At 39.9% G+C, this 72,089-nt stretch overlaps 2 protein-coding genes across 2 annotated transcripts; one reads left to right on the forward strand and one right to left on the reverse strand.

The window, feature by feature from the left end:
* The first annotated feature begins 11,773 nt into the window (after positions 1–11,773).
* Positions 11,774–29,765, forward strand: nr5a1a (nuclear receptor subfamily 5, group A, member 1a). The gene is made up of 7 exons (XM_010747181.3): positions 11,774–12,031; positions 13,878–13,996; positions 14,277–14,418; positions 15,102–15,757; positions 22,449–22,568; positions 23,733–23,880; positions 26,041–29,765. Exons 1-7 carry the CDS (start codon positions 12,010–12,012, stop codon positions 26,292–26,294), a joined length of 1,461 nt encoding a protein of 486 aa, XP_010745483.1. The 5' UTR covers positions 11,774–12,009; the 3' UTR covers positions 26,295–29,765.
* Positions 29,100–59,672, reverse strand: adgrd2 (adhesion G protein-coupled receptor D2). The gene is made up of 25 exons (XM_019264432.2): positions 59,135–59,672; positions 58,879–58,936; positions 58,478–58,717; positions 57,750–58,379; positions 56,246–56,368; positions 54,713–54,807; positions 53,860–54,150; positions 52,743–52,854; positions 51,111–51,245; positions 50,654–50,762; positions 50,293–50,398; positions 50,136–50,191; positions 49,816–49,942; positions 49,518–49,621; positions 49,101–49,203; positions 47,459–47,612; positions 45,474–45,607; positions 44,432–44,547; positions 41,268–41,388; positions 35,101–35,142; positions 34,906–34,959; positions 34,554–34,701; positions 33,437–33,495; positions 33,320–33,350; positions 29,100–31,475 (listed from the first exon to the last, which is right to left on the reverse strand). The coding sequence occupies exons 1-25, from the start codon at positions 59,177–59,179 to the stop codon at positions 31,468–31,470; spliced, it is 3,201 nt and encodes a 1,066-aa protein (XP_019119977.1). The 5' UTR covers positions 59,180–59,672; the 3' UTR covers positions 29,100–31,467.
* Between the last annotated feature and the right edge of the window lie 12,417 nt (positions 59,673–72,089).

The following is a 72,089-nucleotide window of genomic DNA, read 5'->3' on the forward strand; positions in this document are numbered from 1 at the left end:
TTAAATGAAACATGGTTTGTAGTTACTGAACATATGCTTAACAGCAGAATATAATCTTCACTGTGTGTCCAACTGATACTTGTGCGTAACTTGTTCAGTAAGTTTTGGTTATGACTTCTCCAAGGTGGTCTCATGGTGTCTATACTTAGATTTCTTTTGGTGATTTCCACCTGTGGTGGAAAAAATAGTTGTAACACCAGGAAGCTGTGATCTTATTTTATCTTACTTATTTACATCCATAATACCATGAGAGCAGTGAAAATATCACAAGCTGCCTGCATAAGGGCCTAACCACTGAAAAATCTTTACTCAGACTTAAATTCCAGACAGTATAGAATCTGTGCATCAATATGTGAATATAAAACCAAACTATTGGCAAAACCTGATCTCTAAACTATGCACCATCGTTCTTTGGCGGTGCCGTGTTATTATTCTTAATGCCTGTTCTCATCACTTGATTATAGCCGAGGTTTCCAGACCGACCACCTGCTGTGCCAGCACAACTTTTCTCATTCGTCAGCTTGGTGGTGAGCTCAGAGCGACGGGTACATTCATTCTGTTGTCTTGAAGATAAAATTATGAAGTTAGTCTCTCATCGATGTGTTAAACAGAGGCTCACTGCTGCTGTGTGAGGAGAGAAACATCTTACAGCTTATGTAAAGCATCATGAATACAGTGTAGACTCTGTTTTAATGGTTATCTTTATGAAGAGTGTACATTTATGATTTAAATAAAATAGACACCTTGAAAACATTTATTATTTATTTTCACATTTGCATCATGGCTTGTTCTTCATAGATGTGTCTGTCATGTGTTATAATATTAATACTTCAGGGAGGACTTCATGTGTTGGTTATTAACAACCATCGCTCTACATGACATTTTCTAAACAACGTTTAACTAACCAAACTGAAATGTAATCTTTGTGGACACTTATATGACTCGGCTACAGTCACATACTGAAAAAAAATTAACCTGAGGTATACGGTACATGAGCTGTGTGTAAGGAATAAGTAATTACTGCATTCACCGTGTTAAAGGTCCACAGAAATCATGTCCATGCAGCATCTATGAATGTACTGTTTATACTGACGACATAATAACTGATAACTGGCAACTGGACCTACACATAGCCTCTGACCGCACTGGATTTGTTTGCATAGATTGGCAAGTGAATCTTGATTGGAGTGGACAAGACTGTAATTCACTGTGTGTGTTTTGTAAGTAAATGCATTTAGAGTTGCCTCTCTCTCACTGTTTTTCTCGTTCTTCAGTCTGATTTCTGCGGTTTTGTAAAAGCCTCTTTTATGACAGCTAATTACCAACCAACCCGCTGTGGCCTTGAAAATGAATGTGATTCTGGCAAATCTACACTTCTCACATCTGGTGACCAGATAATAAAATCTCCCAACACCAGGCTCATAATGCAATAAATTCATGTTCAACATAAATAGTGATAAGACCAGCTAATTATCTGCTGATGAAAAGAGATTTAAAACCAAAAGGAGTGAAGTTTATTTCCTATTTTCAGTTGTTATAAAATGCATGCAAAAACTTTTAAGATCTCTCTCCAAATTCTCAGAGGGGAGTGTGGGTCAAGGATTATTTGAAGGGGGTTTGGACAGTGTTTGGCATGGTTTACGGCAATATTTGCACTGTAAGATGTCTGCACACTTGCAGTTCAGACTGTAAACATTAATATAGAAAGGTGTTGAAACGTGCGTGTAAAAAAATGTTAGTAACTAAGTCTGTGCTCTCAAAAAAATTAATTTAATAAATGTAATTATTTTATTAGCAAATTTTTGCTGATATTCCCTGTTTTCCTTACATGTATTATATGTATCAACGCCTGATATATCTTCCTCTGTGTCATAGAACTCCATTGTTGACTGAACTATTAAAAACTCATCAGTGAGCAACATGTTGCACTGGATGACAGCACAACATTCAGTAGCATGAACACACACACTGTAGTTTATTTTGACTCAATCTCTCTCTCACACACACACACACACACACATCAAATACAGATTTATCTGTTAAATGTTAAATAAAAAACAAACTTACCGAAAAAAAAAAAAATGAAACTATGTATTTGTGGGCCATTTTTTCTAGATTCACATTTTCAGTGAGGCAGGGATTAAAACTGGGATTAAATCTGAAATATGAATATGAAATCTACCTTTTCATACAATAGTACACCACCACAACGACATTCAGCCTCTAAATCGACCATATAACAATAACCAGCAGCAGCTGAACATCCCATAAAAAAATCACCGTGGTATCTGCACCATGGTCATTTTCTTATGGGTGGGTTTTTATGGGATTATTGTAGTGGCATTTGCTTTACATTATTTTTTGCGTGGTGGAGTAGAATTTACAGAATCTACATCATTTCATTAGAAATGAGAATGAGGTGTCATCAGATCCATTCTCTTTTAATGGAGGCAAGCCAGTTTAGCTCAGAGGATTTAGGATTTACTGTAATTCATTCATCTAATACATTTCTGTATTTACATAACTTGTTATGATTTATTTATTAATTATTATTATTTATTATATATTTTTTAAAGCCTCTATGCTTTCTTTGGATTAGATTTTCTGCTTCTGCTATCTTGGCCTTTTCATGGTTAAACAGAGTTACTTTTCTTTTAACGGAGACAAAAGTTTGAAGGCAAATAAAGAATGTCTGGTGACTACTAAGGATCATGTGGCAGACCCACTGACTAAAAATATAAATAATAAACAGTGTCTGTCAGTCATGTAGCTGTCAGATGTTGAGGTGTTTTTGCTCTCAGGGTTCAGCAGTGACACTGAGTCACAGAAATCTGAAATAGACAAAAATTTAAGTCAAACTGAGAGTTACATTAATTCACTTATTAATTTCTCTATATGCTTATATGCACGGACGGAGGCACAAACGGACAAACTGGTTCACATGTGAATTTGTGCAGACCAAGTGGTTCATTGCAGAGCTGCTTCCCACGATGATGGATCACTACACAGGAGATATATTTAAGAGCGAGCAAGGTTGAATTTGAGTTTAGCCTTAACTAACAACGCTTTCCTATTGTTAGCCGAACACAAAAGCCAAGTTGTGAGAGGAGCACTGTCAAGAATAGGGGCTGTTCAAAATCAGGAACCTTGTCAAGGGCAAGAAGAGGTGGTGATTTATTATGCCCCCCCCTCCCACACACACCCCTGCACCCTCAACCCCACCTCCTGCTTCAATGCTGTACAGCTCTTACAAGTGCCCGATGTCACTAACATACACTGCTGGTATTATGTTTTTGTGTTCCCATTCATTTGGTATTAACTGTCCAGATAATGACTTTCTCACAGAATGTTAAAAAAAGCCATTTCAAAATGTTGTTTGCACCCATTTATGAAAGAACGGCTATTTTAGGCTGTAAATGCCTCCCTGATAAATACATCACATTCAAATTACAGTTAAATCTCTGCCTGGGTAAAAAAAACAAACCAAAAAAACATTTTTAAATCATTACATGAAATAAATGTGGAAAAATGTCAAAAGTGCTTATTTATTCATTTTCCAGTTTGATTAAGGTTTGAAGTAAATGTTCTGCTTTGGGCTTGGGGGCTGTGAGTAGGAGTTGGTGGTCAAACATCTTCGCGGGAATTGGCTGGTAGGATCATCAGCTCTCCCCGGAGGACTTGGGTACTGACGGGTGAGGTGACTGCTAATCCATTGCCCTTCGTTCTTTAAACACATGTATTTAATTACAAATATCTCACTCATTTGCTCATTTCATTTTAAATAAAGCTTCATATCTGCAGCCCCTTTCACAGAGGCATTAAATAATTAAAATATACTCCTATATATATATATATACTTCTCAAAGCCCTCCAGAATGACATATAGCAAAGTTTTCTGATCGGACGGCAGGATGAAATTGTTTGTCTGTGCCTTCCGAAACTGTTCTAAATGTCTGGTGGGAAAACATTATTTCATTATTATGGGTACAGCTGAAAGATTATGCCGTGGGTTCAAATAATTACTTAAGTTAAGAGTAGAAGACCTTTGTCATCATGGTTACATTAATAAACAAAAGGTTAAAGCTGGGCAGCGATTGTGGTCATGATTAAAAGAAACCAATACTAACTACAGCCTAGAGGAAAATCAACATGCAGGAAACATTGTGGCTGATCCCTCCCACCCCGGACACAAACTCTTTGAGACACTCCCCTCTGGCAGGAGGCTGAGGTCCATCAGGACCAGAACCTCACACCACAAGAACAGTTTTTTCCCGTATGCTGCTAGCCTTATCAACAAGGCCTGAAGTGGGTGGAATGAGCCTGAGTGCTCAAACAAGCCACCTGTGATGGCACCCACCTGTCAATCAATTTGGCCATGCTTTTAATTCTGCATAACTTTAAGCTTTAATATCATTTGAACAGTGTGAGTTCTAACTCAGTACAGTTGTCATGAACAGAGAAATTAGCTATAGAGACCAAAACTGTTTTTGTACTAGACTGTACACATGTGAAGTTGGACAGTTGAACATGGGGACATATGGAGACTGACTCATTCTGTAGCCAGCCTCGAGTGGACGCTTGAGGAACTGCAGTTTTTGTGGCACTTCACAGTCACAGAGGTTGAGTCTCGCTCGTCTGCAGCAGTGAACCGTGAAAACGCAAACACTCACAGACACACACAGCCTTGATGCCTGCTGCAAACAAGTCAACAATACAACAATTACCAAATGTAAAGGTATGGAAAACACTTTTCAGATAACTTAGCTGAAGTTAGGAACAGTGACATGAAAGCTTTGCTACGTTAATAATGGTACCTTAGCTAATACCGAGAGGAAAAAAAAATCTAAAAATCATTATTATCACTTATTTGGGATTATCACTTATTACTTCCATATTAACCATTATTTATTATCCCATTTTTCAAGTTTTATGTAAATATATTTCACCGTGACACTATATCTATGACTAAATGTGACAATTAAACTTAACTTTAACTTTAACATTGTAGGACAGACTGTATTTAGTTTGTGTAATGTTAGTAATGTTGGGACTTGCAGTGCAACATTGTAATTATGTAATGTGTTAACAGGATAAAACTAATGTCAAAGGTTTTGCAATGACGTGCAGCTATCACATGATGTGACAGTGTGTATGTTACTCTGAAAGATTGTTGCCTGTTAAAAAAAATGAAAATTGCACTTGCTTTGCTGACAGTGTCTATTGGAAGTCTACTGCAGTTATTAACTATTAATGAGAAGTACTAAATCATTCTTAAAATGGCAGTATCTTCTGTCTTCACCTGTTGCACAGATGTTTAAACAGACATAATGCCTACATTTATAATAACTTGTGGTTCAGTGGTTAAGTGATTTTTTTTTTTTTTTTTGAAAAAGGCACCACAGTGTCAGTCAGTGGCATAGACATACCAGCAGGGGGCATGAGTCAATCAGAGAAGTTAACAGTTATGATTTATTATCCTCTTCAATCAATCCAGCATCCAGTGCGTCACTAATGCAGGTCAGTTCATGGGCTGAATTCATTTTCGTGAGTAAATTTTAAGAAGCTGTGTGTTATAGGGATCACAGAGATAGACTAGGGTTTTTTGTTTTGACCTTGTATGATGACAGAGAGGAAAACCCCTGCCATGTCTGCTTTTTCTCCATGCCATTGTCGTTCTATTTAATTTCCCTTTTCTAAGTGGTTTGTTGTGGTTGCGCCCTGGCTTGGTCAAGGACAGACTGGGGGGACACTGAATGCAGCCTGTTTAGCACAAAATCGGACTATTCTTCTCCTCTTATTGTGGAACATGAAGCCCTGGAGCTCTCACCTGTTCACACAGCTCTCCTCTGTGGTATAAATTAACCAATTAGTTAAATATAAAGGTTGTGATCGTGTATCACAGTTGGAATACAGACCTTTCTTGAGGATTTTGAAAATGTTTTCACTGGTAAGGCCGGTGATGGGATCAGTGGTATTTGGCAATGTGCTCAATCACACGAGGTAATTTAAATGGAAGATTATTAGTGTCAAAATGATTGAGTCAACCAAAATAAAATACAAATAACAACATTGATCAATCTTCAGTTCAAATTTAAAAGCACACAGGGACAGATTCATTCCACAAGCCAGGTTTTAAGAACAAAACCTTAAATTTTGTGCATGCTGGGTAGAACATAGGTTAAACAATCCAACAATAAAAATAACAAAATTAGTCGTTGCGTTAACAATAATAATGTCAGCTGAATGTGTCACGCAGCATTTTTTTGCGTTGGAGGATGTGCACTGTTTTAAGATCACGCAAATGACCTTGCTGGGGTTTAACCTGACACTGCATGCAGGCACGGTCTAAGTGGACGAGACGTCACTCAAAGGTCAAAACATGTAAAGTGAAGTTTGCATAGAATAAACACAAACTGCCAACATTTACAGACATAATTTGTCTGGTACAAACACATTATCTGTCACACTCACAATTCTGGCTCTGCATACTTGGAACTAATAAACCTGTGCCTGATTACTTGAAACAGGGAGATTGAATCTTACAATTTATTCATGAATGAACTTCCATAGGCTGGTAGATGCAAATATATAGATTTTTTAACTTTCGACAGATGAATACATTTTAAAAATAGTTTCACACTTTTCCACTGAGCGACAGGTTGTGACAGTAACAAAGCCAGAAAAGTAGAAGACCTATAGCAAACAGAGATGTAAACAATGCAATGTTTAAAATATTTTAAAAAGTCTGTTTGACAAATGATTTCATGAGGCCAGAAATATATTCAGCTAGGCCTCAAGGATACACACAATGCATTCTGGTCAGATATATACAAGAAGCATAACGTTTTCTTGTTCATAAGGAAACTCCACAGAACACTTTTAAGTCACATGTCCCATTCAATGATATGCAAAACAATATTTATGTTGGTTTATTGTATTTTATTACAGGACATTTTCTGAAACAAGATACGACACGTAGACAGTGAGAAAACAGTGTGAACAGGAAAGTGTGCCTGAGCTGTTTATGTAAGTGAAGAAGAAATCTGATTGGATATCTGTGGAAGGAAGGCAGCGCGACATAGCAGATTATCTGTAAACCATATGCTAAAATATTAAGAGTTTAGAAAAGAGGACCATTTTCAGCTGACGGTTACTAAGCAACCCAACTCACAGTGAATGTCCACTCACAGTGGGCGACAAAAAGGTTGTCTGTGATCACACAAGTGCTGAGTTTGCTGTACATCAGGTTGTGCTACAGTGGAAGACACGTCACAGGGCATCGATTGACGCCTGTGAATGACTGACAAAGGAAGCAGGACAGCGACATATCCTGATGTGGGGCAGTGTCAGCATCGGCATGGAGGCATACATAAAAAACAATGGCTGCTGCAACCGATGATCCACACACACATTTATAATATTGCCATTTCTTCAGTTTTTCACTGGGTGTTAGTGCCATTCTAATTTGAAACGAGCACCATAAAAAGTGTCACGTGTAACGATGGATGAATTTATCTCCGTCTTCAGAGTATCTCAGTCTTTGAGAAATGTTTGTATTGACTTATTTATCAGTGATGTAGGAGCTGTGCCTCTGTAATCGAGTATTCTTCAGAGGAAAGAAGAAGGCAGCTGATCGTCACGGGATCAGCAAGTTTAGAATCTGAAATCTTACAAATTATCTCCAAATCCTGCACAACATAAAAAGTCATCCTGCTGAAGCTTTCACCCAGAGTGATTGCAGCGCTATCTTTTTTTATCCACAGAGATCCTGCCACTCCAGCAGAAAATGGTTGTCGGTGTGGGGGTACAAAATGAACAAAATATAAATGATGAAGTCAAAACACGAGTCAGGCCTTAGCCCTTCCCTTTATTTATTGTACAAATATATCTGGGAGACAGAGACAGAGCTTGTCTGATGCTGGGGCTCCACTGACCTGTAGCCACAGCACACTTGCAAAACAAAATCGTGTCAGAGACAAACAGCAGATAGGCTATATTTCTTGGCCTCAGTGACAGAGGGCCCGGTTCAGTGGGGGCCTCCTGCTCCAGTCAGCCTGGCTTGTTTTCTGGGCTGTGCTCCCTAATAGTCAGACGAGTAGATTTAGGCTAATCGAGGACCTTGCAGTGACTCTGGGAGGTCAGGGGTGAAACAGATTGATAGATAGAATCCATCTCCCTCTATGCACCTTCTGCTGAGCAAACAGTCTAATAGCAGAGATGTGCTGTGCAAGTTTTTCCCCTCACTTTGTCAGGGACAGAGCAGGCTGACTAATCTTTGCATTAAACAGAATTTACTTCCAAACCTTGTGATTATAAGAATCACAATCAGATTTATTGCCAAGTCTTTTTCATCTACAAAGGATTTGCTTTGGTGTATAACAATGATAAACATAGTACAAGCTCACAGTATGAAGTATAAAGAATAATATTTGCAATGTGTAAATAGATAATAAGATAGATAATAATGTGCCCCCCAAAACCATGACCAACAATAAAAATTAAAAAGAGACTTTCATCCACGTCTATAAAAATGTACATGACATACATATACACATATGATTTTATAAAAATGAGAAGTCAAAGTGTTTAGGTCTATTCATGTTAGTGTCCTGATGTCACCAACATGAGATGCCAAATTCATAAATGTTTCATATGTTTATATATTTATAAATGTTTCTATACACTGACTGCAAGTTATTACACAACTTTGAATTTTATTGTAACTTTCCACTTATTTTCAACATCACTAATCACTAATTGTTGCCATAAAACTCCTGGGGGGCAGGGCCTTACACATGAATAACTTCTTTATAAACCGTCACCTTCATTGCTGAAATACTTTAGTTTCCTGGTTGATCAAATTATCTCCCAAAAGCCTGTGGAGAGATTTTAGTTGTTTAGTTGATTTATTTCATAATTTTTTTTCGTGAACTTAAAGCCTTTTATTGGATGACCAAATAGAGACGTGGCAGGAAATGACGCATGGTGTTGCCCTCAGGCAACAAACCACTATTCCAGCTCACACATCACCCCTATACATTTTAAAGTAAAACATCATATTTAAAAAAAATGATGATAAGTGAAATTTGAGGTGAGTGGGTGGAACAGGACTTTTTTAGACACACTGCTAGCAGAAAATAAGATAAATTTCACTTTTAACATATATAAATTTAAATAACCTTGTATAAATAATGTCTGTGATGTGCATGAATATGTGAAGAAGCATATTTGATTGAGTAAAGACACTTTATTAATATACTTAAAAGGTAGATTTTTATTCATTGCCTCAGAGCAGTATTTTGCAGTTCGACCACTTTTAGACCACCATAATCTTTTTTTTTTTTTTTTTTTTTTTTTTGCTTTACTATCTACTATTACTTACAGGAAACTACTTACAGGAAATGGATGCATGATAATTTATGAATATAAGGAACATGATCGAGTAGTTAGGCTCATTCCTTCCAACAGTGAGGACAGTGAGCTGGAAGAGTGGACCCCATCAGGTTTGAGGGAGAGTTAGGAAATCAGTCAATAGAGGAACATACTGTAAGTAATGAGCGTGTGTGTGTGTGTGTGTGTGTGTGTGTGTGTGTGTGCGTGCGTGTGTGTGTGCGTGTGCATGTCCATTAGTGGGTGAAAAGAGGTATATGACCTATTCTAATTTTAAGCTTCCTGGTTTTTGACAAAGGTTGGCCTGTTTGATGACAATGGGCCTGTGGATGAAGAGGATGATGATGTAACAAAGGAAAATGTTTGTGCGCTTTCACCCCACAGTGCCAACATCACTGATTACCCAGATAGGCAGGCCAGCCTTCCAAAATCAGACAATATCAGGCCCCCTTACAAACACTTTTTTTTTTCTGGAGACATTCTGGAAGTAGTTACAGTCAAATGTATCTGCCATTCAGTGTGACACCAGCATGTCCCTACTAAAGAAGAGAAGAAAGAGAGATGCAAGGTACCAGGATGTAATGGCACACCTAAAGCCAAGTGACAGAAATATGACGTCCACCAGCAACTGAGGTTCCATACAGACTAATAGAGACTGTGCTTTGTAAAAAAGAGAAATATCGATTCAATAAATATCCCACAGGAACACACGCTCAGAAACACAAACACACACTGCAGCTAATCTGTAACCCGCTGACTGGGGGCACATTTTAGGATTGATATAGCTCCCAAAAACTAGGGTGAAATATTCTTTTCCTCCTAAAATAAAAATTGATGCTATGGAGGGCTTTTCAACATAAGATAATGGTGATATGGACACTATGAGGAGTCCATATCACCATTATATATGGGAGTAAAAGGTTAAAAGAACTAACTTTTATTCTTATTGGACAAAAAAGCCCATGAGTCTAGTTTCAGGACGACAGCAAAATAACTTGTAGCATAATGTCTTTAACTATCCATTAAATGCTTAAGAGGAGTTCAGATTAGATGAATGAGTGATGTAAATCATTTTGGTGGTCAGTGTCCAACCAACAGTTGACTTTTGTATCTTTACCCCATGACCTGAACCTCATAGTTTGAATAAAAGATTATCCAAACCCTCTTAAACACTGAAAAACAACATGTTGGGACTATTTCTAATGGAAGATATCATTTAAAAACCATCTGTCTGAGTTACCCAATTGAGGTATTACAACAAACAGTAATTCTAATTGTATCAAGATTTGCTTGTTGATGTTGGGAACAAGGCATTTCAAGGTTAATAAAGGGTTTTCCAGGGGTTTGTATTTTGACTAAAAGAACTTATGAAAAAGTGTTCAATTATACATTTGTCTTTTGGGGACAACAATTCTAAGAGTTCCTGTAAACGGATTTACAGGAAAGCTAAACAAACATTTATAGGACCCCACCTCATCAAGGACAGTCAGGGTCTGGAAAATTTTTACTATGAGTGATCATCTCAAGACCATGAGGAAGAGGAGGCTGCAGATAGAGAAGCCTTCACTTCACTGCAGAGACTGACGGTCCACAAAGTGACAGTGATCAAAGACGATGAATGGATGGGAATGTTTAGCGTGTGTTTCCTCTCTTTAAAACTGTGCAGTGCAGGACTCACAGCTTTGTTCGTGCTTCCACACACTGACCCTCAGCAGCCTGACGGATCCTCAGCAGCCACCCACTGCTTCCTGCCTCAGTAAACAATAGACAGTTTGACTTTCAATGGTGCTTACCAAGCAAAATGCCCGGTCACAGTCAATTAATATAAATGCCAGTGTATTTATGTATTTCATTCTGCTGAGATCTGTGCTGCCACTCAGTCAAACAGATAAATATAGAAATGTATGGAACGAATCAGCCTGCATTATTTTAATGGCAAGTCTAAATGTCAAGCATGTGTGTGTGTGTGTGTTATTATCACCATTATTATTATTATTATTATTATTATTATTATTATTATTATTATCACAATTATTATTGTTATTATTATTATTATTATTATTATTATTATTATTATTATTATTATTATCACCATTATTATTATTATTATTTTAAGTACAATGCATGTATAACTACAGCTGATGAGGCAGAACTTTCACTAAATCACCTCAAAAGGAGTCTTCAGCCTCCACTTATTCATGTCTGCACCCGTGCATCTCCTCCATCAGCACCGCTCTGCTGCTCTCCTGTCCAGGCATTCTTTTTCTTGCGGAGGAGGCAGCGAGCATCCGTCACGTGACTCCGCGTCCACCAATGGCACTGCGGCAATCTAACTTTTGTGATAAGGGCTTCGCAGTAAAGAGCTGAGCGGACTGAAGTGGAGTTTCATTCCGAGATCCTCAATGGTCCACATCACACACGCGCTGCCCCTGCTGGCTCTAAGAGCAGTTTTGGTGTAGACAGTGACCATCCGGATTTGTAGTGGTCTTTTTTTCTTTTTCTTTTTTTTTTAATTTAAATTTTGTTCTCCCAGCAGCCCATGCGAGGGTGCAGCAACACCTACATCCAGGTTTTAATTATCAGACAATCATCACTGACTGGCTGCGGTCTGCTGTTCAAATGCTGGGAGACAAGGCGCACGGTAAGTCCATTTACTGTTCGACCTCTCACAGCGTGCATGTTCAGGACAGACATGGCATTATTTGTTGGGATCAAGAAACCAGTTTAAACCCAATAAATCCAATCATAAATTCACTGAGTCTGCCTGAAAGAACTCCAGAGCACAGAGATCCCTAACATGCTGTTAAATGATGAACATTAATAATGGTCTGACGAGGAAATTACAGCAATATAGTTAAATACTGTTTAATTACAGAACGCCAAGTAACCGAAACAAATTACAACAGAATGACACCTTTAAAGGTTTATACAAAATGTTAATAATCGTAAAAAACACCTTAGCTATTTTGTGAAATATTAATGATAACAATTATAAAATAGAAAATAATAAAACAAAATTAGCTTTTAGAATAATGTGTAACCGAGAGATTCAACTTTATGACTAAAAGATCTATTTAAATAGTGTAGCAAAAGCACGAAATAAACAGGTTCATCATTTCAGAATGTGAAAATGTCATAATAATAATAATAATAATAATAATAATAATAATAATAATTTATGTTTTGGTGTTTAACTTCTGGTTTCTGTGTACACCTGTGTTGCTGATGGCGCGTGGCTCCACTCTTTCGTCCGACCCGCGAGACCCGCGGGTTGTAGCACGGGGCGCGTGACACCACCTCCGGTTTCGCGGCCTGCGAACGTGCCGCTGTAAAGTCCCGTTCAGCTGACCCCGGCTCTGTTTTCTCTTCTAAACGGTACACAGTGTTCCGGGTTCAGCTGGACACGGAGGCTGTTCGGTAGCGGATCTGTCGACGGGACACAGAACCGAACCTGAGTGTATTTGCTAACGCAAATGATCGGGATCATATTTCTGAGTGCGGAGGTGAAAGTAAGGCCGAGTGATGCTTTCATACTCAGAGAGAAAAGCCGCAGCTCGAAGCATCCACACAAACATTACAACATCAGGTCCGTGCGTGCTAAAGCAGCTACACTCACAGCCATGTTTTACTTTGAAGAGCAGGTCACGATATAACGTAATAAATCCACAGAGGACGTGCGTGTGCGTGTACGTTCATACTAACAGATAAAAAAAAATATATATAACTTTTTAAGAGATGTAAAAAATAGCTTTTACATCTCATTTTAAATATATCTTGAAATATATCTTTAAACATTTGCGTGGTATAAATTATGAAAATTGGCTTTTCAAAATAAAATCAAATAAGATGTATATTAAAAGAGTTACATTGAGGTTCATTCATTTATTTCTTTTTTTTAATTCTTCGATTTTTAACTCCTAGTAAACATTTTATTGATTAGTATTTATTTATTCTGAAAAACACACGAATGTGAACATGAATAATAAATAATTAATATAGCCTATTTTCGATCAAATAAATACACAGATCGATAAATCAAATGTTGACGTTTATTTTTTAAAAATCACATTCATTTTTTTAAAGATGAAATTGCATTAAAAGTAAAAAAAAAAAAAAAAAGTCGGCAGCACTGAAACTAATTCACACAGATTAAACAGTATTCGAATTAAGACAAATTACTACGCAGGATATGTAAGTAGGGAGGAATATTATTTATGAGTAATTTAGGGTTAAAAAGGAAAACTGGCTCATTTTAGTCAATTCTGACACTTCCTTTAAATTGAAACACCAAAAAACAACAACATGTAATTCACATTTGAATAGAATTTGCTACGCTTTCTTCGTTTATGGATTTTTATTTATGAAGCACCGACCACCAAAAAAAAAAAAAAAGGAATTATGCATTGTATACTTATTGTGCCACGTTGTCTGTGTGTGTGTGTGTGTGTGTGTGTGTGTGTGTGTGTGTGTGTGTGTGTGTGCACCAGGTGTGACTTTGAAGGTTATGGAATACACATATGACGATGACCTGGAAGAGCTGTGTCCTGTGTGTGGAGACAAAGTGTCTGGATACCACTACGGCCTGCTCACCTGCGAGAGCTGCAAGGTAACACATGCAACCCTTCACAGCCGAACAGCACGCAGTTACACTGAACTGAAACGAACCGAGTCCAGCACCTGCACCAAATTCACCGATTGATTATAATAAATAGATTGATGCGAATTTATTTTTCTCCTTGTGATGTAAAAATGTAAAATGGCTTTCACCCACTTGCGCTGACATATATCGTTCCCTTTTTTATGTCGAGTGTGAAATACAACTCATAACAATCAAATAATAATAGAAAACAGTCCTCCGCTGCTTCTAATGTGTCTTCTTTTTTCAGGGCTTCTTCAAGAGAACAGTGCAGAACAACAAGAGGTACACATGCGCGGAGAACCAGGAGTGTAAAATAGACAAAACCCAGAGGAAGAGGTGTCCTTTCTGTCGCTTCCAAAAGTGCCTCAGCGTCGGGATGCGGCTCGAAGGTACAGATGACTTCATACAAGCCTTTTACTATATTTACTATGTGAGTTCTTATTTTCACCACCACAGCAATAATTACTACTGTTATTTTTTTAATGTTAATATAGAGAGATAAAAACGAAAAGACAATTCACAGGAACTTGTTAAACGTTTTGTGGCATTTTAATTCCACACACACACACCCACACATCACACATTCATTTAAAAAATATTCCTAAAATAACAGCTTTATCATATAATTGCAGCAATAAAAATATCCTTTGAATATTTCTTGATTTGTGTGCTGGGGGCTCTCATGTTGTTTCCTACCATGGGATGGGATTAATTCCCAGACAGCAATGCAGGAAAGCACCTGCTTCCGTAGCAGAAAAAAGGACGCATTCTTGACTTGCTGATAAAACTCCAGAGACTCCCCCATTTTAAATCAAAAACTCTATTTAGGATACACGAAGGCGTGGAGCTGCACAGACTCTGGGGATTCTTCTCAGCCCTAAAAAGGGAAGCAAAAATGACCAACATGTCTGTTATTTACTCTGCAGGGAGAGTTGGGGATAACTAACTGCTCCTAGACTTTAGTTCTCTTCGAGGAGCTTTGCAAAGGGGATCTTGGCAGTGCATGACCATTCGGTACTGATGGCGTTTCATTTGTAAATCTGTTTTTCACCTCTTGTCTCTTGTGTGACAGCGGTGCGTGCAGATCGTATGCGTGGGGGGAGGAATAAATTTGGCCCCATGTACAAGAGAGACAGGGCCTTGAAGCAGCAGAAGAAAGCTTTGATACGATCTAACGGGTTCAAGCTGGAGAGCACTGTTCCTCCGCCGGCCTCTCCTCTGCAGACTGACTACGGCTTCACCGGCACCCTGCACAGCCTGCCCACTATCTCCAAAAGTCTGCTCCCCTCCACACCGAGTTCCATCACCCCTACAGACTACGAGGCCAACCTCTATGGACCACCATCCCTGGGCATGGCCATGCAGTCCCATGTGCCCCTCACCACTCAGTACCAGTACACAGCCTTCCCCAGCAGGGCGATTAAAGCAGAGTGTCCCGACTACACCAGCTCCCCCGAGTCTCTGACAGGATACCCTTACCCAGACATGTACCCCTCGGCTTCACCGCAGCCGCCCAGCCTGCCGCCGCTGGTGATGGAGCTGCTGCGCTGTGATCCAGATGAGCTGGTGGTGCAGAATAAAATTGTCGCTCATCTGCAGCAGGAGCAGAGTGGTCGGAGCCGGCTGGACAAGCCCAGCACCTTCAGCCTAATGTGTCGCATGGCAGACCAGACTCTCTTCTCCATAGTGGAGTGGGCCCGGAGCTGCATCTTCTTCAAGGAGCTCAGGGTGAGTCCCAAACCCTTTATGCCATCCTCACACTCAAAGAGACACGCATGCACAGTGACACACTACATTCAGTTCACTTCCATTAACCCGGGTTTATACAATCTTAACAGATTACTTTTTATCCCCTTTTGTGGCACCAGCATGACAATTCATGACAACCAAATTTCACTTTTGTTAAATAAGAATAAAATGGCTCCCAAATCAGTAATTCTCCTGTGTGTCTGCTCCAACAAACAGACGTGGCCATCTATCACAAAATCATTAGCTAGTTTATGCTGCAGATAGTCACAGAGTTACACAATGGTAACATTTTGCACAAGGCTGATAATAAAGTAATTCCCTTTAATTGTATGGTATAATTCTGCCTGCTCATCTGTCACTTATAAATGAAATCAACTGCTCCGAGGGGCAAAATATTGAATCCATGATTGTCAAATTCTGTTTCTCTCCCTGAGACAGTCTGTGCAACAGACCTGGTCCAGATCATCTGTATCACACCTCCAGGGTTCTATTAGACACAAGGAAAATCAAAAAGATGCTACTGAATAGTAAAATAAACATTAATACAATACCTCTAATTGTATCAACATATGATTAATAGACCCATACATAACCAGTACAATAGACAATACTAACATCAGCATTAATTGTTGTTTTTAAAGGGCAGCTATGATGTCCCAAAAAAGTTCATCACATTAATAGTTACACTTGTTTGTCAAGGACATCCTTTATTCCATGATTTACTTTTTCTTGTGAAACATAGTTTAATAGCACTGAAATGACAATAGCATAGTTACATAACATTTGCTTTGCTAAAAGAGAATAAGAACGTTTGTTTTGAAGATGAGGTAACTGTTTTAATATGGTTCACACGGTTACATGTCTTTTAATATAAGGTAATTAATGCAAATATTTTTGTCAGCATTAATGTTTATGTGTTGGATTTCACAACTCTACCAAGTCTTTGCAAGTGGCTTTAAATCCATGATGGTAGTGACTGGAGACAGGAAGGGAAAAATATCTAGTCTGCTTGATAAAATGATGATGTATAATAATACACATGATTTGAATCAGAACATACACAAGAATTAGAGGAGTCCTCACTTTATGAAGAGAAGCAAAATATCATGTCATGTTAGAACCATTTGAAATGCTTGCAGTAATGTTTCATAGAAATGTACAAAAAGAGATATTTCTTTCTGATTTCCGTTCATAGAAATAGTTGCTCAATGTAACGATGCAGTCGAGTCGGCCTGATTTTAATGTTGCATAATATAAAATACATATGTAAATACAAACTGTTACTTGGTTTTTAGTAATGTGCTGGAATATGTTCAGCCTTGTAAGGATAATTGTTTCTGGCTTGTGTTCTGAGATGGCCTCACACACACACACACACACACACACACACACACACACACACATGCACACGCACAGGAACACTCACAGGAACACACACACTGCTCTGAGGATAATGATTAGACATACATCAGTGTCCGACTTCATCACCTCCAGTGCAGTGTTGGACAGTTGACATGATTTAGTAACACAGTCAAACTGCTGCAGAAATCGATGCTGCTGTTGTGCTTAACTGGGCTGCTGCTTGACAATATGGCTGAATGCACTGAGGGGAAATGGTGGATTCTAATTCTTTTCTGACAAATCAGGCCGGTTACACAACAATAAAGAAAATTGTACCTCTCTCTGTGAACCATAATATAAACTGTCTGTGCTGACAAACAAACATCTGCCAGCAAGCCATGGTCAAACTGATTCAACCAATTAAACCGTTTAACCAGCAACAAAGGGTTGATTCTGGCCTTGGTGAGATTTGGTGAGATTCCTTCCTTTCTTTTCATCAAATACAGTTTATTTACTCTTCTATATTCAGAGTAGGCCTGCTCCTCTCCTGCTCCACACTCACTCACTTGCTGACATTCATTCCTGGGACTGCCAAGGGCTTGGACACATGGTCACCATGAGCTACGCAGTTTTCTACAGTTAATATATCATCATCTTATTTCAGCCACCTTTTGGTGAGAGTCTTAGCACCCAGGATATCTATTTAGGTCTGATCGACAGAGCTAGTTGCATGAGAATGTATCTGCGACTTTTAAATCATGTTTTAGGGCAACTGGCTAAAAGCTGCAGAGTACATCACAAATCTAGGTCCAGGTCTTGAGCTATCTATCTAAACTCCGTGTCTCCACTCCAATATGATGTAGGTCAATAGAATTTGTTTGTTTGTAACATTTAATAATTTCAGCAGCCACATCTCCTCCTGGAAACAGAGTCTGTCACATGCCATCTCTCCACAGAACACACTGTGCAAGGTGGATTATCAACGGTTGAAATTCTAGAGACGGAGCAGTCACAGAGATGTGTGTATCTCTGGGCAAAGACAACCACAAGAAGTGTGTCAAAATAGATGATGATATTTTGATTTGTTTATTTTGAGTGTACAAATGCTTTAACTGCATGATTTACTAAGGCAGCAGTCACTGTGATGACATGCTCATTCATACAACGGCACTAACACAGCAAAGTGCATCCTGGTTATTGTCTATAATATGCAATCTGTTAAATAACTGAAACTTACAACTGATTTCACATCATGTAATCTCAAATACCAAACCCATGGTATGACAATGACTAAAAATGACTTTCCAAAAGGATTAGTCTTCCGTTACTTTTGTATCTTCCTCATCTCGGAAACAAAGACCACATTGTGATGCTGATGAGATTGTTGCATCTTCTCAGACTTACGACAACAAGGTATCTTTATACTGTCTGTGTTGGAGGGACACTTGGCCGAAACGCTAAAATACTAAAAGCTTCTCTAATGTATCAGTAATGGCTCTGCATTACTGCTACACGAGAGAACCTTTCATTATCATGGAACCATTACACAAAATATCTCATTTAATATTGAATCCTCCCCAGAATCTGCAGATTCTTCATGAACAATATGCCTATCCAATTCTTTCCAAATAATATTTACAGTAGTGATTTAACATACATATGCTTGAAGGAGCATAACACAAAATACAGAGCTCACTCATATACAGGGGGTCATTTTACCCTCTCAGTACATTCATTGCACACATGCAGGAATTACTGAACCAAAAATTGCAATCACATGCAATCAGTAAAGAATAATGTATTCTCACCAATGTTTTTAAATGTAATTTTATTTAATTGTTTTTTTTTTTTTACTAGTCACATTTGGAGGGAAACACAAGTCCCATGTACTTAAGTTTAGGCAACAAAAGCACATAATGTTAGTGAAGGATTGTCATTTAATTAAATATCAGTAAAGAGCATAGCATTATGGTGACATGACAAAAAATAAATAAATAAATGTTACTATTAGCAGGCATTATGTAGTAAAAGTGGATATAATAGGAAAAATCAGCTTCAATTACATTACTTTTTTTTTAATTGCAACAAATGATAACAGAAGTTATCTCATGACACTCCACGTAGAGTGGTTCTAGGCTGTATTCTTTATATTGTTATTTAAAAAGACTCAACAGTTCCCACCATTAGCAAGCGCTTGGTGACAGTGAAACTTCCTTTTAACAGGCGGCAAATGAAATCATTTACAGACGGTAATCCAAAAAGTTTCCTCATTTTGTTGTCAAGCATTTCGTGTATGTAAACATAGATTTGAGCAGACACAGAAAGTAATTCGGTCAAACGGTTGTTTCAGTTTTCTTTACTGTACTTATTTGCTTTACTTATCACACTAAAAAGTTCAAATGACTATTTTAGTTCCAATTGACAGTTGTGAAGTGTGTGTGTGTGTGTGTGTGTGTGTGTATTAGCTTGAAAAATGTATTTAGTAATACCAAATACGAGAAAATAAACAAGTAAAGATATATGTCAGCAAACATATTCTTTCAGAAATGAGAAATACTTTGTAGTATTTGCTTCTCATATTTCAATATAGTTTTAATAATGCCTTGTTCAAAAGAAGGTTCAAAAAAAGGTCACATCTGTAGTTGTCCCACTGTTCACCTCTGTAACATGACCACAACGACTGTGCAGCCTTATTTTGCCTTCTCCGAATAGAACATATTTATGTACAGTGGACAGCCAACATGGACAATCCGAACAAAGCTCTGCATATTTTTGCAAAGAGAGTCTTGGGCAGAAAGAGCAGTTTCTCTGGCCTGGATAATTACATTCCATGCAGACGATAACAGGGAAATGTGGGCTCTCCACTGCAGCTCAGCACAGCGTTTGTCTACATTGTTGTTAAATTGAGAGCAGAATGGAGGCTATTGATTTCTGCCGTTCCCTAGAGGTGGCCTTTGTCCTGTCTTGTGTTTGACCTTCCATTTACCTGTTGAACATGGAAGATGTTGCTGAGGTAGTGCACATAAATGTTCAGCTACTAGAGGTAATATACTGGAAGCAGTCAGCTGAAAAGAAGCATGTCCTAGAAGATTTTCAAGAGTTTTGCCCAAAAATAGACCTACTCTGAGCAACAGAACACTGTTTGAAATCAGAGAATCAGTTAAGTCAGTAAAGTTTTGATGGACTCAAACGCAAAGTTTGAGTCAGTAAAGTTTTGATGGACTCAAACGCAAAGTTGACAACATGTTGTAACATTATTTTAGTTATGAGTTAGTGAAGCTATGCCTTGGATTAGCTGCATGGAAGCTTTATATAGATTCAGGGAGGTGCATCACTGTTGTGTGTATTTCTCGCCCAACAGGTTTGTTGAAGTTGTTAAAGTTTTTACAAATAACTTGTCCTTAGACTCCCACAGTATGTTGTATGTTTGTATATCAGACTATTTAAAGCGTTTCACTTTTTCTATGAATAGATCTTTTTTAAAACATTGTCCAAATACTGAACATGTCATGGTCTCTCCAGGCTGAAAACTGCTTTGCAGCACTCAGAGACTCACCACAGCACACTGAACAATACTCCCACTGACGACACAGCTACACAGTAATGAGACATTTCCTGTGCTGGTTTAAAAACTGTCAAACCACTGCAAATCAATCGCACATATTTAGCCTCCAATGCTAAATCCTCAAAATATAAAGGGTTGATTTGATTGGCAAGCATAATGAGTGTATAAAGATGTCTTGTCTTGTATTTCCTCAGAGCAGATCAAATCCAGACTTGATGGATATGAATGGTTGTCCCTGGTCTTTCTGCAGGCAGGCAGGGCCGCTTCTTTATTTTTACCAGAATTGATTTTTAAAGGCTGATTTTTAATATTATTCATTTGTGCCAGAGTTTTCTGCTGATATGAAAGTCAAAGACATCAATAGTGCACATTTAATAAAATATAAATGACCGAAGTTTTCACGTATGTAGTAAACCCTGGTTTGTTGTGAGCTGCACCATGTGTTAGAAAACTCTACGACCAGCTGTCGTCTTGGCGTCAGCTAATGGGAATCCTTTTAAATAAACAAATAAAAATGTTTGACACTCACTTTCTGACAATCCTATAGAGATCTTTTCTTCATGGCTGTGAGATAAAGTGAGGCTTGCACAGGTAAAACATGACTCTTGACAGGTATATAACCTGATGTGTCAGTCTAAGCTAGTTCCACATTGAAACGTGGACACGCTGAACATTGAAAATCCATGCGGGAGATAAAATAATGCCCTGATCCCCACGTTCAGTGTGTTTAAGGCTTTTTTACAGTGATTTTTTTTTTTTTTTGGGCTGCAGCTGAGTGTCCAACTCCTTTTTGGAGAGGAAGCACAAGAGGTCGTCGAGACCTCTTGCTTCCTTAACCCCCTCCTTTATCACTGTACACTCAGACCCCCACCACCGCATCAGCCCAGATGAGTGTGTGGCCAACAAGATTGGACCCTCTCGTCTGCGAGTGATATATAGTTTAATTCAGATGGACGGTAATTCTGTCAGCTCCGTGTCAGATGGATTTGTGTCCAGGCCTATTAGCAGCTGCGGCTTCAGAATTACTGACTGTCGTGTCCTTCAGTTTACAGACAATATTGTGGTTTGGGGGGGCAGTGGTGGTGGTGGTGGTGGTGGTGGTGGTGGGGGGGGGGCTCAATCTGGAAACACACACATACACACACACCCATCCCCCCAGAGCAGAGCAGATGTGACTGGAAGAGGTGTCCAATACACAACATTGGACACGGAAATAGCACAAACACAGAAGGAATCAGCACACACACACACACACACACACACACACACACACACACACACACACACACACACATGCAGAAGCATGGCTTCATTTCCCTTCTCTCCTTGTTTTTATGGTCTCTTCATTTTTTATCTGATCTTTTGTCACATATTTCAGCAGAATTTGGCTCTGGGTTAATAGCATGACAGAGAGGTCGGTAGTATTACTTTACTCATTTAAATGAAATGTAATGGTTGATTGAGATTACACATTAAAGTAATTCAGCCATGTGAGATGTAATAATAAACACAACAACACAAAATGATAGATACAATTTAAAATACTTTGAACATTGATTTCTTTCATACAATATGAACATAGAGGGGATGGAGGAACAGTAAAGATTAATCAGGGCTATTTTCAGGTGTCAGAGAATATTGATTAGGATTATCAGGGACAACAAAGAAGGAAAAAGGCAACAGTACATTTCATAGCTTTAAAATAACGTCTTTTTGTTTTTATGTCTCTTTCTTTGTCCGCCTTTGTCCGTGTGCTTCCTGGAGGTGGGAGATCAAATGAAGCTGCTCCATAACTGCTGGTCTGAACTTCTGGTCTTGGATCACATTTTCAGACAAGTTCAACATGGACAGGAAGACAGTATCCTGCTGGTGACCGGCCAGGAGGTAACAACTCCCTCACACAACTTCCCATCTGCTTCATTTACTTACTACTTACTACTGAATTTCATTCATAGTGTGGTTAAAGAGGGGGTCATTTACAAACCTTTGCTCGTATAGCTCCAGGGTGGAGACCAGCTTTAAATGAATGAATGAATGAAGGTTGACTTTTGAATCTTTTTTTTACAATGTGCAGTCATTTGAAATGCTTGAAGGTTGATCTTCAGACTAAATATCATTTATTTATTTATTTATTTATTTATTTATTTATTTATTTTCATGCCAAAAGCTACAGTATTTAAAGTTTCCCCTGGATCTGTGTGTTTTATCAGCCTCTGAAACAGACCATGGCATGGTCACTACTGCCACACCTGCTCAGTGAAAATAAGTGTGTGTGCATTCAAACACTTCAAATGAACAATCTAAATTCTAGCTCTTCCATATTTCTGTGGTTCATGAGGAGACTTTGTTGTATAAGAGATGGACTGACAGTGACTGACATGCCATATGCTACATGATAAACTGCTGTATCAGACTGCTGCAGCTGCCTTTGTAGAACTGCTTAAATTGTTGGAATTAAGTAAATTGATTCCTGAAGACATTATTGAATATGTATCTGTGTAGACTGCCCTAAGCCCCCCAGAATTCAGACATCCCTGAATTGGTGTCAACTGGTTGCTGCTAATTTAATTAAACACTGAACTGTTTTATGCAGCACTAAAGCTCATTATCAGCTGACCTGATTAGAACCTTAACTTGGATCCTGCTTTATTATAACATGAGCCATGAGGCCATGTCTGGAAATTAATTTTCATTTCAGTCTTTCAGATTTGTGTCTTTAACTGAATGCATTTTGTATGTCTATACCAGACAGACAGCTCACAAATGAGCTCACTCTGAGGTACTGATATAAACTGTTCAAATGCTGTAAAATATGAATAATTATCATATGAAGTGCTTCAGGTTTGAAATATTGACTGAATGTCATATAGAAATGCTTTATAATAGAATAAATATTCATTTTTAAATAAACTTATTCCATTTACCCGATATATTGCAGTATAGTAGTAAAGAAATGCCACATGCACAGTGGTCTTCTGTTGTTTTCCTGTGTAAAACATTACACAATATGAAGAGTTTCATGAATGGCAAAATAACCCGTGTTTGCAGGTCGAGCTGTCGTTCATCTTGTCCCAACCTGAGGCCACTCTGTCCAGTCTGGTCCAGAGAGGTCAGGAACTGGCGGCGAGGCTGCGAGCGTTGCAGGTGGACCGCAGAGAGATCGCCTGTCTGAAATTCCTTCTGCTGTTCAACCCAAGTGAGTCAGCCTCATGTTCGTGCTTCTTCACTGCGATGTTTGTGCAGGCGGTGTAGCCAGAGAAGACGTACTGAATAAAAACTGACATCAGTCATCACCTGGCAAAAATGACATTTGATGCTGTCATCGAAGCAGATATCTGACTGACTGAGGTTTGACAGCTCAAACAGGACGAGGAGTATTTGTATTTCATATATGCCCACAGTATAGAGTCTCCTTCTTTAAACATTTTAAGTCAGAGGGATTAATTGATTGACCTTTCTGCAAATAACTGTGTTTTAAAGGCCCAAGCTTACATGTGAAGCCTGTAGATTGTGTGCTTTCACAATAAACAGGTTTGAATGTAAGAATCAATCAACTTTGTGAGGCTGCAGGGCCATACTGATGCAGTCCTTTGGCGGAATTTGAATAGCAGCACTCACATTTTAATGAAAAAAAAATGTCACAATTGCAAATTATCTGCAGTACCTATTTATCTGTAAGGTTATAAGCATTTTCCAAACTGGCCTTTTCCCTCCAATAAATTCACTTAATTAAATTTCTAGGGTTGACAAAAGCCAATATTAACAAAGACATCCTCCGCCATTGTCCACTAATGGCATTCAAAAGAAGCGTAATGGATGGGTCTATCATTCGATGGCAGGACCGACATTCATGTAGTGGCGTGTGCAGATGGAGAGAGCATAGATGTGGCTTGCCCAGATTCCCAGAAGTGTTTGCTGTTTAGTGCTGGCAAAGCGGGGAACAAAGAGCTTTTGAATTGTGAGAGCACTTGTCATAGGCAGAAAATATTTGCTGTCTTTGCCTGTAGCTTCTTTGCTCGTGTTCACACTGACGCTCTCCCTCATCTTCAGAGTCAGGTTTGTCGGGGGTAATTTAATTGCCCTTAAGCAGTTTGAAAAGATGATTCAGAACATTGATTCAAAAAACATTTAATTACTGTGTGAATGGACTCTCCAAGATGGGCTCAGCTGATGCTGAATGCCGGTCCACCAGAGGGCTTGGCTATTGTCTCACACACACACACACACACACACACACACACACACACACACACACACACACACACACACACACACACACACACAGCCACCCACTCACCATGCACTCACCTTATTTTATACATAAAGCATTGATATAACATACATATAAAAACGAGGACCTAGCATTTCTGCCATAAATGAATAGGTTGCATGCTACATTCAAGCTGCTTTATTTGTATTCTAAAATAGAACTTTAATATTTACACTTATATAAGCTTAAAACATGGACATAGAAGAATTAATTAAGGATTTCCTTTGAATAACCATGAATATTGCCTTTGCGCAGCATTGGTGCAAATTCATGATCTGTATAAGGGTTAGGGTTAGGTTCATAGTAAGTACACCATTAAATCAAATCTGCAAAATAAAACAGGAATCTTCTAGAAACTGATCCTAGCTCAAGGTCCACTTTCTAGCTTTTTGTTCTTCCAACAGCATCTCACTGTCCTCACCACGGTATGGAGTTTGCACAGTTGTCATGGAGTTGACGTTATTAAAACATAAGACTTTTTATTTATTTTGTCAAACCACTTCTTCAAGGATTCACTGTGTGTAATAAAGTATAATGCACGTTTTTAATATGCTCATAGAACCCAAAACTTTTCTGTGTTTCTTGGTAGGTCACACCATATTATTAAAGCTCCCAATTCACTGTTCATTTTGTGGGTTCATCATGTAAATGACAGCAGAAAAAGAACCACCACATCTCCTAACCCTGTAAGGGTAGATACACAGAAACAGACATCTGTTATAAAATGCTGCTTTATCTTCACAACAATGTCAGCCACGAACCCCCAAATGACTTCTTTCTGTCTGTGTATTGTGTATCATCTGGTCCAGCTCTCCACTGGAGCCACATGATGTTTACATAAAACAGAAATATTACATTTTTGCAGCATTTTATTCACATTTCTACAAAATGTGATTCTACATTTCTACATATTTGGTACATTTCTGGCATCACCCATACGATTCAAACTAAAGTTCTGTAGGATTGAAGAATGTTGTGGTGCACAGCATGAGTTTTAAGGTCGGCGACGGTTAAAGAGTCCATATACCACTACAGTGCATCCACAGCCTCAGACTCTGAGTCGTGACCCATTTGTCCTGTGTGCAGATGTGAAGCTGCTGGAGGACCAGGCTTTCGTGGAGGGCGTCCAGGAGCAGGTGAACGGAGCTCTGCTGGAGTACACTCTGTCCACCTACCCACAGTTCCAGGAGAAGTTCAGCCAGCTGGTGATGCGGCTGCCGGAGCTGCGCTCTCTCAGCACGCAGGCCGAGGACTACCTGTGCTACATGCATCTGAGCGGAGAGGTGCCCTGCAACAACCTGCTTATCGAGATGCTGCACGCCAAGAGAGCGTGTGTGTGAGGGTCTCACACCAGAAGCTCCACTGTCCTGTGTTGTTTCTCTCGGTGAGACTGTGTGTGTGTGTGTGGCATGGGAAGCGTGAGTGCGATGAAAAAATCAAAAGATAGACAGGTTCATATTGGGATCTTTGAAGGATTTTGTTCGAGTTATAGAGGAGAAAATGTTCTTTAGAGTTTGGAATTATAAAGCTTCATCTGTATCCAAGGTAGATTTAAGATTTTGAATGTTCATGTTTTCATATCCTGCAGAGCTACGCGAATGTGACCTTTATAAACCGGATTTTATACCCTGTTTTCAAAAATCTAAAATTTAAATCTGCCTGTATAAATAACAATCATTATATCCTCTTTTACAAAATATCACAAGAATCCAACATCCACAAGATTTTCTACGTCCCATAGAGCTGCCCAGCAAACATTTGACTCAGATGAAGAGGCTTCAACTCAAACCAGTACTGAGCAGCCATGAAAACATGGTGTCAAGATGACTGTTGAGATGTCTTTCCATAGCTGCTGCCTGCATCATTCTGAATCACCACCACCTAAACATCTTTGATAGGAATTTTATTTTGAGAGCTGGTGCTGGATAGTGAGATGTTTAACTGTCACATCACAGCATGGCACCATTTGCACGGTTGACATCTGCTGAATGCTTGCTGGGTGAGCTAATTAGCACTTTTTATGGCAGAGATTGAAGTCTCTTTTCAGAAATCAAATTTTGGTGTTCAAATGAGCCATCTTTGATCCAAATCTCAAATGTAACTTTATGATTCCAAGGTCTTCAACACTGTTCCTAGATTATTATTATTATTATTATTATTATTATTGTTATTTTTAGATGAAGATAGACTTCAGGGTAACACGACACACTGTGGTCTTGTCAGACTAGACTTGCACTGCTCGTATCTCTGCACTCACTTTTCATCACCAACTTTACAAAAAACCCAAATATGAAAGCTCTATAGGGTTCAATATAGTTTTGTTTTAATCTATTTAGATGTTAATATATTGATATATCAAAGCCAGACATGTTAAAAACACATTCTTATTCAGTAACTCATCAAACCTCCACCAAGAAAACAGAAAAAAGGGAGACGGATATGACGGAGAGAGGGAGGCAGGCAGGGAGGAGCAGGAGGAGGTAAAAATAACAAATGAATGTGCAAATGATGAGGGAGAGATGGATGACAAGGACAGAATTTTAAAGCGAACATGTGAAGCATCGGTAAATGTTTGCGCTTCAGTTTTCACAGAGGAGCCAGACAGCGATAACACAGGGAGGGAAAAGATGAGCCTGGCAACATTTAGTTTCAAGTTTCTTTGTAAAATTTTATTTATGTGGGTCAATGCCTCAAGAAACAATGGACCCTAAAAAAAATGAAGGTGTCGTGTACAGGCTCACATTTCTGTCACTTTTCAACACACTGCACTGTATGCAGACTAGAGATTGACTGATCTGAGTGTGTGAAGGCTGATACTGAAGCTGCTGCACACATGGTTATCTTTTTTTATTGTCAACAAACTCCATGAAAAGATGTGTGTGTCTCTCTCAAGCCTACTGCTTCCTACAGATTGAGAAGCTCAAAATATAGTTTAATAATTTAAGAAACTCAAAAAGAGGAAACAGTATATTTTGATGTTTGGGACTATTTTCTGCAGCATAATTGAGCCCTCAATATTTCTCATTAAAAGAAATCAGGATTTTCTGCCCTTGTACTCGACTTCATTATGTTGGTGTATATGTGATCCAACAGTGAACACAACAGCTGTGCGCTCATGAGCATGTGCCAAAGTTTTTCTTTTAGTTGTGTGTCCTCTGTGAGCTGTGCACAGATGATCACTCACAGGTCCACCACGCATCGCACAGTCTGTCTACACTGCAGCGTCACTAATACGATAAATGTTAAATATGAAGCTGTGTTACTGCCACTTGATGGACACATCAGCTGGTTTGTCACTGGCTGGTTATCTCTGTGCCGTTGGTCCAAATGAACACATGCGCTCGCCGGTAGCAGTTCTGTCAGTCTAGTTCTGGTGTGTGTGAGTTTTACTGAACATCCAGCATGCAACTGCTGGTTAAAGAATTAATGCTGGGAAATACTTGCTCACATACAAATTGTGTGCAAATGTTCCACCTACTCCTGCCCCCCCCCCCCTTATGAAAGTGGCATTAGATTTCTTGCTGTTACATTATGAACATATTGTTTATGAAAAAAATTCATTAATCCATTCAATCATTTTGTTTTGCACTAATCGATAAGTTGTGACTGACATATCTGTCAACATGAACGCTTCAGGAGTGTTTGGTTGAAGTATCCACAGTTAAACATCATCCTCAAACATCAGCCTCTCATCCACACTGTAACCGTTTTTGTGGACTTCTTTTTCATGAATGGGGCTGGTTATGCAGGAAGATGACATCTCTAATCTTAAACCTGCAAGGCTCTGATTGGTTTGATTTCTCAAACAATTAACCATCGATGAGCACAAAGCTTAACCTTTTAAAATCACTTAGACAGTATTAAATATATATGTTAAAAAAAACCAAACGTCAATAAATAATTAAATAAACAAGTTAGTGTTTAGTCCTTCTCTTGTCATGTTGATGAGTGTAATCATTGGCTCTCTAAGACTCTCCACTCAAATAATAATAATAACTGCACAATATCTTATCAGACGACCAGTGGACAGTGATGGGCTTACAGTATCAGTCCCATATACACTACCAGAAACCTGAAGTGTGGGTGTAAACCTCTGCACTGTTTTATGTGTGACATTTACTCTGCTGAAAAGTAACACTAATCTATTTTGTCCCAAACTGGACAGATCTGTGTGACACAGCCTTTTTTTTTTTTTAAAGCACGACTCTCAGCGATGATGACAATGTAACTGATATTCACTGACACCAGGACCAACTTAAAAACAATGACTCAGTCAAAGCAGCGTTTGTAATATTGTGCAGCTCAACTCTCACTATGGACATTTAAAATCATTCCTTGTTCGTCCATTGACGTGGCAGCGTCGGCCATTTCAAGGTATCGTAGACAATCACTCCACCTGCCTTAACTTAATGTCTGCCTGAAAATAGACACACACACACACACACACACACACACACACACACACACACATCCTGTTTTTTCCTGTTGAGACAGCTGTGTGTTATCACTCTGTACAGTATATTTATGTTGTGAAGTAAATATCTACTGCAAGATGAAGATACATTTCAACACCGCAAAAGTTCTCCGCTTTACGTTGAGGTCAAATCGCTACTGTTGTGCAATTGATTCTCTTGATATTGCCTTTGTTTTTGCTCTTAGTTTATTTTCCTGTGAGTTGACAGTCTGTCCCGTCTTAAACTGAAGTGTTTTAATCCCAAAAGTGAAAGTGACCAAAACATTTTGTTTTTGTTTTTTTCTTTAAATATATTTTATTGTAATAGCATCAAACCAATAAAATTCAGTGAAGTAAAGCTCCACTTGTGTGTGTCGGCTATTATTGCATAGCGTTCATCAGTTTTGCACAAATGATACAGAGCTCGTATTTACAAGATTCAGTACAGCAGTCCGAGTGTGGCTGATGTCGCCAGAAACATTAAACAAATGTTATAGAAAGTCGTCATTCAATGTCTCAAAAACAGACATCAATCTTACTGTGACCTTTGTCATTTTATTCTCATATTTTGAGCTATGTTTATATATTGTATATACACTCATATTTTAAGGACTAACTACATTTCATGGGAGAACAAAAAGGAATTTGATTTGTTCCTCAGATGCTCATCTACCAGTCGAAGAATACACCAAGATGTCTAACAACAACAGAGACAGAGCAGGCCTTCAGAGTACAGTAGCTAACATCAACAACTGTGATTCTTATGTGAAGCTATACAGCAACTACAGCTTGATTCCTGGCAGGTCAGACTATCTACAAGCCCAGCAGAGTTCAGAATATATCTGGGATGTTAACGCAAGCGTTTCACACTCACAGCATCCCTCTGCTGTCTGCTGTTTGTGCTTTACACCTCCATGCCCATTGAGCTCCAGTGGTCCAGTATTATTAAATGCATTGCAATGCTGAAAATGTTTGAGAAGAGACATATATCAAACCACAGGTCTTTGTTCTTTCTGGTGAGCGTGAGTTACTGTTGAACTTTAGAGCTATATACATGAAGCATGAGGACAGATAAGTGAGAATGAAGGCCTGCATTGATGAATTACTCACATATGGGCTGATGAGATCGTACATGCAGTACGTGTCATTCTATAGACATTTAAAGGACAGCAACAGTTGCTTTCAGATCAACCACAAGTATACACTATTATGGAGGTCCAGTGGAGACTGTGTGTGCCAGACAATACAGTCATTGCTGATAGTTGCTGTGTGTGTGTGTGTATGTGTGTGTGTTAGTAAGCTGCTAATATTTTAAATAAAAGTAATATTTGTTTAGAAATGTAGGGGTTAGTTCACGAACATTAATCGAGCCATGTAGATAGAGTCTTTACATGGAACAATGAAGTCTCTCCAGATACAATGTCCTGATCATACAGAATAATTCAGAGAAACAAATATGTACAGTTTCCATGGATGGATTCCTCATAAATAGATAAGTAATTGTCTTTTGAAAAGGTCAGTCAGTCAGTACCAAGCAATAACATAAAAGAATAAAAAGATCTGCTTCATTCTACTCAGAAACCTTTTAGTTTGTGCTGTGGGTGAAGTCATCCTTTAAGGTCACTGGGTTGCAATACACTGTCTTTGTTTTTAGCTTTAGCCTCTAAAACAAAGCCACTCATTTGTGCCTTAAAGAGGTCACACTGCTGTAAGACAACAAGGAACACATGGGAGAACTTGTTAGTTTCTTATTGATGTGTGGACATTAGGTCAGAGATGCGTTACTTCATTGTTCCATAGCTGAGAACCTCCAATATGGCTGCCAGATAGTCAACTACATTGTCAAAAGATTTTTGGACTTAGAAAACACATAGTTGAAAGAACATTGATCTGATCTGAGAACAGAATGGTGCCGGTGTGAGAGAAGATTGAACTTCTTCATCCTTCCTTCTTGCTTTCTCTTCCACACTCCATCTCAGCATGTGTGTGTGTGTCCCTCTTCTTTCACTGTGGTGCATGTTCGTTGTAACTGAGTATCAGGTTCCACTCCACTCTGCAGTTCAACAACCTGCAGCAAAATAAAGTGAATGGCATCAGCTACGACTCGTGGCTCAGTCTGATGTTTAATGTTGTTTTGTGTCACAGTGGCACAAGTGTGTTTGTGTACAAAAGAGACAACAAGAAAGGATGGAAAAATGAAAGGCGGAAATGAGAGAGTGAGCAGGTGTTGGAGTGCTTAATGGCTGATAGCGTGAATAGACAGCAACTGTCCGTTCCTGATTAAGGGAATGAACTTCTCCTTTGTCTCGTGAGTCAACAATGAACACCTAGCAGTACTCAAACGGCATCCATCAGGCGTTCTTCACAGGCAGCTAAACATTTAATTACTCTATTACAAACTTCCTTCTCCTCATAGCCAGGCAATTTAGAGCCATTGACAGTGCCTTAACCCTCTGGAAATATAGGGACCATCTGTTGCGTGAGCCTGCACATTTAAATCAACAAAAGACAGCACAGGCAGCTTTCACACAGTCCTAATGCTGTGCACTGTGCAGGTAAAGGGAGACAATCTGGGAAAAATAAAACCCTGTTTGCTCTTTCTCCTCGGGTCACTTCTTTGTATTGTATGTGAATTTTCCTTACATCTCCTGTGTTGTCGGTCGGCTGTTCTCTGACCCACACACACACCCCTCACACACATTTTATCCACAAGGGTTTTTTTGGGGAAGCTCATGTTGCTTAGATCGAAGTATTTGCTCTCTCCAGATACTACTGAGAGCTTTTAAAAAGAACTTTCATGACAGAAAAATTGCAACTATTCTGTGTTTCACCTGTTTTATGTGTAAGTGAAAATAAAAACAAATAAACACAAATGCTCAGCTTTCAAACCACTGTTCCACTCAAGAACACCATTACAGAACACTTCTGCTAATAGTTACAGCATTAACATAAACTGACAGAAATATGAGTCAGTTCATTCACTCAACTCCAGTGAGGAATTTCAATGAGAATGAATGAAAATACATTTTTCCTTTCGTTCCCGAGGTTACTTCAAAATACTGGCTATGCACTGTGCCATTTAAAAGCAGACAAAGAAAAAGCAGGTGGAGCTCAGTGCATTCCTAACATGGGAAACAATGAGAGGACACAGGTGGATGCTGGGATTTGAAACCTGCAGGCCAGTGACTTTCCCGAAATGTATAAGGTGATGGCATTGACCAAATTCATTTCACATCAGCAGCGAGAATCCGTCTTCACCACAGATGCCTACTACAGTATGTAGCAGCCGCCATATGAGACAGGCCTGCACAGCACAGGATTCACATGTTAGGGCCTTCAAAGGAACCAGCCTTCTTCAGACATGCCCTGAAGAAGATTTAGACACCGTTTGGCTCATTTCTATGGGGAGTTACTGCAGAAAGACACATTTCACCTTTCACTTATTTAGATCCTGTAATATACAATTAGCAGATGGATTTAGTCGTTTAGTAACTCTTTAAGACATATGGAAAAGCACTAATAATTTGCTTTGTCTGTTTTGCTTCACACCATGAACCACACCAGGCTTTGCTTGGAAATTTGTTTTGTATTTTGGCCAACCAGAGTACACACAGTTCTTCTTCTCACAGATTTTTCCAAACTCTTGAATTTGGTCTGATTTCTGTTGAGTCACCTGTATTTAGGGGCTTTATGGGCTGTGAACAGTTACATTTAAGCAGCTGTCTGACATTTTCACTCCTAACTGGTTTCATACATTGAAAGCGCCACGAGAACTACACGGACAATACAGATTTACAATTAAACATCCTGTATTGTTAATGGATGTCCTGTGCTTTGTTTCTCAGCTGGTCTACAGTGAAGGATGTGTGTAAAGAAGATCTAATGTAGTATCAAGTGATGTTAGAGCTGTACCTGATTGCTTGAACCCAGTCAGCTGGACCACCTGTTTTAATTGCAAAAACATACACAATACTCAGTCATTAATTACATGTAACATATATGCATTGATGAGACACACGTTTTACTTACTTGGTTTCCTGATGCAGGTTTTAAAGAGAAACTCACAAAGCTCTCCTTTCTGAAGCTCTCTGAAAGACAGTTACACACCACTTTGTGTTTAATGCTTGCATTTCTTGTAACATATACAGTAATACAGTCATTTTGAAAGAGAAAATTCTCTGATTTCAGTCTCTCAAATGTTCCTTTAGTCTTCTATGGCAGTAAACTGAATATCTTTGTGGACAAAACAAGACATTTCAGGATGTCAGCTTGGGCTTTGGGGGAAACAGTGATCAACATTTTTCACCATTTTTGTGCAGCCAACAGTCAACTAACTGAGAAAATGATCAACAACTTAATCAATAGTGAATATAATCATTAGTTTAGATACAAGCAATATGAAGCACGTAGAGAGGAAGCTTTATGAAAGAGAAGCAAAAATGCAATCAATATGGATGACAAGAGAACATTAGGAGAATATCTTTTGGTTCTTTCTGTATTCAGATATACTTTATTTGCCCTTCTACTTCTAAACCTTAATGCCATTTAATCATGGCCTTGTGTCAGCATGACAGAGTGTTGCAGATGAGCTAAAATGAAGTTAAATGGTGTCATCAGTCTATAATTATCTGTACTCATCATTCACTTATTTCAGTGAGCGCAGTAAAATGAATCAGTAGATACCATCATCAGCCCTCGATAACCTGTAATACAGGGGGTAGATTCTATAGTTTAATCCTGACCTGTCCTCTAACCCCCCACAAAGTTCTGCTGCTTTATAAATAGTCAAAATCTGATTTTGTGCTACACACTGAGGACTACAATTACCAGAAGTCAGTGTATCTACTGTCACAGCTATTCTGACCTGACACAAAGTGAACAGAGAGGTTATAAAGGAGGAGTAAATCTGTTTACAGTCAGAGTGGTGATCTGCAGAGGGCCTATAAAGACGTCATATTAAACACAGCCATATATACACCCATAGGTCTGGCTCTGGCAGTCACACACCTGCCCTGACATTCCCACACTAAAAGAAATATCAGACTAATGTGTGCAGCCCATGTACAGTGTTGCCAGACTGGGTGCCTCTAAACAGTAATTCCTTACTACATAGTGATACAATTTTCAGTGGTTCTTTGCAGTATACCATTCTTAATGACCAGTGATGTGGAGGTGGAGCTGGTGGGTCCAGAGGTCTCACTGGTCTCAGGGCTGGAGGGGGTTGGAGGACTGCGGCCCCAGGAGGTAATCGGGGCCCTCTGGGAGGGTAGGAAGCTGGTTGGCTGGGAACAGTTCTGAAAATACACCAGAACCCTTTAAGAAAGGCTGCAGAGTGATACTATTATCATAAAACATAATATGTGCAGTAGTATTGCTACTACACTACTGATGCACTAACAAACTGTCCACACAAAAGCAAAGTAAAATTAATATTTGTAGAGATTTTCTGTACCGTAACGATGGACCAGATCATTGCTGTGTGCTTTTTACTCACTAACCGTGAAAGATAAGGCCTTCCTCTTCTCTTTGATCCTCTTTATGGCATTCCTCACCTAAATGAGAAGCAGCATTTTTACACCCACGGGTTTGTCCAAATGGATGGCAGCCTCACATACCGTACAAAGATACATTCTGAGTCTCTGCCGCAGTGCTGACAGTCAATCACACTGACAATGGACTGAATGCCTCCTTACCTCACTGTTGTAAACAGCATACACGAAGAAGATGTACAGGCCCTGTGGTGAGGAGACAGGCACATTATGAAACACATGTGAAAGGTGGAAAACGGAGAATAATAAACTCTATTCAAATAGCTTTTATTGACAATGTCTTCATCAAATCTGTTTAGTACTCCACTCTGTCACCTCTGTCAAATGCTTTTCTCTTTACTAACAAAAAAGAAACATGTATTGCAAAATACCTCCTTGTGCTCTCAGTCTGTGGGTGGTTTTCTACTCCCTTTTGGCACAAGCTTCAGTTGGATTCAGCAGGGTGTGGCTGAACTGAATCCAAATTAGATCTCTTGTGTCTTATAACTTTTACAAGAAAAATGAACCAGAAATGTCATTTGGAAAATGTGTTTTTTTTCTTAATGATTGTAAAAAAAAAAAAAAAAAATGAGATGGCATCAGCAAGCAGAACTGTTTGAAGATGATCCCAATGAAAAGTCGGGCATCGTGGGGGGGGGGGGGTGGGGGGGGGGGGGGGTAACCTTTAGAAGCTGTACACAACAGTGCACAGAGTTTCTCAGGGATGGCATTCATAGTGCTAAACTCTGTTGTAAGCATGAAAAGTGACAGAAATGCGAGTTGAGTTGTCAGCTTGTTGTTTTTGGAAAGTTTGGGGAAATGTTTGGACTAAGAGTGTTTGTTGGACTGTCTGGCAGGTACTTCCTGCTGGAGTAACTCTACAGTAACTCAACTATTGTGCATTCAGCTGCTTTTTTGAGGTGTGAATCAAATTCTGTTGTTTAAAGTATTGTAAGAGTTAGTTTAACTTTGTATATAACTTCTTAAATCACAAATCAGGAAGAGGTTGTTAGTTAGCACCTTCCACAACAACCTATATGGAGCAGTTTATAAGTTAGCGTCCTGATCTGTAGCGTAGTTTGTCAGTGCCTTTCAGAACCCACGTGATCTTTACAAAAATGTTTAATTGAGCGTTTTCTGATCTGCAACCTCAACGATAAAGGCTTAGATCAGTTTAGGCCAGGGGTCTTCAACCAGGGGTCCGCAGGTTACCGCAGAGGCAATGCAGGCGGTCCGCCAATTTTTGTCATAATAACTGACAATTTTCACCAAAATAATGGTGAATCTGCGGGTGCAGATGACTGAGAAACTACAAACAGCGGAGGCATTTGCACTCCAATTGGATGAAATAGTAGACATGTCTAAAGATGGACAGCGCTTGGCATTTAATAACCAATAATAATTATACAACTTTTTAATAAACACATTGGCTAATAACCCAGTATATAAGGTCAAAAAGGTGAAACAAAAGCTGAATAAAGTAAATATAAAAGTTATTTTAGGCCAGGCTTAATATGTGAAACATTTTAAAATATTAATCACATGTGGGGGTCCCTGTTCTGTTTGTCTCTCGTCCAAGAATAAATCTACAGAGAAAAGATTGTAGTCATTGTTAAAAGACGCAAGCTGTGTCCGGGTGAGACACTCTGTACAAATGCATCCATCCCAACCTCCTCCTTAACAAGTTTTGAGTCACTATAACGCCACGTTAACTCCACCTCTGCCTCGAAGAGTTATAATGAAATATCTACTGATGCTTAGCTGGGGCACATCATCAGTGATGGACCTGAGATCATTGAGTGTTTCGGGCCTTTCGAACATCAGACACCCTCTCTCAGGCGGCCCAGCTGACGTTCATGACGCCTCAGTGTGTTCCCCTAGCAACATTTAACCACGGATCCGCTCTCTTTATCCAGAGCCACCTAGAGGCTTTCTCTGCTGCCTCTGTGTTGTTCCGGATGGCCCTTCTCCTTTTCTCTCCTGTGATGCCCAATGCAGTGTAGGCCCTGCACAGAGGCAAACAAAAAACTTCCAGCCTCGTCTGTGGCAGTTGCTGACTAGGCCGTCATATTTCCCCCTCTTCCGCTCAAAGGCCTCCTCCATTCGCTCTTCCCACGGCACAGTGAGCTCCAGCATTACGACACTCTTTGTTGCCTCTGACAGTAGCGACTGACTCTCCTTTCCAGATCTGAGATGGTAGTAATCGGAAACTCATAGAGAAGCAATGGCCACAGTATCCTTGGCAGAATCCTGTGTTGGTAAATCCACGCTTTGAATTTTCCCGGGAGGCCTGTCTTGTCCACATCCTTCAGCCATCCCTCCAGCTCCTCACAGGTATTCTTGTTGGAGGCTGAATCCCTAAGGCTGCTGTCGAAGAACTTTCCCAAGCTCTTTATCGGCTTCTCAGAGATGGTGGGGATTGGTGTTCCTGAGATAGAGAAGCGGAACTTGTCTGCTACTCTGCCCTTCTTCAAGACCAAGGATCTTGACTTCGTTGGCTTAAATGACATCCTGGCCCATCCCATTAGCCTCTCCAGCCCCGTCAAGATCCATCTGCCTCCAGGCACTGACTCTGTGGTCACTGTCAGGTCATCCATGAAGGCACGGATAGGCTGTTGGTGGATCCCAGATTTGGACTTGGGACCTCTGCACTCTGGTTCTGCTGATTTCACCAACATGTTCATCGCTAGAGCGAACAGGACCACTGAGATGGTGCAGCCTGTGATGATTCCCACCTCCAATCTGTGCCACTTAGATGTTGATGATCCTGCTGAGACCCTCAGGCTGAAATCACCGTAGTAATCCAGGATGAGCTCTCTTACTGCAGCTGGAACATGGTGCCTCTCCAGTGTTTCGAGGACTAACTTGTGGGCCATTGAGCCGTAGGCATTGGCCAGATCTAACCACAGCACCACCAGATCGCCCTTGTTCTCCCTTGCCTCTCTGAGGAGCTGAGTGACCACGCCAGTGTGCACTAAGCATCCTGGTATGCCAGAGCTGCCACCCTTCTGCACGGAGGTGTCAATGTATCCATTCTTGAGGAAGAAATCAGTCAGTCGCTTAGCTACAATGCTGAAGAAAATCTTTCCTTTGACACTGAGCAGCAAGATTATTCTGAACTGGCTGATCGTCTTGGAGTCCTCCTCTTTAGGAATCCACACTCCCTCTGCAAACCACCACTGCTGTGCTGTTTTTCCTCTTCTCCAGATGAGCCTCAAGATCTTCCAAAGCCGGTGCAGCAACTTGGGACAGTGCTTATAGACTTTGTAGGACGTTCCGCTCGGTCCTGGTGCTGACCTGGTCCTTGCTTTCTGCACCACCTCCTGAATTTCTTTCAGTAGTGGCTCCCTCAGATAGAAGGCCTCAGCAGGCTCTGGTGGTCTTATTACAGCCTTACACTGTCCTAGTTCTTGGTCTTTGGTGGGGTCGCTGAAGGTGTCGTAGAGGTGTTGGTTGACTTCCTCCTTCGAACAGGCCAGGTGTCCACTTCGTTTCTGTCCATGGAGCTCCTTCATGAAGCCGAAAGGGTTATTGATGAAGGCAACCCGCTTCCTAGCCCTCTCCCTCTGCCGTCTCCTGTGTTGTTCTGCTCTGTGCAGGATTAGGAGCCTCTTCCTGAGCATGAGATGGAGCTCTACCAGAGGTGCTGTTTCTTCAAAGCTTTCAGTTCTGTCCTGATGTTATGGATTTAAACTGCCCTCTGGTACTTGAAGTAAGGCTGCTTGGCCGCCCTTTCCTCCTCAACACCAAACCTCTCAGCGGTCATACTCATTATGATGTCGTCATAGTCTGAAGCCTCCTCTCAACATCTCCTTTGGCTGTTGCTTCCAGCACCTTGTCCACATCCTCGTCAAACTTCTGCCACTCTGCTCTTTTAGAAGTTTTTCCTCGCCACCGTTGCCAAGTGTTTGCTCATGGTGGAAATGTTGGTCTCTGTAAATAATATTATAAAGAGTACAGTCTGTAAATAATATTATAAAGAGTACAGTCTAGACCTGTTCTGTATGGAACGTGTCATGAAATAACTTTTGTTATGATATGGCGCTATATATTGAATATAATAGTTTACAGTCCACTGATCTGAAGAATCACACACTAAATATAAAGGTCTACATAGATTTCAGTGTATACAATGAAAATCTAAGGGGGGAGTTTCTAATTGGATAGAGAGGGAGATAAGCTAACTGGTTCTTGTGGCTGTTGTCAACAGTCCTCAGTTTACACTTCAGAGGACAGAGATCACAAGAATTCAAGGCCTACTGAGTCTTATATTTTGGAGCAGCTATGCATGAGCAACTGTGTTGACTTTAATACATGTGATTAAGGCAGCGATGTGAGTGAGTTAGAACCCAAGTCAACACAGTGTTCTGATTACGTTTCTAATCAGAGCAAGCATAACCACTGTTAGATAAGCGTCTATTATTGAAGGACATATTAATCTAACCGTGACTCCATCAGAGCTTTTATTGTTTTGCTATTTATAAATCCTCTCCAGGCTACAGACAAACTTCCTCTGCTTCATGTGCCACCTCAGTGGCTGTAGGGCTATGTCTTTCTGCGGGTAAACAACTTTTTTTAAGTCTCCACTTTACCAAAGCTAGACAGAGACTTACGTTTATGCGGCAAGAAATGTAATAATTGAAATGTAATTAAGCCCAGTACAATCTACTTTGTGGTATCAAAAGAGAATTATGAATGAAACAGTCCTTTAATGGACAACTCATGAAAAGATTTAATTCATCAACTTTAAATGTATTCAACAATAACCTACAATAATAAGTTAAAAAACCTAATTATATCAGATGCTGGACGTTAGGGAATACAGTGAACTGAAATCTCTGCTGGATCTTTACTCTACCGCTACCTCTCCCTCTTATACTTTTATAGTCTGTCCAAGCAACGCAGTAAGGTTTTTTTTACCTATACAAGGAAGAACTCCTACTGTAGCGTTATCTACCCTCAGCTGGATACTGGCAGTAAATCTAAATTAACTAGCAGCTCTCTTCAGGCCAAGCTCATTTTGATTAATTAAAGGCTGGGGAATAGCACGGAAGGGTAAGAGGGGTCAGAAAAGACAAGGAGAGAGAGAGGGAGAGATGTACAGAGTGGATGGAAGGTCTGAGAAAAACAAGGACAGTGTATGGGAAAGGTTGAAGTGAGGGAAGAATGTTTGAGAGAGGAAGTAACTGCTGTGTTATCAGGGGAGGAGAGATGAAGGTAGATGTGGTATGACCTGTCCTTCAGTCTTTCAAAGGCCTGACTGTCTTCTCCCACACACACACACACACACATGCACATACGCACACACACACATCTCATTTTGCGTGAATACACAGTTACATTTATAAAAATTACAGCTGCAGATGGGCAGACAACACACACAATACACACAATAATAATTATTTATATTCTATGTCTCGGTCTGCTGACAAGGTTACTGGCTACAATCTTCCAACTCTTCCAGGACCTGAACTCTTCCAGGACCTGAACCCTTCCAGGACCTGAACCCTTCCAGGACGTTCCTGGCAATGAAATGTGAACATTCATGCTCCCCAGAAGACAAAGCAATTGGTCAAATGATTTCCTCTTGTACTACCCTTAAAGTTAGTGTGTGAGGTAATATGTAATACATGAGACTGACTGGACTAAAAACAAGAACAATTGACCTTTAACCACCACAACTTGTGAGGCTTTGTAAAATGCCAATAACTGTTAGCATTGTGGCTTTAAAGAATAAAGTTCCTTGTGATGCAACAAAAGGACATAGATGTAACTACAGCCCAGCTCCCCATGGTCAACCCCACTGCTGTCCTGAAGAACATGCAGAGAGACATATGCTACCTCCATGACACACTTTCAGCCAAACTACCTCTGTCCTCAGCTCACATGTAATGAGTTAACAAAAGCTTTGAAAAGAACATTCCTCACTTTTTTTTTTCATTTGAAATTATAATGTGCATTTTCATTTCATTGTGTACACTCAATGAGATCACCTATATGAATACTTTTGAAGTTAAGCAAAACGCTACCTTAGCTTGAAGACTTAGTATGGCGACATTAGCATTCATCTGGACTTATGTTTGTGTCCAGCTGGCAAAGTTATGTCCAATATTTACTCTGGGCTCAGTACTGCTCTGTTTTTGTCTCCACCTACAAATATCTGGCTCTTTATCTGATAAATGATCATTCAATACATGCATGCATGCATTCATACATTCATACATGTTATTATAAGGCCACAGCTCTAAGTAGGCACTAATATAATACCATTATCCAGAGATTTGAATTAAATGTAAACATAAAGTTTGCAAATATTATATATCATTGTTTACCTGGAAGGCATTGAGAGCGATGAAGATATAGGCAACCACCACAGACAGATGGACCAGGACTCCACACAACCAGGTCAGACCCAGTACTGGCAGCAGGATAAGAACTGGTCGAGTCACAGCCCTGCAAACATTCACAAAATGCACATACGTGAATCATGAATACACAAATCATGAAACCCACATTCTCTGCGCATCATCTTTTTGTCAAACATTTCAGAAAACATGGGTACAGACTGAAGGTTCCCACAGCATTTTCTTCTAAAATATTTCCTCCTTGAATCCTCATCACACATCTCCACACAGCTATAGATTTTTACAGCCTACCGCCGTCATACTCCTGTTTCTTTGCAATCATCCTTTCAATGATCCTGGTGTTTATACGGCCAATAACTATTTCATGGGGCAAGGCGGAAAAGGTTGCCTTTGTTCAAACCACTATTGTTGTCACACTGCTGCACCTGGGTAGAAAGATTGAGTTTTCAGACTACACTGTGTCTGCAAGGACAAAGCCGGCACCCACTTCCCTCTCTTCCCTTTTATTTTTGAAAGTCATTTTCCCTCTAATCTCCTGAACACTCCAGAGTTGGCACAGGCATCTACCTTCAGTCTGTTCATGAGGGAATGAAGAGACCCAGCGAGAGTGGGGATAGAGTCGTTGCATTTCCATCAGGCTAAGACAAACGTCTGAAAAGTAAACCTGGATGGAAGAGAGCTGCTGCATGTTGGACTGATGAACTTAAACATGAAAAAATAACTTATTAGCCGTGATACATATTAGTAATAGCTTCTAAGTCAAGTATACTGACTTGTATACAGTATATCTATATATCTGAAAAAGCACATTTGTACTCAAAATACTGAAAGTAAGTGTCACTAGAACTTAGTGAGCATACAGTAGATGTAATCCATTATGTTTAATTCTTACTCTTCTATTCTAAGTACATGAAAGAAATGTAGACGTACTGACAGGAAGTGATTCGATGCATTAAAGGGACACTTCCGCCACAATACAAAAAATTAATTATCTCTAATAATGTCTAGCCATGCATAGTTTTGGTTTTATTTGTCTGGTTTTGGTGAATAATGTTTTATACGTGGTGCTCTGAACTGAACAATGCCATTTTTAAAGAGTACTAGTACTAGTTCCCATTGCCCTGGATACTTCACTGACTGTCAGCAGTTCTTATTTGGACTATTAGCTCCAAAGAAAAGCAGGGTCTCTGGTTGCCATGTGTAATATATTTAATGACCCTTTGACCTTTTAATGCACAACGTGGGACAAAAGTATTTTATTTTTTTTCTTTCATGCTTTTTGTATAAAACTCCATTTTGACATTACCCTTTGAATACACAACGCTGGTCAAAAAGAGGTTACCCTGACCATGACATCTATCATTAATGCTAAAGAGAAACATGGCCAGCTGTAAAATATTCTATTCCAGCCAGCTAATGTTAATGAGGTCAACAAAATGAAACAAACAAATAGAACAGTATTTAATTATCAAGGAAGGAATCTCTGTCTGTTCATCCGACTTTACACTTGGTGGGTATATTACTAAGGGTTTGAGAAGGTGAAGTGTCAAATTTGTTGCAATTTGGCCAGACGCTAGCATTATAACAATGAACCTTGTGTTTTTGTCTGAGAAACAAAATTCTAGACTGAATTTCCACTACAGAAGAAGTTTTATATTTTTAATATTCCATGAAGTTTTCCTTACAGAACTTCAAAATCTGTGGACTTGAATGTCATATCTCCTGAATGCTTGTGACAACTAGATATATTTCACATATAAAATATTTTACCGTTTGGTCCAAATCAATGATAAAATGCTTATTTAACAAAATTATTATTATAGTATGCCCTTTTTTTGTTTTAAATCAACCTTGCACACAAAAAAACAAAATAAAATAAAATATTGGTAGTAATCAAAAACAAGATATTTAATGAATACTTGGAATAGTAAATGATGAAATAAAAAGACGAAAGCAAACAAACCCTCAGCCATGCATGAAATAAGATCAGGAATGTGTTCTATAAGGGATCTGCATAGCATGTGCATCAGGGTAAATTGTGTTTTATCATAAAGGCATCACCTGCACATATATAGTTTGTCAGAAACACTCCTCACCTGTGATTATGTTACTAGAAATGCCTGTATACATACCTATAGTGTAGCAGAATTACTAGAAATGTTTGTACTATCATCCAGTAACCAATAGCAACATAAACAGACCTGTCACTATGAATAGGGAAATTGTGTTTGCTGCTCAGCTCTGACTGACAATCATACACATGTATGGTTGTAATAGGAAATATATTTCTATTTCAAAGATATTTCCTCATGTTTGTGGAACATTTAAAAAATACAGTGTAGATTAAAAAAAAAAAACTACATGGACCAGCTGTACTGAGCCTCCACTACAGACTGATGACTGTAGTGGAGATGCACGGGTTGGAGGCTGAGTGCAACTGACAGGGTAGGGAAGTCAGAGAATCAGATGACCACATTGCACAGCATACATTGTAAATACAAGTCAGATGAATGCATTAATGGTATGATTCAGGTCATGGGATTCAGTGACAATAAGGTAAACATTGACAGACATCATTTAACATGATTAGAAGTCATAAAAGTAGCAGCATTTCTCCGAGACATGGTAAAAAACAGGACTAAGAATGGGTTCCATGGTCAGTGAAGAAGTGAACATACAGTAGATGGAAGCTGAGATTACAGCACTTAAAAAATAATTCATCAAAATTAACGGAATTATGGCAGAATGTAGTTTTAAGATCAGATCCCAAGATGCACCCCAAGCCCCCCCCAACACCACCACACCACCACCACCACACCACCACCACCACCAACACCCACCCAACACACACAGACAGGAACACAGACATTCAGCTGTGTTGGGACCTGGTGTTAAGCTGATAAGCCCTTGCAACTCCCACAGCAGACTCCCGAGCCCAAACTCCCAAGCTCTCACACTGGCTCTGTTGACTATGGCTGGCAAGACCAAAAAGCAAACATGTGTGAGTGAGAGAGTGAAAGAGGCGTGGGCGCACAAGAGAAAAAGACGCATGAAAGAAAACACATAGAAAGCAGGTGGAGAGGGAGAGATGGAGAAAGAGTGATAGAGAGAGGTAGAGAAACGTATCTCACCAGGTGAGGTCAAAGGCCTGCATCTTTGATGCTGAGCTTGGACTGAGCATCTTAGCACGACGACGAGCACTGGAGACAGTCACCATGACAACCCGACACAGCACAACTGCATTGACCTGCAGGCAAAGGACAACAGCATGAATATGGCCTCTGGCAAACAAGAGGGAAAGTTTACCCTCCTTCTCCTCAGGCTGCAGGAAATCACATGACAGTAAACTGTACTCAGTTCATGTACATTATTTCGTTTTTCATTGCTCCTGGCCTCCGAGAGGGAAAAAATAGTTCCAAAGAGAAAATATAGAAGGGAAATGCAGAAGCTGGTGCAGCTTTCAGGAGCAATTTGGGGTTCAGTATCTTGCCCAAGGGCACTTCGACTCACAGACTGGAGGAGCCGGGACTGAACCGCTGCTTATCTGATTAGTGAACGACCCGGTCTACTTCCTGAGCCACTTCCATTGTCTACATCTATTGTTGGCTATCGTCTTCTTCACTGCCTTTTGTTGGAGGGTTTGGGCAGGAATAGATCACATTTAGTGATTTAGCTGATGCTTTTATCCAAAGCGACTTATAAAAAAGAGAAACCATCAAGGAAGAGTGCTACTAAGACATGTTAGTGCAGCAGTAAGCACTGTCCAGTTGTTGGTAGTGCTAGGAGAGGAGGTACTCTCTGAAGAGCTAGAGGTCTTTGGGAAGTTTTTAAAGGTAGAGAGGGACGCCCCTGATCTGGTAGGAACTGGTAGTGCGTTCCACTAATGCGGAATAACAGACAGAAGAGTCTGGATTGTCCTGAGCATACAGGTGGCAGAGAGCCGTAACATATGCTTGTATAAGGGCATTCAAGTAGGTGGGAGCAGAACGAGGGACTACTTTGTAGTCAGCATTAGGGATTTGAATTGAATTCGGGCTGCTACAGGTAGCCAGTAGAGCTTGACGAGCAGCAGAGTAACATATGAACTTTAGGGCTGATTGAAAACCAGGCGCGCTGCTGTGTTCTGGAAAACACACACACACACACACACACACACACAGTGTGGTTACATACCGCCAAGACAAATATAACAGGACCCACAAAGGCCCAGATCGTGTCAGTCTTCACATTGAGCCAGCAGTGATCATCTGCCTTGTACTCGTCCACTGATACCGCCAGTGTTACCCCAACTATGAGAACAGGAAGTCCTGAAAAACAGATGATAAAGAAAATGAAGTATGGCAGCTATGACAACAAAAAAAGCAGCATGTTTAAAAGACAGATTTATGGAACAGTGATTGCTGCGGCGTCCATTGAATACTATTTAGTCTGTCCTGTTCTCTTCATCTGTTTAGTCTGAAGGGGAACATTCAGCACATCTGCATGGAGAGCTGAAAGGAACACCTGAATATCGAGTGTTTGTGGTGCTTATTCACACACTGTTCTCAGCCATTATGCGACATAACACACACTCACAGATGGATTTGGGAACATGAACAGTAGCAGCTGCAGGATGTTTTTTTTTTTTTTTTCTGGGTTAAGGTTACAGTAAAACATAACATCACATAACATGCTTCATGTAACACTGACATAAATTAACATTAATAAATCGTCCTCAGACAAAGAGACCCTGGGATGGCATTAAAGAACAGACAAAGAGTTATCAACATGCTGCAATCTCCCTGTTGATTAAAATATAAATTAGTCCTGAGAATGATGTGTCCAAAATGGAAAATCATCTTCTGGCAGGAAGATAAGTATGCTTAGTATATTTTATGGCATCAGCCAGTTAGATTTTAATATTTTTGGTGTGCAAATGCAAATTGTGACCTGTTGACATTATATTTTAAATAAATATACAAAGATATTGCAATGGTATTGTGCCATTGTCAACATGTTTCTCTCTTTTCTCTGTAGTGTAATTTGTGGCTTCTAACAGAAGCTAAGATCACTTTCAATTCCTCAAGTTAATAATGTATCTTCTCTTTATATATTTTGGTTTCACACTGAGCCATCGACACCGTCCTGGCTTACTGGCTTTGGACTGAACATATCAAAAAAACAAAAAAAACTATCACTATGACGCTCTGAAACTGATAAAATAATGTAAAAGGTTACATGTTGTGAATGAAATAATCTCAGAATTTTGCATGACTTGTCTTTTTTTCTAATTCTTTCCCAAAAGATTCTAATAGAGCTAACTACCATTGAGCCACTGTGGCCACATGAAGCTGCCTCCATGTGCCCTCCCCACCCGTGTGTCCCCACATGAACTCTACCTATCAGCTGTCTGAGGACAGCAACATGTCCCATTCCTGCAGCAGCTGGACCAGGCTGAACTAAATTCCACTCTCAGTACACGTTACAAGTGAAATCATCAGGAGTGACTTAACACACGTTGACTGTAAATGTGAACGCTCGTTGAGATTATTGATATGTCCTTCAAGCAGATTGTGCATTAGCACTTTAGAGGCATAATGAGCGATGACACTTTTTTTGGTTCTGCATTTTACTAAAAAGTCTCCTGATGCACTTGCTTTTTAAAAATGTTTTTATCTAAATTATGCACAAGAGAGGCAAGCAGGTGAGTGTGTTAGTGTCAGTGTCACCTCTTCAAATCATAGTGTGGCTGCTCTGATTGACAGGTAAGCCTGTCTCAGCTCCACCTACGCTTCACCTCTTTGCCCATTTTTGGATTAGCTGGGAGCCGACAGAGGCAGGACAGCCAAGAAAGCAATGACCAGAAGCTGTGGGTGATGTCACAGTGTCCATGTCCATGTTTTATACTGTTTGTCGACCTTCTCCCAGGAGACCACGGTTCATGTCCCATGTGAAACCAAAAGTCAATTCATGTAATTTGCATAAGTTACATCATGTACAAATTAAAATACTTTAAAAAAAATCCAAACCATGATCTCCTTGTAGTTTTTGTTCCCTAACTTAACCAAACTGTGTATGATTTATAATGTTAAGAAAAAGGACAATGAATGTTCCATTCAAAACCAGGTCATACATCAAACACCAACTGGACAAGCCATTGAGAGGGAATGAGACTTTACCCCAGCCGATGATGTAGTAGAGCTTCATCCTGCGATCCTCACTGATGTTGACTGACACAACTTTGCTCCAGAGCAGCAGGCCCTCGACCAGCATCCAAGAGAAGGAAGCCATGAAGAAAAGGTGGAGTAGTGCAGTTACCACATAGCATGCTGCCTGCAGGATTAAAAATATATATATAAAAAAAAGAAAGAGGTGGTTTGTGGACTGTATGCACAAATCACAGTCATGAGTTTCTTGGCAATCTCCATATTTGGACTGAATGGAAAAACTCTGGAGATGTGGGTTTGTTTGTTGGAATTAACAGTAATTATTTTAAGTTGAGTAAGGTTGTGCAAGTTAAGGGTCACAATGTTTTCTTAGAACATCTACAGTAAAGATCAGGGATACCTCACAATCAGTATTTAAGATACCTCAATCAAGTGTTGATTAACAGGAAACTTTAAATGACTCGTCCTGACCCGAGTGTGGGACAAGCAGAAATATAAATGAGTCACCAAATTTTCATTGTATGCTGAAATTCGAGTTTTCGATTATCACAGTCTGTGCTGTGGCTGATTGGGACTTTGATCCAAAGGAAGATGTCCTGGCAACTATTTCACACATTAACATGGTTATGACACGATTATCTTCAAAAATAATGGAAAATTTTCCCAGTCAGCTTCTTACTGTGAGCGGCAGCAAACTTGATTCACATAACAGATTTATACATACTGTATTTGTTATCATTTTTCTATGTTATGTATTTATGGACATATGGCTCAAAATGTGATGACAGTTACAGGCTTGTCAGTTGAACCTGAGCAAACCACATACACACTGAAGCAGATTGGCTAATTGGGTTTGGCTTTCAATAAATAAAAACCTAACCCCAACCCTAACTACTTATGGATTATTAGATGAACTTTGACTTATGTAGTCAGAGAAAAACTTTGCCTGCAATTCTCTGTGCGTTCAACACTACAAACAGCTTTTTCCAGATCATTTGATCTATTGTTGATGATTTCATTGTTAATAATTGATTAGAGCACACAAAATTTTTAATCTGTGACCAACGACTGTGAGATTTGTGTAATAATCCTCCAACATGGGTGTATTACAGAATGGAGCAGGTTCAAGTGCTCAAGGCAGAGCCTCTACATGAAGTCATTTTTTATGTCCCATGGTCTAATGACAGAGTCATTTATGTCAATAATGAAATAACAATTAATAATAAAAGTTCTACTGAAAAACTGAACAAATAACCAAAACATGATCTGATAACTGTATATGTGCAAAATGGAGCAGTGGTGCATCTAAAAGAATGCAAAGATAAGAAAAAGAGACAGCGGTAGAGATATAATATGATAAGATATATTATATATAAGTTGCATCAAGTTCCTTGCATTTTTTTTAAAAACATTCAAAGGAACTATGAGAATAAAAATATTGCAGGGGGCCCACAAGTCCACAGCGGGTGGTGGTGAGGAGGAACAGCCAGTGCTTTACCACTGCAACAAGTGCTGGCAGGGAGGGCTAATGTAAAAACACCTCATTGTCTCTCTAATTGTGGACTGTGATTTGAATTGAAGCAGAGGTAGAAAAAAATGGCATTGAGGCTTTACACTTCAAATGTACAAATATGTAGAATCTGTGAAGCCTCACCTCATTGGCAGATGCCCAGTCACTGCAAATCAACAGCAGCTCTGCGATGCCCAGAGCAACAATCAGGTTCTTGTGGACAGTGGTACGGTCTGATTTAGGGACACTACACAGGTACACACACACACACACACACAGACACACACACACACACACACACACACACACACACACACACACACACACACACACACATATCCGTGCATGTAAACACACACAGCATGAAGTATTTGAGTGAAGATCTCACAGTAGTTCTCAGGTTTTTTCATAAATGTTTCACTATGGTGCTGTTGACATATCTGCAGAGCACAATGTTCTGTTTTTTTCTTCCATTTATTGATGTGAATCTGGCAGGGTTTTATGAAATGCTTTTCACCCTGTTCGCTTTACAGAGTGCCCTCTGTGACGTTTGTGACTCACCCCACAGCGATGAAGAGGATGAAGGTGAAGAGGAGGCCACACAGAGACACTCCACAGCCGATAAACGTCAGCACCTGCAGAGCTTTTTCGTTCTCTGGACTCCTCTGACACACACAGACACACACATACACACACACACACACACACACACACACACACACACACACACACACACACACACACACACACACACACACGAGAGCATGAGCTGTAAATAGTAGCCCATGCTGTAGATGAAAGCCTACAGCCTACAAAGCCTACAAGATACAGAGTGATAGTTGGGCAGAGGAATGTTTACCTGGGCTTCGTAAACCTGGAGCAGCAATGCAAAATTGGTGGTGTGGTTGCAGTAGCACGTGGTGTATCCATATTGTTTGGACACTACCTCACAGCCTTTGGTATTCCACCACCCACCAGCCTCCGGACTAGTTAGACACAACAGCACATACTTACATAACTGCATACATAAAAGGAATGCCAAGAATCAAAATATCCTCTAACGCTTTCAAAAATGATACAAAATTTATCACATTTTTTAATGAAACATGTTTTAGATAACGGTAGTACAGAGGCATCTGAGACCTCCAAACTGCCAATGCTTTGTTTATTGGTACTTACGTGAGATCAAAATCCCAGAAGGCACACACTGGATCATACACAGTACCAGCAGGATTCTGTAAGAAACATAGAATATATAATAGATGTGATGATTCATTTTAAAAAAAGAAATGGCAATAGAATTTCAAAGGATGCATTTCAGACAGATGTAGCTAACCTGTACTCGGTGCTGGAGCTGGAAACGAACTGCTGTGCTAACTGGCTGGTCGTCTCCCAGCACTGTGGTGGATATGACAGAAGAGCCCAGGACGGTGCCCAAATACCTGGTTATGTACACAAAGTCACACATTATAACTATGAAGAGCAAGCTATGGCCTTAAATGGAAGAATAAGCAAAATATGTTGGAAAACAAGAAAGAAAAAGAAAACAAGTTAAGTTAATTAGGAAGTCATTTGAAATGCACATTTCAAGTTTTTAACATTATTGTTAATATTTTCCAGATGGACAGGTTTCATATTCAAATTTATTTCTATTGAAAAGCATGCTATACTGTGCTTGTACTGTGTTGTCATGTTACCTCTGGCTGCCGTCAGTGACGGTAGGAACCATAGTGATGTTCTCTTCAGGATTGAAAAGAGGCCGCAGAGAGCCGTACCACGTGTTGACCAACGTGAGCTTATTGAAGCCTGCACACATAACACAACAGCAAGAGGAGGCTTATGCTTGCATCAGACATCCAAATAACACAGTACTAAGAGAAATATAGTTCATTTAGGACGGCTTATTGTTCAAGATGAATAGTTGTTGCAAAACACAACAATGCACCTCCAATTGCACTTCACTGCAAGACCTTGGAAGTGTAAGTAGGGAATACATGCTACACATTCACAAGTATGTCGTTGGTGCATTGCAAGACTTCGGTTAATAAAATGTCTTCTCTCTTTGCAAACACTCAGCGTTGTGACAGATAAGTCTGAATAAGTGATTGCTGTAAATGCAAGTGGTGGACGACAATTCTTGTGACATTCCTCTACCGTTGTTATGGAGATCTTGTATCTTCTGATGTGGGACTGAAATACAGTCTAGGTTGGTGCGTTTTTCTGTCTCAGGCCCACAGAAGGTTGATCCTTTGGATCCTTCCTGCAGCCTGTGCTGCTGTACCTCCAGTTCTGAAAAAGACAGGACAACAAAGAGCAGATTTGCAGTTACTGTTCATTGCTCTGCACAAAGAATCTTGGAAAAGCACTTTCTGAACCACCTCCTTAGATAAATAATATTTTATTATTAAGTCAATTTTAATGTTGTAAGAATGCTGACAATTTGTATTATATATTGCATTTCAATCAAGATTAATTAACCTCTGCTGGAACTGTGTTTCCATGGCAACTTTAGCATATTTCTGCTGGATTGCGAGAAGCCAGTGCTTTATTTTATCTCAGGAATCTACTTGAGATCTTTTCTTGCTGCATCCTTAAGTGCAAGCAGAGATAAAGAAAATTGGACGCCTTAAAAGAAACGTTGATGTGTCAGAAGTTCCAGGAACAAATCTTCACGGTTTTTCTCAAATTCTGGACACCGCATTAAAATAGCTAGTAACAGCTTGAACCCAAAATTTGGTCTAATGAGGCAACAAGCACAAACAATTAGACCATTAGAAAGGCTGTGAACACAACAACTCAACAGATTTGTCAGATTAGTATTCACTTTATGTCACGGTCAAACTGAGAGAGCACCTGAAATGTCTAGACCGTACTGAGGATGTTACAGGGTTACAGTGGTACTGTTGTTCTGTGTTTGTTCACAACCTGTCTGGTCATCGGACTGCCTATGTTTCTTGACCCATTGGATATTATTTCATTCAGCACCTGTTGAGTTCAGTGTTGGTTAGAGCTACAAAAGTGTAGCTTTAAAGTCCAGATGCCAAAGCAATATACCATCCCAGCAAACCTAGGGTGCCTTATTAGAATACTATTGAAGGTTCCTCTTAATGGCTATAAAGGGCTTTCAATAAAACAATTTACCATTTTGTGGACATACTTGAATTTGTCTGGTAGGTGATCACATTATCAATGAAATGTTTGATTTAATTTGGTGTCTGTTAGCAGACATGTGCCGCGACTGAATTTAAGTACTTCCATACTGACACTTACTATTTTGAGTACATTCACACTGTTAATTATGGCTAAATGTATTGTAGTGTACTGTCAGTATCTGGATAGTGCCCTTGTGCAACAGTCATAAAGCTGAGTGTGAAACACTTCTCGCACTCAGTTGTTACCATTTTGGCTGCATAGCAGAAGGGGAGGGAGCACCGGTATTATAAAAATGGCGGCTGAGGAAGCAGGTGGAGCTGAAGCGTGAAGCGGTGGTGGTGAATACCTCAGCATACAAATGTGAATTGTACATATATATTTTGACAGTCAAGTGTTGGTGCTAATGCTTCGCTCACCTTGCAATTCAGAAAAGAAGGAGACGAAAAGGTGATGAAATGTTGCAATTGTCATTTCTAGTAAATCCGAGATGCAGCACTAGAGTCAGCACATTCTCTTAATTGTAGCAGTTTCATTATGGACCCAGATCTAACTGTGTCATCCCTCTTTCAAATTCCTTTGCTCTAATTGTTTCAAACAGTTGAGTACGTCAGTGTGTGTGTGTGTGAGACTCACTGATGTTCGGACTGTGAATTGTCAGGCGATCAGTCTCTGCCATCAAGCGAGGGCTCAGGCCGGTCACCATCCGGGCAATACTCTTGACCACATCCATGGGGCCGTTCACCACCTAAAACACACAGGCAAGTAGCAGGGACACTCATCCAGTCTGCGCTGCTGAGCACAGTTGTCTAAAGAGGTACATTTCAAAATGACCATTCAAATGCCACACAATAAATAAAAAAAAAAGATTTTTCAGCACTGCTAACTATTTGCAGGAGTCTACGCAGAGTTTGGCTGAAGAGGGCACACACAGTTCAATAGATTGGCCTACAATGCAGAGCACAATTGCAGATTTTGCCATTGTCTGTTTTGAATTCAATATGCCCATCTAAGAGCTGAGCCTTGGAGACAGAGCTAGGAGCAGAGCGAGGGAGGTTTGTGGATGAGTACAGCCACAGTTTTTCAGAGTGCTGCTCATCCATTGAGTCTGGGCTGAGGTGGCCTTGGAGCGCTGAGAGGCCTGGGGGGATGGGGGAGGTAAGCGCTGAGAGAAACACAACACTTGTCATAAAGCAACCTCATCAAGTTGCACACATCAATAGTGCAGAGGCAGAAGTGACAAAAAAAGCCTTGGTAATAGAGTTTGGAGAGAATGAGATGTACCAACTGTGAACTGGGTTAGAGCATGATTTCCTCACAGGATGTATGGAGGCTGCTATAGCATTTGTCACCTCTGTTCTGTTATTCTTGTGGTAATTTCATCTTTACAGTGCTGATGATAAGCTCTTACAATAATACATGTATAGAAGCACAGTGCCCTCCAGTGCTTCAGAGCTGAAATAGCATCTATCTATCTATCTATCTATCTATCTATCTATCTATCTATCTGTCTATCTGTCTGTCTGTCTCTCAGTGATCCCCCTGCTGTGGTTTTGCTACGACATGCTGTCAGAACTTTTCCCACAGTCAGCACAACAGAAGTCAATCCCAGGATTTCAAAATATATTCATATATCTATATATTATATATTCTAAATCTATGTCATATCAGACAATGATACAATACACAATCTCACACATGCATCAGGCCTGAAGACAAAGTGAAATATGCAGTTCTACTGTAGCTGTAGTACCTCTTTGATGGCCTGCCACTTGAGGGCGTTGTCTTCACTGATGATGCTGTCAGCCACACTGATGAAGTTCTGGCTGAGCTCCTGGATGTTGTCCTGGCTGTGGTTGGTGGCATCGACGAGAGGCTGTGTGGGGACTTCAGCAGCCAGAGACAGCAGCTGGATGAGGGACACCATGTCTGTTGGCTGAAGACCCTCCTGCTGGGTGTCCTCCAGGGCCTGGAAAGAGACATCCAGCAGGGCAGATGCCTGGGCCAGGCTGCTCAGCCCTGACGGCTGCTGCCCCAGCACTACCTGAGAATGGAGACAGAAACAGAGGTTAAACAGAGCTACAGCACTTCTTTCATTCGTCATCATACATATGTTAATACTGTTTTTATTTTTTATGAACACTGGGTGATGCTAATATTTTATGGGACTCCATAGGAAGTCCAACAGAGTGCCCAATATCCTATATATCATTTAAGATATTTCATTACATATTTATTTTATAATTTCTCAGTACTGACAATTATTCTAAAATGTTAATGCTCCTGTAAACTGATATAATTATTTTTTCATTATTTATATGAACATAAGACCAACATTATGAAGTCAAAACATTGGTACCAGCATCAGAAACTGACATCAAATGCTCCTAAAAACAGACTTGAATGATTCTTTATCAATTAATTGTGATCAATAAAAATAAAAAAAAAGAAAATTTGATGTTTCATTCTACAAACATCTTAACACACCAGCTGAACTGTGAACAAGTCTTTACTCTATGTTAGGCAGACATTTTCAGGTAGTGAAATATTTGAAGAAGCAGGGAAAGAAGGGCAGTTGTCTGAATAAAGGTGTTTGGGTTCTCTACCTGGGTTTGGTTGGAGAGCTCCATCAGATGGTTCATGAAGGCAGTGGGCTGCGAGTTCTGAGAATCACTCATTTGCTTTATCTTCAGGTATCGCTCTGTGCCAAAAACAGCAGAACATCAGCGTGGATGATATTAATGGCAGAATGCTCTGCTGTTCAAAGAACTCATTGTGAGCCCGCTGAAGCGTGCTGGGAAATCAAACATTAAACTCCCTGCAGACACTGATCTCCCTGTCAACAGGGAGCTCTTCCTCATTTAAGGCTCACATATTATGATTTAGTTACAGAAGGCAAATATTTTTAGACATTTGTACTCTTAATTGTATCAGTCACTTCAGTAACCACTGACAGTAACTACTTGAGGTCACAGGTCATCATTATACTCCCAAAATGAAATGACATATTCACTTCACATCATATACTCATGAACTCCCTTCTCACCTACAAGAAGTTTTATATGCATAGCCTGTTGTGTTTCACAGACAATAAAGAAGGGGTTTAAACACGGCTGTAGCTAACCCTAACAACCTTCACCAAAAAGCCTGCATGTAGCCTCAGAGGCAAAACCAAGTCCAACAAAAGAATCTCTGCACTAAACTCAGTGTGCTACTGCTGCTGTTTAAACTCACTGCTTTGTGCACAGTAACAGCTGAAGTAGGAGGACAATGCTAAAAAGAAAATGTTGCATGAAAGAAAGAATGAGAAACAATAAAGGTGAGGGGGATTTTGAAAAGTGAGGTCAGGGATGGGGACCCCAGTAGAAATCAGTCCTCTGTTGTGTCCTGGAAACGTAGGAGTTTACATTCTATACTTAAGAACTCAAATTCTGACAAGATTTCCAGCAAGATATGCAGTATTATATTGTGCATATTATGTATGTTTAACTTTGAATAGCTTCAGGCAAATAAAAAGATATGAATAAAGAAAGGATTTCTGTATTTTATTTTTAGCACCTGAATAATATTCAGGCACTGTGCAGAAGGCCTTAAAACAAAACTTAGACCTGTTTTAAGGAGAGATGGAGGGAGAAAGACACTAAACAGCTAACTGAATGAACAAGATATGAACCATCTACATTAAATAAGATGATCTCAATTAGATGATTGAGTCTGCTATTAAACTATTTCTGTGCGGGTTAAGCTTGTCTTTGGCTGTTTGGATTTAATAACTTCTTGACTTCTAATAACTTTTTATTTTTACTGCATTGGTACATTTACATTTTAAAGTGAATGTTTCAGATCTTATATATATATATCTATTAATATATATATATCTATATATATTATATATATTTATAATATATATATTTATATATATATATATATATATATAATAATATATATCTATATATATATATATATATATATATCCGACAGGTTTAGTCTCATCAGATGCATCATTTTATTCAGACTACATCATAATGTATTCCTTCAACATGTGCTATCATTGTTGCCACTTCTGTTCATTAATAATAATAACAAACCCTGACAAAACCTGACAACCTCTGTTCGTGTGGACCGTGTGTGAAGCTCACCTCTGCTGCTGCTGCAGATGAATGGCAGTGGATCAGAACAGTCTGTCAGGCCGAACTGTGGGAGCTGATCCGCCCAGCCCTGGAGAGTCCTGCAGCCCTGCAGCTCCATCTGCTGGCTCAGTGCTACAAACACATTCATAAGAGCCAAACATTCATACATGCAGAGAGAGAGAGAGAGAGTTCAAATGTCTTCAGTGGTAAAAAATATAAATGGATGAGGATGAGAGCTGATTCAAAAGAATGATGGCATTCAGGAACATTAAAGGGTTGAATTTAAGTACAAATATGTTAGAATGAATGAAAATAATAATTTAAAAAAACTCAGATTCTTCAGCTTGATTTGTTATTGTAAGAGGAAAGGAAACTCAGAATCAGGAGGAGTTTCTGTTCAGCACTGCGTGGACCTCTGTTCTCCCCGAGCTGCCCCCACACTGCCGGAGCTGTGGGAATCCCCTCCATCCATCCCTCCCTCCCTGCTTCTCTGTCTAACTTTCACTCCCCTTCATTCTGTCCACTCAGTCATCCTAATGTGTTTCTAGTTGTGCCTCTTTGTCGGACAGTTCAGCTTCACACTCTCTGGGTTTACAGGCCATTTAAGAGTGTAATTATTTCTGAATGACTCCAAACCTAAGGCAACAACACTATCCTCACTGATCTGGCATCAGACACAAGGATGTGAGTTGGACAACAAAAAAGTAAGAGAATATGGTAGTATATTAACATGTAGCATGAATTTGTTACATAAAGTGACAAGCTAGTTAGTTAGAATTAGTTGGTTAAAGTATTCTAAGCAGTTTACTATGTCACTCACTTCCATAAAGTTGCGGGACTCACAGGGAAAGCAAGAGGGGTCTCCTGACTTTTAGTCTTTGTTGTTTTTTTTTTCCAGAATCTGAATACCTGACCTCATTTCTGTCAGTTACCATATCATCGTACTCACCAAAGAACTCTCCATGACTGGAGTGACTCTATAACACACCCACATTCACCTACTTCAAGCTCAAATGAAACCAAATCAAATTAAAAATAAAATAACATAAAATCACTGAAGGAATATTACTATGTACATCTTTTCTTTCAGCAAATAATGCACTGATTTGTCAAGTTTTATCCTGTTGTTAGAGATCTGAAGACTAGTGGCCTTAACTTGTGCCTCTAACATTATTCTTATGTGAAAAAAGACGTGAACGTGGCCACTGCGATGACAACAACCTGAATGCCAAAAAAAAAATAAAAAAAAACAACAAAAAAATGCAGCATGATAGATTCTCTGTCTCTGCTGTTCATCTCACAATTGTTGTCACAAAAGATAAAATGATTATCATGGTGATAACTTTCTAGAGTTGTCAAATCCAGTTACATAATTTTAAAAACACTCTTCAGTGTTCTGTCATCTGATGAGCCATTAAACTCATGGATCTATAACTCATGACTGATAACAGATAACCCTTGGAAAAGATCCGTCCCTGAAAGAGGAACCAGCAAATACAAAATGTGATCTTACCTGGGCAATGCAGAAGGGCCTGCACCTCTTTCACCACTGGGTGGCTGCTTAGATGATCAAGCTTCCAACTGAAAAGCACTTCCGGTGTAATGGCAGAACATGCATTCAGGGCACGGACATGCCATTTTTCCAAAGATATATTCCAAACATTCAGGTCAGTGATATTTCCAAAAAAGGGCTCTGTGAAATTCCCTCCAAATGAATCTTGGTCCTGACCCAGAATAAGTATGCCATCCCCATAGATATCCCTGGAATTGTCTGTGCCAGAGCCCATGTCCTTCATGTCCCCGTCTACATAGATAGCCCAGTGGCTCCTGTTCCGGTGCCACGTGACACAGACGTGATGCCAAGCTCCATCGTTGGGGAAAGATGCTTTATATGGCAGGTGCTTTCCGTGGATGATGAGTGCCAAGAGGATGCGTCCCTGCATGTCCACTTGGCCTCTTAGCTGGAACTCATTGGTGAAGACAGGTGCGGCGTAAGAGAAGATGGTGGACACCTCATTCCACTCTGGGTTCCACTGAACACGAACACACACACTGACAGACGATAGAGCAGGAAAGGACATGTTGACACGAGCAAAGCCCTCACTGGATTCCTTTGGAAAGTTTAGAGCTGAGAACTGTACATCTGAAGAAGACCAGAAGAAGAAGTAGTTAATCAAATTGCATAGTTTAGTTTTGTACTTCATTATTTACATTAGCTTTATGTTCAGTGGTTTCACTCACATTGTTTGGAAAGGGCCACAGGTTTGGAGGATGCTTTACTGGGATTCCTCACCCAGATAGGTGAGTGAAGTCCAGTTTGCCGAAGCAGTTCTAAGGCTCCATCCCGGTCCTCCGGCTTGTCCAGGGTGGCGAGGGAGCTGAACTGGCCTCTGCAGAAGCTGTCAGCCCTGGAGAAGGCCAGTGAGTCATTGACCAACTGGAAGGCCCAGTGTGAAGTTATATGGACCAGTCTGGATTGCCCTGAGGAGAAAAGAAAATGCATGAATGAATAAAAGTGTCGTACTCAAATACATATTTAATGATTTTTTTTTATGTATGGAGTAGACAGACAAGAGAAGCCAGTGTTATGAACTGAAACTGCTGGATATTAAATAGCCACTAAAAGTGATTAACTGACTCACCACGTGAGTCCCCATCTCTGTCTGGCCCAGCATGTGTTGGCTCACTCTCACAAACCACCTATGGGAGAATTAATTTTTTATTATTTTAACAGTTGCCATGGAGCATTTTCCTGCACATTATAGATATAGACAACATTCATTCAATTCAAATATTTAACAGTTGATGCACTGCATAGCATTTTCAAATACAACAGTGAATTCTAAATGTCAGTGTTTGCATGTTGTATTGTATAGTATAGAATGAGGCGGTCATTACCACAATTGAGAAGAGTATGAGTCCAGTGTGCAGGGCTCCAGTCATCTCTAAGCCAGTGTAGACTCCAGCTGAGCTTACCTAGAAAATAGTCGGATCCACTGGATCCAGGTGTACTTCACTTCAAAGAAAGGTTTCTCTGACAGGTCACAAAGTGACTAAATACAAATACCTTATTTACTATTAGTATTTAAGCCAATAATATCTCAGACAGAAGATCTCAGGCAAGCCAGCATTTTAGTGTATCGCTCTTCAGCTGATAGTTATCTGGAGTGCATATCCTGATTCATTGTTGCACTCTCAGTTGTAAAATCTCCATTTTCCTTTCAGGGCAGCAGAAAGTCCCTCTGAGTTATCTGGGAACGAGCTCCATGTGTTGTATGATCAAACCCAAATCTGGTCCAGACTCCTCATCCAGTGCGTCGGCATCAATATCCAGCATGTCAGGCAGAGTGTCTGCTCTCCTGACTGGGAGAGAGCCAACGATCCCAGTGCGTCTGTCCAAGAGTCCCAGTCTGTCTCCTGCCTCCTTCAGACCCCCCCCACCCAACCCTCGCCCCCTCCCTCCTTAGTACCCTGAAGCCATCTGCCTTTGTCATGCAAATGCAGTCATTTTTTAAAAGAACCCTACTTACGCAAGCAGTGTCAAGCATTTGGCACAGATAGTTCATCAAGAGCAGCAGGGCGGCAGACATTTTTACCACATAGCCCTTTTTTATGCCTTCTGTAGGACTCTCTAAAGTTAACTGGGACATCTGTTTTACTGCTCTACTTCATAGTCAATAAATGATTAGTGCTACTCGTGTAATCAGTGTACAGTAAACCATAAAGTTTGTCTGCTTTCATCTTGTGGTTTTGTGTGAAATGTTAAAAAAGCTTTTGTATGCCCTTTGACATCAAATGCATCTCTATGCACAACACACCTGCCAAATGCTTTTCTCTGGCATCTGCAAATTGATGACTAAGCAATTGTATACGTCACAGATGTAAACGTACATCCCAAAATCTATACTTGGGTATAAGAGAAAGAAGGTCAGACAAGCAAGTAGCCAACACCATGGTGGACTGAAATACGACTTATCTGGTTTGATTTGTTACTTTCACTGCAGTTAATTTCAACAAGGTTTTAACTTTTTTAGTTTTTAGTAATCTGACAATCACAAATAAGAAGTGGCAGGAAACACAAGCGATCAGAGATGTTTCTTGTCTGACAGGATGTGAACAAACCACTAGGCCTAATTTGTTGCACTAAATGAATTATACTTTAAGTTACCACATAACCTCAATAATAATAATAATAATGTATAAAGTATAAACCCATGGTGACATTACACATTGATTCATGGACAACAATTTTGAAGCCTTTTGGCATTTCATCCATTGCCTTCTTGTCACCATATTTGGAAGAGAGTGTCAAGATGGTGGCTGCATTTGGTTTTAACTTCTGTTGGTTCCACTTAGAAAGGTTCACACTAACACAGTTATACAGTATACTGTCAATGGTGATGAATGATAACACCATATCTCGAGAAAACAAACGGCCAATTTCTCATGATAACAAGATCATCACCAGAAAACAATCTCAGCAGGAACGCTGAAGTTCACTTGCCTGTAAAGTTGCAGCCAGGCATCCTTAAATGAGAGTGACTGATTTGAATGGTTTCTCTCTAACGCAATACAATTTCTGCCTGTGTTACCTTGAAAGAAGTACAGTCTATTGTGATGATCGGTAATGTGTACTCTTTGATCAGTTGTTAAGACATCTATGCATGCTGGCATGGCACTCTGGATTTCTAATAAACATATGTAATAAGACGAAATGACCTTTTGTTACCCTGTCAACGGGTTGATTATCTTGTTATTTCAACATAACAAAGTTTTTTTCTATAACAAATTAACTCACGATCTTGAGATGACAATGTTAAAAAATACACTGGAAGCATGTCCATTCTCAGCTTCTGTAGTTGTCTTTTGCTTCAGCAAGTTTTTATTTGAGCTGTGTCTACAGATATTTTTCTAGCTCTACATTATGAACAGAAGTGGTGGAGGTCTGTGTTTGAACATAGGTGTTTTGGATGGATGGTGGCTTACAAAGACTTCTTTGTAAGCCAATCTGTATTAATTAGCTACATTTAACTGTGACCATGCAACATAGGCATTTTCATCAGGGTGGTTCATCAGTGTTTAGGACGCCTACTGAGCAAGCCATTCAATGCCATGGATGCCTTCAACACAAGATTTTTGTTGCTTGGTATTTTACAAAGGAGGGAATGGCAGAAAAAAGACTGGGCGCTGTATGACGGCTTTCAGCTAACTGCATACATACATGTTCTGTCAAAAAGAGCGGAAGGCGTCATTGATTGCCATTGACGCTCATCTGTGACTCACAGGCTAACAGGAGCCTTGACAACGACACATTGAATGATTGACACACATACACAAAGTACAATAGGTACTAAAGAATGGATCATAACATAGGCACTGGTAACAAGTAACATTATGAATGTTTCTTTAATTGTGCTGTAAACCAGGACAATTTTTAAAGTGGATGTTGAAAATTGGGATATTTTTGTCTTTTACAGACTTTTTGGGGACTCAGCACAAACTAACCCCTGACAAAAAGGGAACATCAGAAAACATAGTTACTGTTACTACAAATAGCCAAGCCTAAAGAGACCTACTTGCTCAACTGTCGAGAGTCCCTCGTCTAGCTAGCCAGAGCATTGCCCTGTAGCTGTGGATGGACAGTTTGGATTGTGTCCATTCACCTCCATTGACTTATTGAAATAAGTTTGGCTAATCTCTTAGCTTATTTATGACTTGTCTGTTTGTGAGTGTCTGACTAATCTTTAGCAATGTCGCTAGAGCTCAGCAACTGACTTGATGAGTACAACCAGAATAATCCTTTAACATGGACATCTTACACACACCTGTCTAGACCTACACACACATACACGCACACACACACACACACACACACACACACACACACACACACACACACACACACACACACAGACTGATGTACTTGAGAGTAAGACTGCTAGAGTAAAGCCTTAACATCCTCAAAGCCCAGGATCCAGTGATCCAGAAAAAGACTGTTTGAGACAAAGCCAGCCATTAGTATTCCACCTAGGTATCCACTCACAGTGTGAAAAACTGGACAAGAGCCCACATGAACAAAGGCTCCTCCAGACTGAGACTCTTGGACATCGCTCTCCCTCGTGCCCTCCTCTCCTGCTGCCTATTCATCGGACTGAACAACAACTTTCTTCTTCAATCACATCGGAGCTTAGACATTGCTGAGAAAATCCAAGCATTTACTTGTCAGTGTTTGCACTGAAAGGAAATGGATAGGGAACAAAAGATCCCAAAGGTTTTCTGAAAAGCACTATCAGAGATTTATGCTCTCAGAGAATGTCAGCTATGGATGAAAAACAAGTGTTAAAAGTTAAAATTTCTGAGCTCATTGTACACATAAGGCATATTTGCCTGTTTGCCAAAGTAAGTGCATGAAATGGTCAGTTTCTCTTACCTCTCATGTAGCCAGCTTTGCTTCTTTCTCAAGTTCAAGACATTCATTGGAGATTTCTCCTTCAGGCACAATTCACTGGACGTGAATAGAATTTAGTTTGTTGCACTCACAGCTTGTAAAAAATACAGAAAAACATATCAGCATCTATTATATTAGTTTAGATAAGTCACTGAACACTCTGGAATAAGTTACTACTGGAAACACAGGGTAATGACTATAAACATAATCAACAATATTGATGCATTTATTATAGTTGGACCCAATTATAAATAGAACATTTTAATTGAGCTTGATCTTTTTTTAATTACATGACAACAGCTTCCACATTATTCTTTACAATCAGCACATGAGCAAATAAGGTTGAAAGGAGTCCCAACCTATATTTTAAGTAAGTTATATTTACAGTATGTTTGTCCACCGACTGACTTCACAACACAATTATGACTAAAATTGAATAGAATAGAATAGAATTTGGGTATTTACTGTACACAATACACAATGGCGTGAGCTGGACATAGTCATTAATCACAATCTTCAACGTAAAAATACATTTTAAGATCCCTCAGAGATGTAACATGTTGGAGAGCAAAAAACATATATATATATATATATATATAGTTAAACAGTTAAACATAACAAAAGTTATAACACAAAATCCAGCTCTTGGTGACAGTGGCAAGAGCTTTCATACTTTCATTTTTTTATCTGATGCAACTTTATACTTTGCATGTATGTGTTATAAACAATGACATTTACATGTCATAACTGCTCTTGCATATTTAGCTCACCCACAAATGGACTAGTACTACTTACACATTGTCATTTAACGTCTGCTGTGTGGGAGTAAGAAAGAGATGCAGATTTTGCAATAAATACTGACCCACAGATGGATGAGACAAATACATAGTTATCTTAATTCTTTTGACTTCTTTTCTTTATTCCATTCCCTGAAAATTGTGTGTATATAATTCCATCCTAGGAATAAACACCGAATGATGCACATCAGCGGGGAGGTATGTGTATACCTATGTTTCCCTTGATTATGGGTTGAAAGTTGGAGTTTTGTTGATCTATGCTCAGATATAAATAAAGTCACCATGACCCCAATATATGTCCTAATAAGTAACATTTTATTGTAACTTGTCCTGCAACAAAACTAATGTTTTGATCAGACAAAGGAAGTAAAAACATCTGTGGGGTGACGTACATATATGTATTATGTCGCAGAGATATCTACTGAAAGTAGCATTCGGCACATTTTTTTGGAATAACACTTGTGCCTTGAGAGGCAAGCGTGAGACTTTCAGTCTGCTCTCAGTCCAACACGAAGTTGGGCGGAAGGAGAGAGCTGCTGCTAGAGCTTCTTGAGGACTTCTTAAACACTTGGAGTCATGCTGGATTCTGCTCTGGAGTCATTCACCAGCAGAAGGATGAACAATTTTTTTTTAATGTTACAATTGCATGTGGATTTATCTTCACTCTTTGTGCAGACATCCAGTATTGTTGTTGTTGTTGTTGTCCTCTGTGGGTACCCAAAGCTCCTGTGTTATTACTTCATAATTATACAGAGACTGGGGAAAAAGAAGACTGCTTGGAGAAAAGTAAGAGAGGAAGTTGGACTACCTGATAAAAAAAATAAATAAATAATAATAATAAAAAAATGTCTGTTCCAGCTTTACTTTTTGATAAACACAAGTTAGTGTGGCCCTCATCAATCCAAAGTCTGTTCAGAGAACAAGCATTTTAAAAGTTGCTTTACAATTATTTCACACTTTTTACAAATCATCATGGTGTAGTTATTTCACATCCTTTTTATCTGATTTATTGCAATCAAAATGTTTATTTTTAGTTTATACCACTGTAGCATTAGTAAGTGCATTCAATGGCTCAACACAAATGATCAAGCTGTCATATGGTGATCACTTGGCATTACTGTTTTGAGAGTTTACAAAGTTTGCTATACATTTTGAGGACATTGCAACAAGTATTACCAGTGTCTAAATGTAGACAATCTTGAAGAGCATCATTGTATGAGGGTACGTGGAGGTAAAATGCTGCCCCATCACATGTCATAGCATTTACCCAGAAATTAGACATATAGGTAGAGTTGAATTCCCGAAAAGGGCTTCAGAAACTCAACAGGGTTGTAAGAAAAAAAGAACAAAACAAAATTTTACTTTAACCCTGACACTAGCTGCGGTAAAGCAAACTTCTTGTAAACCTGACAGCTGGTGAAAACAGGGAGGTGCTGGAGTGGGTCAACAACAATCCAGTGAACTGGGTCATAAAAACAGTGGCAGTCAACAAAAATGCAGAGCAAGAGATGCTAAGGCATTTCTCTGTGCATCCCTGAGCAACATGTTCACACAACACGGTGACACAGCCCTGACCTACTTAACTTTAACATCCAACATTTGGAAGATTTCCGTTGTGAAGATATCCAAATTCTAAATTTACCCAGTGTGTCTCCACAGACCCTGTTTTAAAAGGAATTAATGTGTAATATCTTATCATATGTGCAGACATAACAGAAACATATCTGGAGGCCAGAATGAAAGTAAGGTACTTCTTGTGTGTGTGTTTATGCATAAAGTTTTTTTTTTTTTACACTAATCAGCCTTGGGCTGTCCAAACAAAACTCCTTTACTGTCTCCAAGTCAACACTCGGAGACAGACGGACACTACACACAGTTCAGATGAGCAACCGGCTGAGCATTCAGGAGAGGACCATTCAGCATTTTTTTTTTTTTAAATGATTCAACACAGTCAGTAAAGTCATATAAATCTAACATATTTGACTTGTGTGTGTTTAACGTGTGTGTGTGACCCCAGTGAAGAGTTGCAGTTCTTAACGAGGTGTGATAAATAGTGCTCTATTATTTTTTTGTTTTTTGAGCAATCTGTCCTGCTTTTTGCCTGATGTCAACAAACGCCTTTGGTCGGAACTCTCTTAATCAACAGACTTGGCCACAGTGAGCAGCAGCTCACAAAAGAGGCTGGGCTAATTGACCTCCTCCTTTTTTTGCTCACTCTTCCCTTCACTGTAACTTTGCTGCCACTGCCACCCAGTGTATTTCCATGACAACCTGGGGATTGTAAGAGCGGTATGGAAACGTCAAACACTCGGTGGGCTCGCATCATCGCACACAAAAGGCCAGTGACCTACATGTGGAGTGAGGATGAAGGCTTTTCCCAGAAGAACAGGCCCAGTAGAGCATTGGAGGAGGATAGGACAGAACCCTCCCTCCCTTTCGTCCCATCCAGCTGCTCAGTTGCAGAACAGTCATGAAATTAAGTTGACTCCTCTAGCATATAAACCTGTTTCATGGGAAATATGCTGCACCTTGATCTCACAGAGCAGTAACATCATGAAAATGGAGCAGCTGTAACACATTTTTATAAATGCTTTGGGGAGTGAGCTCTGCACATGCTTCATGAAGTAGGAATGGTTTAAATATAGATGGTAAATTCTCAACAAGCTTGTATCCCAACTTACACCACTGTGTAGAGTAAATAGCTGACACCTTTAATCCTCTGCTCACATAGCACTTATTAAAGGCTTGGAGGATGTGTGTCTGTAAATGTGCGGGCAGAAAATGGCGGAATGCTCCCTTGTAAACAAACATTCCTGGCTGGTCAGCAATTGGGGGGGAAATGTTTGTCTGGCCTAATCTGGCAAAAGCAGATAGTCTTTATGGCCGCCCCTCGGCCATCAATCAGGCCCGCTACTGAAGACCTGGACGACAGCGGCAGGGGTCACATCGTTGCCACGGAGACTGCCTTTGAAAGCAGCCGTATAAACGATATAGGGTGTTGGCATGAAACAAAGAGAAGGAGAGAGATGGGCGGAGAGACGGTCAGGCCAGTGTTAGTTGTGTCCTCTTTGGACAAGACTGGGCTCCAGCTTGAGTGAGACAATACTTAGCTGAGTCAAGCTGTCTCTCTGTTCATCCAGTACAACACTACAAGGGTCACACTGGGTTTGCCACAAGTATGCTTTCATTAAAAATCAAATATCACACAGTTAATGTTGTCCACCTCTGACAGGATATGACATGGGCCAGTTTTGATTAGTTAGAAACATTTGTATTTATGCATAATAGATATATTATGGAGATATTATTCTGACTTTCAGTAGACAGGTTTTAGGGCTAATATGCTGTTGACAAGACAGTTCTGTTTTCTGTTTTAGTTTTTCAACTGTGAAGGACAGAGTCATATTTAATCAGTACAAAAATATTAGTGAATTATTATCATGAATCTTTAAAGACAATGACAACAGGAAGTCCAGTGAAAGAGAAAGCAGCTGTAAAGGGAATATGGGAGAGCGTCAACCAAGCTTGAGACCCTTTGAGACCATAATTAAAGCAATGGTGATAGATGGGTTTTGAGGTCACATGGTAGAAATCTTTTCCGTGTGCCTAAACACTCAAAGTCAGCTAAGCTTCAGTATTTGTGCACATAAAGAATGGAACAGTTCCCTCCTGATCTTAAACTTTCTCTGACACTGTGTTCTTAAAACCTAAAAAAAAACAGACTAAAGAGTTTTTTTTCTTAAATGAACATGTCATATTTACAGTACAGTATATTTATTTCTATTGTGTATGTGTGCATGGATGCCTTTCTTTATAAGCACATTATTGCCGTTATATGTTGTGTTTATGTAAAGTTCTCTGCTTACAATATGGTGCTATACACATCAACTTAAACTTGAATTGAATATTTATATTTTATGCTGCTTTAAACTTCTGCTCCACGACATTTATTTGAACTTGAATATGACTTTATACATTGTGGTATTTGTTTTTAGCTTCATTTAGGTCTTCTTACATCACTTAGGTTATGATCCTCTTGTTCAAAGACTTAGATATACTGACAGGGTGTGGTAATCCTTCATTTTGGCACACTGACACCATGTGGCAAAATGTTGCACAGCTTTGCCATGTGTCGTGTAGACTTTGTATTGTGTCACAATTCTGCTTTTATACCTTCTGTCATTTAGTAAAGACCAGTAAGACTGGCATTGCTAAATCATGAAACACAGGATAGATGTGTGTATAGATACATCGTGTATAGTATGACTTTACATTGGAGAGCCAATTAGCCCATCTTGCTTACACTGTCTTTTATTAATCATTTCTCTATGCTTTTAATTTGCATTATTACATTTTCAATCTTTTGCCTCAAATTTCTTAGAATTACTTTTTAAGAATTTTTTACACCATTCTAATCAAGTATATAGTAATATTTATTATGACATCATCAGTAAATCAGTGAAATAATTGATTCATTTAAAAAAACAAAACATGATACTATGTTAAGTTTATGTTTCCTTTCATCTGCACAGGTTTGTATTTTGCTCTTAGTTTTCAGTTATAATAATTGTTTAAGAAGTGATAAAATGTGGTGTTCAATCATGTTCATCAATGAGCTCTTGTGGTCTATCACCAACACAGCAGGTGATTGGATATCAAAGAGTGAGGGATCACTTATTATTGTGTTATTAGTGTTGATCAAGGTGCCTGAATGTGACAATATCTTGAGTTCATATTACACACACAAACACACACACCTTACAACACCTGTACATTTCCGAGAATATCACAGAGTGGTGTTTGAAAAGGAATGAGAGACAGTAAGAAGAAAAGCAGGTGTGTGTGTGTGTGTGTGTGTGTGTGTGTGTGTGTGTGTGAAACAAATCACACCATTGCACAATATCATTATATTCAATCAGTACAACTTTCATCTGCAGGTCTCTTATCAACCACTAGGTGGTGCTCTGGTGTAAGACTTGACCGTGTACACGTATACTTACTCTGTGTGTGTGTGTGTGTGTGTGTGTGTGTGTGTGTGTGTGTGTGTGTGTGTGTGTGTGTGTGTGTGTGTGTGTGTGTGTGTGTATGTGTGCGTGCCGTGGAAGAGCTGTCAAAACATCCGTCCCAGTTGTCCCTGCATATCTCTGCTGATCAGAGAGCAGACTGGTTTCCTGGTGCCGTTTTACCTGCAGTCACCTGCAGCCGCCCTCCGTAGAGATGACTGAGGAGAAGGCAATTACAGGAGCAAGCAACGGGAAACAGATGTGCAATTATGAGAACAGAGGTTTGCACTTAGCCCGCTCATTGCCCCAGCGTCGTCGCTGCAATCCACAATGCAATCCACAGCAGCCAAATCCACAAACAGCTAATTAAGTCCTCATCACACCTAGAGAGCTACAAGCACTGATCAACACAAACACAAGTCAGAGTCAAATCCTCTGCTCGTCACCACGTGCTTTAGCAGCGCAAACATCACCTTTCATTACACTGATACATTTTCAGGGACCCATAAACTGAATCCAAAATGTGCTTATACCAGGGTGCCATGGCAGAGATCCAAATCTGGTGACTGTGGGCCTATAATGAGTTTGTACCTTTAGACTGAGACTGCCAGCAAGTAATACTTCTACTGATCTTAGCAGTGTCTTTAAATTTCAGCATTTTGATGCTATAAGTTGTAAGTAGTAGTTACACCGTCATGGCACGTTAATATTCTGAAATGTATCCATCCATCTTTTCTGCCTTATAATATAAAAGGTCAGAGGGTGGTAGGGGTTATTCCAGCAGACTGAAAGCAGCATTGATAATGAATGATTCTAAAAGTCATGTGCCAGTGTTTTTAAAAAGTATTCATTCTCATTGCATATGTGATCATATTTTGGACAAATGTTCGTGAATTGTCTTGCTGTAATTCCATGGTGACGATAATTCATATGAATACAGGACAGATCGTTTAACAGGCAGAAACACATCTTGGCGGGCTCACACACACTCCACATTTGAATTTAGCAAGCAGATTCAAAGTGGCTGTGCTAACCACTGATCAGGTGTGCCATGTTTGCCACTAAACAAAGTGAAAACACTCCAGGTTTAACAAAACTGACACCAAGAGGAGATGACTGTGTCCCATTCCCAGACTGAAGGCATCATAGCAATGCTAACAATATGTAACAATGCTTGTCTGGGGCTGAAGAACACGTCCGGTACAATCAACAGTATCTTTGAGACTGGACTGTCATTTGCGAGGTGCAGGTTCAACCATTTCGGACGGTAGACAGCAACGTCAGAAGGAAGTATCCCCTGAAATGGGACACAGCTATCATCTGTTATTTAAGTTAACTTTTGGATCACTCATTGATTCTATAAAACCGATGTCAGAGAGGGATTAGATAATTGTACAGTAAATGTGTGCTGACTTACCTGTTAGGTACCTTGCAGCTTTGTTGATGTTTTATGATATTTAAGTCTGAAATGATGGACCATTAAATCCAGGACAATGTAAATGTTGAGTATGCTTGTATGAAGTGTCATTTGACCATGTCGTCGAGTATTTACAGCTATTGTAAAATGGTCACACCTCCTCTTGGTGTCCTACCACTGCCTCACTGATCCCCCTCTAATATCTCTGTTTCTTTTGTGTGTCTTTGCTGTCATGAAAGTCATCATTGCAACAGTGTGCACTTTCATACAAGCGCTTTAAAGGCATACATGGTGTTGCACATGAACACTTCCGTCACACATCACAAGGTAGCGGAAGTAGTTGTGTGAAGAATGTAAAAAAGAGAGCTGTAGAGAGAGGTTCAAATCCTGTTACTTTCACACTTTTGCAAACACGGCCAATTACTGGTGTGTGACTGTAGAAATGTCCATTTTTAGAAATTTTGACAACAATTACATCATCGACAAGCACTTTGTTTAGTGCATTAACTATATGTTAGCACACTGTCCGTGCTGTTTAAACATGGTCAACTGGTTGCACTATAGACACAAGGTTTTAGCATCTGACATATTTCAGAAAGAAACAACTGTCAAAAGATTAAAAATTACAATTCAATTGAAACCTGTTTAAAACCACCAAAACAAATGCCATGCTGTGTTTGTGACTGTGTTTTAATCTGGAACAAAACATCTGTTAAACTCTCCCACAAAAGGCATTAAGCATTTTAAGACTTCACAACTACGGCGTAACCGCCGGTCCTGTCGGCTATTTATACACTGACACACCTGCACTTTCCCTTCTCCTTTTGACTTATGCATGCCCCCGCTGACTGATAAAAACATGGAGGCCATGCGGAATGAGGTGTGACTCCCTCTGCTGATGAGGGACAGATTGAAGGACCCACATGCATTTCTTGTGTCTCTCCGGGCTTCTGAGGAGATCTGCTGCTTACTCAGGAGTGAAAGCCTCAAATTAAAGTGTTTGTGCTGACAAAGGACAAATGGGATTTTTCCTTTGCGCAAACGGTGCAGGATTGTGTTGGCTTGCTCAAAGTGTCAGGGAAAAAATGTCTCCTGGTCGACACCTCTAATGAAACATGCGCATGAAATTAAGGCCTGCATATTGCTGCCGATGTTTAGGTTGCACATGTATTAAGCGGTAGGCAGAGGAAGAGGGAAAAGAGAGAGATATGGCAAGATGCAAGAAGAGAGCGAAGAGAGAGAGAGAGATGCCGCTCCTCTCTCCTGTGTATAGATATGTCTTTTGTACCCTTGAAGTAGGAGTAAATTGAATATTCATGAGTGAGCGTGAATAAGTGCTCTGTCAGCCAGTAGTGTCACTGATAGATGAGGGGTGGACCTGCATGGAGCTCCAATGGCCAGCCATAGAGAGCCATGCAGGCAGGGGGCATCAGGTACAGAGAAGGTTTGCCCTGGAAACTGACAGGATAGAGGGGTTAACTTCAAGCCATACGTATATTGAACTCCACCTTTAGGAGGCCATGCCACAGGAAGTTAAGGCCGATGTTGACTTGTCAGTTTGAAGCTTTACTGACTGACTGAGCTGGGAAAAAAAAAAAAGCTGATGGAGGGGAGAGATTCTTTTCACATGGCTGGACTGAAGTCTGGGGGTCTCTCCTCTGATTCCTGTTTTCCAGCCAGTGAGTCCATGGTCCAGACACCTCCTCTAATTTCCTCTGACAAGTTCTCACAGTTGCTTCTCAATCCCCAGCGTCTACCTCCTCCTCCTCCTCTTCTTCCCTTTCCGCAAGAGAAGGAGGCCGACACATGCACAGGCAAACGGATAATTTCGCAGCTGATATTTTGATATGATAATTTTATTCATGATGCCACTCCTCGGCCGCTGTGTAGCTCGTCTGTACAAGTGTAAATGAGGAGTGTTGAAAATGTAAAATGTTCTGCTGAGAGGGATCAACCAGGCTTTGTGGCCAAAACAAGGCAATATACAAAGTGAGTTGTGTTCCAGTACGCAGACTGGCCTGGCCCACACCAACTCCAGTCAGCATGCCTGGCTCCACCAACATACACCAGATGGCCTCATCCTCAGGCAGAGAGAGAGAGACAGAGAGAGAAAGAGAAACACAAAGAGAGAATGAGAGAGAGAAAGCACTGGTGCTTGACATGTCCCAGAGGTGCCGGGCTCAGTCAA

Source organism: Larimichthys crocea, chromosome III (genome assembly GCF_000972845.2).
Source record: "Larimichthys crocea isolate SSNF chromosome III, L_crocea_2.0, whole genome shotgun sequence".
Classification (NCBI taxonomy): domain Eukaryota; kingdom Metazoa; phylum Chordata; class Actinopteri; family Sciaenidae; genus Larimichthys; species Larimichthys crocea.

Bases quoted from the DNA above. Each gene is read 5' to 3' on its own strand.
- nr5a1a (XM_010747181.3), top strand. From the start codon at position 12,010: ATGCTGGGAGACAAGGCGCACG. The intron at 22,569-23,732 runs GTAACAACTCCC...CCGTGTTTGCAG, and splicing joins TGCTGGTGACCGGCCAGGAG to GTCGAGCTGTCGTTCATCTT. The intron at 23,881-26,040 runs GTGAGTCAGCCT...TCCTGTGTGCAG, and splicing joins CCTTCTGCTGTTCAACCCAA to ATGTGAAGCTGCTGGAGGAC.
- adgrd2 (XM_019264432.2), bottom strand. From the start codon at position 59,179: ATGACTGGAGCCCTGCACACTGGACTCATACTCTTCTCAATTGTG. The intron at 50,399-50,653 runs GTAACATGACAA...GTACATAACCAG, and splicing joins GTCACTGACGGCAGCCAGAG to GTATTTGGGCACCGTCCTGG. The intron at 47,613-49,100 runs GTGAGGCTTCAC...TTAATCCTGCAG, and splicing joins ACTGGGCATCTGCCAATGAG to GCAGCATGCTATGTGGTAAC.